The sequence below is a fragment of the Miscanthus floridulus genome, chromosome 11 (genome assembly GCF_019320115.1).
Source record: "Miscanthus floridulus cultivar M001 chromosome 11, ASM1932011v1, whole genome shotgun sequence".
Lineage (NCBI taxonomy): Eukaryota > Viridiplantae > Streptophyta > Magnoliopsida > Poales > Poaceae > Miscanthus > Miscanthus floridulus.
Window position 1 is genome coordinate 78,738,989 of NC_089590.1, and position 70,079 is coordinate 78,809,067.

The following is a 70,079-nucleotide window of genomic DNA, read 5'->3' on the forward strand; positions in this document are numbered from 1 at the left end:
TCTAAATTATCTCTGAACTGAAATGATCTCTGAACCAAAAAGCAATCTAAATGATCTCTGAACTGAACCAAAAAACTCTACTGAATTGAACCAAAAAACTCCACTGAACTGAACCAAAAATTATACTGAACTGAACTCTACTGGACTGTTCTGTGAAGCAACATCTAAACTGAAATGAACTGGAAACTCATACACCAAAAGGAAAAGAAGCTTAAACTAACCATCTGATGCTGCTGCATGTCCTTGCACCGAAGGAACCTGAACGCCAGCTGTTGCTGCGTCTGAATAAACATGAACTCCGTAGGCTGCACCATCACCTTGCACTCCATCTGCTCCATCTTCGTCATCTATGGCATGAAAAAAAGGAAGAATGAAACCATAACCAGGAGGACATGGCAAAATAGAAAAAATGAGTGAAGGAGCACCTTCTGTTCCATCGTCCCACACCATGTCATAATCGAGTTCATGAGCAGGGCCATCAAACTCTGCAACGTCATCCCAATCTATGGGATAGATTTGGCCTGATTCAGGTGGCTGTAGGTTTAAATCGATCCCTAATCCAGGCATTGCTTTGGTTCTCCTGCATGAATGAGGCAGAGAAAGAGAGAAGCGAGAGGGAGAGTTCGTTGGAATTACCTGGTGTCGGTGTTTCGGACCGGCGGGCCCTCACCCAACTAGTAAATTTGTACTGCGTGTTCCCAGTCCCGGATGGTGATGCAAAGAGACACAAGGCTTATACTGGTTCGGGTAATGAGCACCCTACGTCCAGTTTGAGAGATCGATCTTGTATTCCTTGCACCAAAGTGCTCGTGGTAGGGGGTTACAAGTAGGGCAAGAGAGGGAGCTAGTCCCAGGTCTCTACGTAGAGTGGCGTGGAGTGTTTGAGATGTTGATCTCAGACAGCAGGGAAGCTCGAGCGTTCGTGTGTGTGTTCATGCGTGAGTTCGTTGCGTGGGCGTAGGCCTAATCGTTTTTCTTTCTCCTCTAGAAACGGCCTTGGTCCCTCCCTTTTATAGTTTGAAGGGGGGATAAGGGTGATACAGGCGCTAGCTACACGACGTCGTGCGAACGGAGGCGGCATGTTCGAGCCCTGTAGCCTATTACTGTGGCGGCATGGGCGACGGAGTGGTCTCGTCCTTGAAGTACTGGGGCGACGCGCCGGTCACATCTGGTCCTATACGTCGTAGGAGCTTCAGTGTTATCTAGAAGCGGGCGTGGTGGTCGGCGTGCTGGTCACTTTGTGTTGACTGTGCGGGAAGCCGAGGCTTAGTTGGTGCCGAGGCCGAGCCATCGTGGGAGGCTCGGCAGACATGAATCCCGGGGTTGCCGAGACCCTGAAGTGGACTACCGAGGCTTGGAGGGAGTAGTTGGTCTCATACACTGATTCCGAGGCCATGATGACCCGGACTTGACCCCCCATGCCGCGTTGTCTCTAGGGCGGGGGTTAGGTGGCACAGTGGAGTGCAGGCGCTGATCGTGGGCACAGCACCAGAGCACAGTGGCCGGTAATCCCCGTCGTGCCCTGTCCAGGACGGTGTGGTGTTGACGTGACTTCCCGTCTCGTCGGCCGCTCTGCAGTGTCGAGCCGTCGTCCGGTTGATATTGCGGGAGTGGTTGGCACATTAATGGGACGCGACGCGCTGTCGGGGAGACTGGCCGAGGCGGAAGCGACGGGTCGTTGCCGAGTCGGCTTCGAGCGAGACAGAGAATCGACATCTCGTCCGAGGCTTTACGCGTGGGGCCTCAGGCGAGATGAAGAATCGGTTCCCTATCGAGGCCCCCTACGCGAGGCCTCGCGCGAGGCAGAGACTTGGCAGGCCGCTGAGGCCTCCCATACGAGGCCAGGAGCGAGGTGGAGAGCCGGTGGGTTCAGACGAGGCCGGGGTTTAACAAATGGCTTATCCTTTGGCTTTGTTTTTGATGGTGTTTAAGTGATTCTTTTCGATATACGCTCGGGGTATCCCGTTCTATGGTACCCGACAGTAGCCCTCGAGCCTTAGGGAGAGTGTGAGCGCTCTTCTTGAGGTTTTGACGAGGCTTGACTTGTGGTAGCTTCTGGCGGTGGGGACTTTCGTACTTCGAGGTTTTAGGGGGTGCGCGTGAGCGCACCCGCCGGGTGTAGCCCCCGAGGCCCTGGGAGAGTGGATTCACTCCTCCAGGGTCTTTTTCTCACGTTGACCGAGGGATGCTATCGTATTTGCTGAGCCCACAAGTGCGAGTTCGGGTCACGGGGTCTTGGCAAGATCACAGGAAGAACCCCCGTGCCTCTTCACGGAGCGAGAGGGTGATCAGGAGTCTTCCTGACTTTTTGTGCGACCCTCGCGCCTCCTTTTCGCTCAAAAGGAGGGGTGGAATATGCCAAGCTACCCTCGATGGGCGCGAGCGATGGCATTTTCGGTGAGCTGTTATCAAGTGAGTTCGAGTAGAGGCCCGTGCCCTATTCGCTAGGGGTCGGCTAGTGGTCTAGAGACACACTCCAAGAGTACCAGAGGGTTTTTCTAGTGGGTGCCGAGGTCGTTCGCTGGGCCCTGGTGGCTCGGTGCCTCCCTATGGTGGGATCCCATTCGGAGACCTCCCAGCTGGTCTCGGACACGACTTAGGGCGTCCCAAGCATCTTGCTCGCTCGGGCCTTGGCCCCGTATGGGCTCGCCCATAGTTGTCCCTGACTCTATTGCCCTAGGGCGGCTGTTGAAACCCTTGGGGGCCCAGCCTTCGAACCCCTAGACCATAACGGGCCCGATGCCCTTTGTCGCATTTTCTTGAATTTTCAAGTGTGGGCTTGGGTCGCTTGTCTTTGTCTTGGGTGCAGGAGGAGCTCCCGAGCCTCCGCATGGAGCAAGAGGGCGGTCAGGGGTCCCCCCAACTTTTTTGTTCGACCCTCGCACATCCTTTTCGTTCGGACGGAGGGGTTTTTTGCCAAGCCCGCTCGTGTGCGAGCCTAGGTCGCTTGGTCTCGGCAAAATTGCAGGGAGGACCCCTGAGCCTCTACACGGAGCAAGAGGGTGATCAGGAGTTCCCCTGGCTTTTTGTACGCCCCTCGCGTGTGAGGGTTTGTTTACCGAGCCCCCCTTGGGTGCGAGCCTGGGTCGTGGGGTCTCGGCATATCTGCAGGAAGAGCTCCCTAGCTTCTGCACGGAGCGAGAGGGTCGTCAGGAGTTCCCCTGACTTTTTGAATCGACCCTCGCGTGTCCTTTTCGTTTGGAAGGAGGGGTTGTTTTGTCGAGCCCCCTCGAATGCGAGCCTGGGTCGCTGGGTCTCGGCAAGGTTGTAGGAGGAGCCCCTTAGCCTCTGCACGGAGCAAGAGGACCGTCAGGGGTTCCCCTGGCTTTTCGTATGACCCTCGCGCTTCCTTTTCGTTCGGAAGGAGGGGTGGAATATGCCAAGCTACCCTCGATGGGCGCGAGCGGTGGCATTTCCGGTGAGCTATTATCGGGTGAGTCCGAGTGGAGACCCGTGCCCCGTTCGCTAGGGGTTGGCTAGTGGTCCAGAGATGCACTCCAAGAGTACCAGAGGGTTTCTCTAGTGGGTGCCGAGGCCGTTCACTAGGCCCCGGTGGCTCAGTGCCTCCCTATGGTGGGATCTCATTCGGAGACCTCCCTACCGGTCTCGGACATGACTTAGGGCGTCCCAAGCGTTTTGCTTGCTTAGGCCTCGGCCCTGTGTGGGCTTGCCCGCGGCTGTCCCTGACTCTATCGTCCTAGGGCGGCTGTCGAAACCCTTAGGGGCCCAGCCTTCGAACCCCTAGACCATAATGGGCTCGGTGCCCAGTTCCTTCATCTAAAAGGAATAGGGTGGGGGGAATGTCTCCCCCATCGGCTCGACGACGGCTGGCATGCCTTTTGAGGCGATTTTCTCGAGGAGGCAGAATGACGCCTGCTGCTGCAGCGGTTGGGCGCGACGTGGTGTCAGCGGATGGGATGTAACTATTCCCGTGATTAATGAGGAAAAGGTGGGCACGTGGGCGGTAAAATCGGATTGGGATTAACCGCGCCGGATCTAAGGGAAACTTCCCCAATTTCATCGCCCGTCCATTTCACCTTCATCCTGCATAAATACGCAACGAGCCTCGCCCCTCCCCTCCTTACTTTGCCTGCAATAGCTTTGCCGTCTTTGAGCCGTCGCTAGAGTAGAGAGCCCTAGGAGGAAGAAGGGAGAGAGGCGAGGCGGAGAGAGAGAGAGACTCACCACCGTAGTCGAACCCTCCACCGCACTCATGGTCGGCAACATTGTTGTCATTGAGGTGGACCCTTAGGGTCCATCCGACGTCACCATGGAGATACTTCAGTCGCTCGTCGACGGCGGGCTCCTTCGTCCGGTTACCGACCCCAATAGGCCAGAGTGGATCGCTCCGTCGGGCAAGCTGGAGCCGAGGCCTCGTGATGGTTACGTCGTGCGCTTCGTGTCTTTTCACGAGCGCGGCCTCGGCCTTCCAGCGGACCAGTTCATGCGGGTGCTCCCGCCTACTACGGCGTGGAGCTCCACAACTTCAACCCCAATTCCATCGTGCAGGTGGCCATCTTCGTCGCTATCTGCGAGGGGTATCTAGGGATTGCTCCCCATTGGGAGTTGTGGCTCCACCTCTTTCAGACATTTTCTATTTGTTCTTTTGTCTCGTGCTGACCCTGTAAGTGTTTTGTCCTTAGCCGGAAGCGACCTGCGGAGGTGCCTACCTTGGCGCCCCTCAAAGCGCTCAAGGTGAACCCTAGCTCCACCGCCCATTGGGTGGTAGAGGCACAGGCCGCCCTACAATGTGGCGCGGCGTCGGCGAGGGCTGACCCGAAGGAGCCGGCCACCGAAGGAGGGGCTGCCGAGGCGGCCCCGACACAAACGGGGGAGGGGGCGCCTCCACCCCGCGAGGGTAAGGCCCATGAGTCGAATGAGTCCGAGGTGCCTTCAGTTGCCGAGGCCACAGAGGTCGAGGCCCCCAGGGTCTTCGAGGCCAAGGCGATGGAGGTCAGGGCGCCTAGGACCGCCGAGGCTGCAGCGGCGGGCGTCGGAGCCCCCGGGACCACTGAGGCCGACGTGATCATGGCGAGGCCGTCGGCCTCGGATGTGGGGATGAAGGTGGTGGAGGCCTCGGTGGCACCCTTGGCTCAAGGCCCGCCGTCGTTGCGGGAGAGCGCCCGGGAGGTGGAGATCCATCCGATCTCCTCTAACGATACTTCCTGGGTGCAGGAGGCAGTCGACGCTGAGGTGGCCGAGGCCATGGAATAGCCAATTCTAACCCCGGGCGAGGGAAGCTCGGCCCTCATGCGGGTACAACCTGAGCCCCACGGGTGGGATCACCCACGTGTCATGTGGCAGAGCCAGGATGACCCTAAGGGGGAGCCTCTGTTCGCCCTTGAGGACATGGCCGAGGGCGGGTGCTGGGACACCTTCGAGCGATATCGCCAGCTGGCAGAGCGGTCACTACGGACCCTGCTATCCGTGGTGGCCGATGATCTACCCGGAGTTGCTCAGGATCGCACTTTCTTTTCTCATGCGGTGTTGTCTTTTTCCGAGTTTTCTTGTAGTAAATGACCCCTGTTCCGCTTTCCCAGGAGCTCGAGACCTGGTCCCTCGGGAAGTCGATCTTTCTCCGGTGGGAGAGGGACGTCTGGGACCAGCTCCAGCGGCAGAAGGGCCTGCTTGCCGGTGTCAACGAACTTCTAGCGGCGCGAAGCGCAGAGGTGGAGGACCTCCGCCTTCATTGTGCCGATGTAAAGGTCGAGGCAGCCATGGCCCAAGAGTTGGTCACCTCTCTGGTGGCGCGGGTCAAGGAGTTGGAGGAGGAGCTGACCCGCATGGCCGGTGAGCGGGACGCCTTCAAGTCTCGGGCTAGAGAAGCCACGGCCTCGGGCAAGGTCCTTGCTGGGCAGCTAGGGACGGAGCAGAGTGCGCACCAGCTGATGAAAGGCGCCTTGGATGAGGCCCTTACGGTGGCTGAGGCCTCCCGGACCAAGGTTGTGGTCTGGAGGGGAAATGCCGAGGGTGAGTCCTATTCCCCTTGTTTTATTTGCTTTTCTTGTGTTCACTCCCTAACTGCCTGGTGTAACGCAGAGCTGGGAGAGAGAGTTCCAGGGCGGCCAAGGCTGCTCGGGTCAAGGCTCAGTGCCTAAAGGAGAAGGCCGAGGCGTCTCGGGTCGAGGCCCAGCGTTGGAAGGAGAAAGCCGAGGCCTCTCAGGTCGAGGCCCGACGTTGGGGGTAGAAGGCCGAGGGTGAGTTCCATAGGCTTCCGCCCTCGTTTTGGCTTGTACTCCTTTATGCTCAACCTTGTTCCGTTGCATTTGGCGCAGAGCTGGAGAATGAGGTCACCCAGGCAGCCGAGGCCTCCGCCGTAGTGCAGGCGGTGCTTGAAACCGAGATTAGGGAGCACGATGCGCTAAAGAGCGCCGCCCATACCGCCTGTGAGGCCCTAGAAGTTGAGGGGGTCTAGTCAGGAAGCTCTCTCGGGAGCCGCCTGATTGCGTTGAGCGGCCAAGTGGGTGAGCGACTCTGAGGGGCGCTACATACGGGCGTCAAGCGCGCGCTGGCCATCAACGCTTCGCACTACATTGGCGTTGACCTCTAGGCCATCAGCGATGGCTACGTCCTACCCGACGATGATGAGGAGGCCGACGAGGCGGTCACGAAGCTGATGGAGGCAGCGGAGGGCCCCGACATAGCACTGGCCAAGCTGTTCGAAGAGGAGGTGGTCCCTCCCCCACCGTCTGCCAATGCTGGAGGCCCTGAGCCTTGACCTGGGCCTAAGAGGCCATGTAAATAGAATAGGGATTAACTTCGTATCGAAACACTTATGGCTGTCGAGGCCTTTTTTTAAAGTACTCATGTTTCTTAATCGTTTTTCTTGTATTTCCGAGCCTCTGCCCTCTGTTGTCTCTGATAAGATTTCTTTTGCAAAAAACCTCCTCGGAACCTAAGCCGCCCCTTGGGCGAAAGGTGGTGAGGGTGTGCCGTAGCCCGAGGGCGTAGGCCATCTCGTGACTCTACCGGCCTTCTGTCCCTAGAACAGACTTTTCGGTCCTTGGGTTTTTTACAACCGATTCGTCAGAGCGTTCTAGAGAGTTTGGCGTAGGAATTTTTTTCAAAAAATGACTAAAAAATGGTGCATGTGACTTTGGGGGAATCCCCCATCTAGCCCCTGAGGGAGGCTCGGTTCTGCAGAAGCAGAGCCGTGTCTCCCTTGTGATGTTATCGTACTGCCGAGGCCCGTGATGGGGCTAGGGAGGTTTCTCGAGGAATTAAAACAACTGAAGAGCGCTTCTTAATTGTATTCTGAGAAACAATGTATATAATGCTTGGAAATTTAAGGGTAAAAGCGACGTAGCTGTTCTATGTTCCAAGCGTTGTTGAGAATTGCGCCCTTCTCATTGGCTAGCTTGTAGGTCCTAGGCTTCAGCACTTGGGCGACGATGTATGGTCCTTCCCATGGTGGGGTCAGCTTGTGGCGGCTCTTGTTGCTCTGCCTTAGCCTCAACACTAGGTCGCCTACCTTCAGGTCTCAGCTTCAAATGCGTCGGGCCTGATAGCGCCGTAGGGCTTGCTGGTACTTGGCCGAATGTAGTAGCGCCACGTCTCTGGCTTCCTCTAGTTGGTCGAGGGTGTCTTCGCGAGTGGTGCGGTTGCTTTGCTCGTTGTAGGCCTGTAGCCTCGGGGAACCATATTCCAAGTTAGTGGGGAGGACGGCCTTGGCTCCATAGACCAGAAAGAAAGGTGTGAACCCCGTGGCTTGGCTTGGAGTGTTCCTCAGGCTCCAGATGACCGACGGGAGTTCGGCGAGCCATTTCTTGCCAAACTTTTTCAACCGGTTGTAAATTCTTGGCTTGAGGCCTTGTAGGATCATGCCGTTAGCGCGTTCTACTTGGCCATTTGTCCTACGGTGTCCTACGGACGACCATGCCACCCGGATGTGGTGGTCGTCGTAGAATGTCAGGAATTTTTGGCCGGTGAACTGTGTTCTGTTATCGGTGATGATGGTGTTTGGAAGCCTGAACCTGTGGATGATGTTAGTGAAGAATAGCACTGCTTGCTGGGATTTGATTTGATTGATCGGGCGAGCCTCGATCCATTTGGAAAACTTATCGATTGCTACCAGCAGATGGGTGTAGCCCCCGGGACCTTCTGCAGAGGCCCGACCATGTCGAGCCCCCCATATGGCAAACAGCCATGTAATGGGGATGGTTTGGAGGGCCTGGGCTGGGAGGTGCATCTGCTGCGCGTAGTACTAGCATCCTTCGCAGGAGCGTACTAACTTGGTGGCGTCAGCAACCGCCGTCAGCCAGTAGAACCCTTGGTGGAAGGCGTTTCCGATGAGCGTCCGAGGTGCCGCATGGTGCCCGCAGGCCCCTGCGTGCAAGTCCCCAAGTAGGGCCTAGCCTGCCTCGGTGGTGATGCATCATTGGAGTACGCCAGTTGGACTTCGCCTGTACAACTCGCCATTGCAGAGGATGTAAGTTTTGGTTTGTCGCGCAAGCCATCGGGCTTTGGTTCTGTCACTAGGAAGCTCTCCTCGAGCGAGCCAATCAAGGAACGGGACTCACCAGTCCATGTCCTGGTCGGTCTGGGGAGTCTCCATGTCGACTTCCATGACCTCAATCTCGACCGGAGGAGTCTCGGCGGTAGAGGGGGCATCGAGGCCTGCGATGGGTTCGGCCGGTGGGCTCTCCTCCGCTGCTGAGGCATAGTCGATGGAAGGCTTATGGAGGTCTTTGGCGAAGATGTTTGGGGGGACCGGAGCCCGTGCCGACGCCATCTTTGCCAATTCGTCCGCGGCCTCGTTGTATTTCCGTGTGATGTGGTTAAGTTCGAGACCATCGAACTTGTCTTCTAGGCGATGTACCAACTTGCAGTATGCCTCCATTTTGGGGTTGAGGTAGTTTGACTCCTTCATGACTTGATCAACGACGAGCTACAAGTCGCCCCAGACGTCAAGACGTCGTACCCCAAGTTCGATGGCAATTTGCAAGCCGTTGATGAGGGCTTCGTACTCGACCGCGTTGTTGGAGGCGACAAAGTGGAGCCGAACCATGTAGCGCATGTGTACTCCAAGGGGCGAGATGAAGAGCAGACCCACGCCTACCCTGGTCTTCATCAGGGACCCATCAAAGTACATGGTCCAGCACTCTGTCTGAATTTGAGCAGGTGGCAGTTGAGTGTCGGTCCACTTAGCCACAAAATCAGCCAAGACCTGAGACTTAATCGCTTTTTGAGGCGTAAAAGTCAAGGCTTCCCCCATAAGCTCGACGGCCCACTTGGCTATCCTACCTAAGGCCTCCCAGTTATGGATAATCTCTCCCAAGGGGAAAGATGATACCACGGTCACTGGGTGGGACTCAAAGTAGTGACGCAGCTTGCGTCTAGCCAAGACTACGGCGTAGATCAGCTTCTGGATGTGGGGGTAGCGCGTTTTGGTCTTAGAGAGCACTTCGCTGATGAAGTAGACATGTCATTGGATGGGTAAGGCATGCCCCTCTTCCTGCCTCTCCACTACCACGGCCGCGCTGACCACTTGGGTCATTGCGGCGACGTAGAGTAAGAGGGCCTCATCCCTGGCTAGTGGTACCAAGACGGGAGGACCGGTGAGCAGTGCCTTGAGCTTGGCGAGGGCTTCTTCGGCCTCAGGGGTCTGAGGAAAGCGTTCGGATTTTCTCAAGAGGCGGTACAGAGGCAAGCCCTTTTCGCCAAGGCACGAGATGAAGCGGCTCAGGGCCACGAGGCATCCCATGACCCTCTGCACTCCCTTGAGGTCTCGGATTGGTCCCATGCTGGTTACGGCCGAGACCTTCTCCGGGTTGGCTTCGATGCCGTGTTCTGAGACTATGAACCCTAAGAGCATGCCTCGGGGAACCCCGAACACACACTTCTCGGGGTTGAGCTTGATGCCCTTCTCTCTGAGGCATTTGAAGGCTATCTCTAGGTCATCGACGAGATCCCTAGCCTTTCTAGACTTGACCATGATGTCATCCACATAGGCCTCGATGGTTCGCCCAATGTGCTTGCCAAAGACCTGGGTCATGCACCGCTGGTATGTGGCTCCTACGTTTCTGAGGCCGAAAGACATAGTCACATAGCAGTACATGCCGAACGGTGTGATAAAAGAAGTCGCGAGCTGGTCGGACTCTTTCATCTTGATTTGATGGTAACTGGAGTACGCGTCAAGGAAAGACAGAGTCTCGCATCCCACCGTGGAGTCAACGATTTGATCGATTCAAGGTAATAGGAAGGGGACTTTTGGACAGGCTTTATTCAAACCGGTATAATCTACACACATCCTCCACTTCCCATTTTTCTTCTTGACTAACACAGGGTTAGCTAACCACTCTAGATAGGATACTTCCTTGATGAATCTAGCCGCCAAGAGCTTCTGCAACTCCTCGCCAATGGTCCTACGTTTTTCCTCGTCGAATTGACGTAGGCGCTGCTTCACCGGCCTGGAGCCGGCCCGGATGTCCAAGGCATGCTCGGCGACCTCCCTCGGTATGCCCGGTACGTCTGAGGGACTCCACGCAAACATATCAGCATTCACGCGGAGAAAGTCGACGAGCGTGGCTTCCTATTTGATGTTGAGAGTGGCGCTGATCCTCAGCGCCCGGTCATCGGGGCACGCAGGGTCCACTGGGACGAGTTTGACGGCCTCCGCGGGCTCGAAAGTCCTGGCTCGATGCTTGGGCTCGGGCAGGTGGCTGCCGAGTTGGTCAAGGTCGACGATGAGGGTCTTGGCCTCTACGAGAGCCTCGGCATACTTGATGCACTCGACGTCGCAGTCGTAGGCATGTTCGTACGTGGACTCAATCGTGATGATGCCGTTGGGACCCGACATCTTGAGCTTGAGGTAGGTGTAGTTGGGGACCGCCATGAACTTGGCGTAGCATGGCCGCCCCAGGACGGCATGGTAAGTTCCTTTGAACCCAACCACCTTGAAGGTAAGGACCTCCTTGCGGTAGTTGGAGGGGGTACCAAAGCAAACGGGAAGGTCGATGCGCCCGAGGGGTCACATGCGCTTCCCCGGCATGATGTCGTGGAAAGGCGTGGCGTCACCCCAGAGCCGCGACCGATCGATCTCTAGGAGCTCCAGGTGTTGTCATAGAGGATGTTGAGGCCACTGCCTCCGTCCATCAATACCTTGGTGAGTCGGGTGTTGCCGATGATCAGGTCGACAACAAGTGGTACTGCCCGGGATTCGGGATATGGTCGGGGTGGTCATCCCGATCAAAGGTGATTGCTTCCCGAGACCAGTAGAGGTATCGGGGAGTGGCCACCTTAACCGAGAAGACCTCTCGACGTTCCCTCTTTCGCTAGCGTGCCGTAAGGCATGCTGAGGGTCCACCAAAGATCATGAAGGCGTTGTGCACCTCGAGGAACCCTTAGTCCTTGTCGTCATCCCGGTCGCCGGTGCCCTTCTTCTTGGCATCGTCGTCGGGGAGCCCGAGCTTGGCGTAATAACACCAAAGCATGGTGCAATCCTCGAGGGTGTGCCTTATCGGGCCCTAGTGATAAGGGCAGGGCTTCTTCAGTATGTCGTCAAAGAGCCTAGGGCCCCTAGGGCCTCGGGGATTCTTACGCTCGGCGGCCACGACTAGATCAGCCTTGAGGATCTCCTACTTCCCCTGGCGACCCTTTTTTCTTTTTCCTGGGGAGGCGGGGAGCCGAGGCCTCGGTGGCCTCGTCCCTCCGCTTCCCCTTGGCATAATTGTCTGGGAAGATGGCTCCAACTGCCTCTTCGCTCGAGGCGAAGTTGGTGGCGATGTCGAGGAGCGCGGCACGTTCCGGCCTAACTCTTGGACCAAGTCTCGGCAGGTGGTGCCAGAGAGGAAAGTCTAGACGATTTCTGAGTCATCGACGCTGGGCAACTCGGTGCACTATTTGGAGAAGCACCGGATGAAGTCTCAGAGAGACTCGTTCGGTTTCTAACGATAGCTCTTAAGGTCCTAGGAGTTTCTAGGGCGGACGTATGTGCCCTGGAAATTCCCGACGAAGACCCTAACCAAGTCGCGCTAGTCGTGGATCTATGAGGGAGGAAGGTGTTCGAGCCAGGCTCGTGCTGAGTCTGACAAGAGCAAGGGGAGGTTGCGGATGATGAGCAGGTCATCGTCTGCGCCACCTAGCTAACAAGCTAGGCGGTAATCGGCAAGCCAGAGCTCGGGGTTGGTCTCGCCATTGTACTTCACGAGGTTGGCTGGTTGCCGAAACCGAGCCAGGAAATGAGCAACACGGATGGCTCTACTAAAAACTCATGGGCCAGGTGGCTCGGGAGAAGGACGGCGGTCCTCCTCACTGTCGTAGCGCCCGCCCCGATGCGGATGGTAGCCCCGGGCGGGCCCCTCACTGTCGTGGCACTGTCATCGGCCGACCACCTCGTGGTCGCCTTGCGCCTCACATCGGTTATCGAGGCGGTCGTGGACCGAGGGGACCCTGTTGATTGTCGGCGCCTGAGCGGGCTCGGGACAAACTGAGGCCTCCCTATCCTGCCGATGCGGTGCCGAGGCGGCTCTATGCCACCGGGAGGCAGAACTCTCGGCCTGCTGCACCGCGACGGTCTCGAGAAGATCCCAGAGCTCGTCGCGAACCCGTTGCCCCTTCGTGGTAGAGGGCTCGGGCATCGCGTGCACTAGCATCGCCGCAGCCGCGACATTCTGGCTAGCGCGATTGAAGATTGGGGGATGATCGCCCCCTTCGTCATCGTTGATGCGGTGGTGGACGTCGCGAGCCCGCCACCAGGCTCCTCCGCCGTCACCACGGCCCAGCTGCTCCTGCTCGAGAGTGTTTCGGAGCTGTTGCAGAAGGAGTCGATCTTGCTTGACCTTGGCCTGAAGCTCACGGAGCTGCTCCAGGTCCGGGCATCGAGGTTGTCCGAGGGCAAGGTTCTTGTTCTGCGCTGCCAGTGGGACAATGCGTGAGGGCGTGGCATCGCCCGTTCCCTGATGAAGCGGAGTACGGTTGCCTGCCCCCTCGTCCTCATCGCTCGTGCTTGGCATCCCAAGTCCGACGTGGAAGCACTCACGAGTGGGATCGTAAGTACCTTCATCGTCAGAGTCGGAGTAGCCAAAGCAATAGTCACTCGTGGCTAGGAAGCGGTGCATGGCTTCAGGGTCGCGAAGCCCGGAGAAATCCACTCCTGCCCACACCTCGTCCTCCTCCGAGGAGTCAGCGTGGGAGTGAGTCGAAGTCGTGGTACCGAAGTCGAGGGTGAAACATTGGTGGTGTCCTGAGGGCTCCGCATGAATGGAAGCGTAGGCATAAGCATAGGAGGCGGTGGCATTTCTCAACACGAAGGGGTACGGAGATGGTGCCATTGCCGGATTCCGCTTCACCAGAGCCGGCTCCTCAGGAAGTGGCGGGGCAGAGCTCGGTGATAGGGCGTTGTCGCACGCCACCGGCGTCTTTCCCTTGTCTAGGCTCAGGCCAGACAGGTCCCCAACCAGGGACCTTATGCCAACAGCTGGGCATGGGATACCGGCGGAGCACGGCATGTCGTCCTGGGTTCGCGTGGTGTCGGCGTGGCCCCGCTCGCGTCGTGCCTGGCGAGCACGACGAGAGCAGCCGCCCGGGCACCGCCTGCGCCTAGGCTGTGGGTGCGTGATGTCGTCGTCGGTAGGTGGGGCTCGGGGTGTGAGGAGTAACATATCATACTCGTGCCCTAGAGACATGAACTCTAGGCTCCCAAACCAAACCACCGTGCCGAGACGCAGTGGTCGTATGGGGTCTGCCATCCGGAACCTGTTGGGATGACGAAGCTGACACGCAGAGGCCCCTACCTAGCGTGCCAACTGTCGGTGTTTTGGACCGACGAGCCCTCACCCAACTAGTAAATTTGTACTGCGTGTTCCTAGTCCTGGATGGTGATGCAAAGAGACACAAGGCTTATACTAGTTCGGGTAATGAGCGCCCTACGTCCAGTTTGAGAGATTGATCTTGTATTCCTTGCATCGAAGTGCTCATAGTAGGGGGTTACAAGCAGGGCGAGAGAGGGAGCTAGTCCCAGGTCTCTACGTGGAGTGGCGTGGAGTGCTTGAGATGTTGATCTCAGACAACGGGGAAGCTCGAGCGTTCGTCTATGTGTTCATGCATGAGTTCGTTGCGTGGGCGTAGGCCTAATCATTTTTCTTCCTCCTCTAGAAACGGCCTTGGTCCCTCCCTTTTATAGTTTGAAGGGGGAATAAGGGTGATACAGGCGCTAGCTACACGGCGTCGTGCGAACGGAGGCAGCATGTCCAAGCCCTATAGCCTATTACTGTGGCGGCGTGGGCGACGGAGTGGTCTCATCCTTGAAGTACTAGGGCGACGCGCCGGTCACATCCGGTCCTGTACGTCGTAGGAGCTCCAGTGTTATCTAGAAGCGGGCGTGGTGGTCGGCGTGCTGGTCACTTTGTGTTGACTGCGCGGGAAGCCGAGGCTTAGTTGGTGCCGAGGCCGAGCCATCGTGGGAGGCTCGGCAGACATGAATCCCGGGGTTGCCGAGACCACGAAGTGGATTGCCGAGGCTTGGAGGGAGTAGTTGGTGTCATACACTGATTCTGAGGCCATGATGACCCGGACTTGACCCCCCATGCCGCGTTGTTTCTAGGGCAGGGGTTAGGTGGCACAGTGGAGTGCAGGCGTTGATCGTGGGCACAGCACCAGAGCACAGTGGCCGATAATCCCCGCCGTGCCCTGTCCAGGACAGTGTGGCGTTGACGTGACTTCCTGTCTCGTCGGCCGCTCCGCAGTGTCGAGCCGTCGTCCGGCTGATATTGCGGGAGTGGTTGGCGCATTAATGGGACGCGACGCGCTGTCGGGGAGACTGGCCGAGGCGGAAGCGATGGGTCGTTGCCGAGCCAGCTTCGAGTGAGACGGAGAATCGACATCTCGTCCGAGGCTTTACGCGTGGGGCCTCGGGCGAGATGGAGAATCGGTTCCCTGTCGAGGCCCCCTACGCGAGGCCTCGCGCGAGGCAGAGACTTGGCAGGCCGCTGAGGCCTCCCGTACGAGGCCAGGAGCGAGGCGGAGAGCCGGTGGGTTCGGACGAGGCCGGGGTTTAACAAATGGCTTATCCTTTGGCTTTGTTTTTTATGGTGTTTAAGTGATTCTTTTCGATATACGCTCGGGGTACCCCGTTTTATGGTACTCGACATCTGGGCATCGCGATCGTCCCCAGGCCATGGCAAAATCGAACTAGAGGAGTGGCGGGCAATGAAATTTTGATGCATTGGCGGCTAAATTTTGTTGTAATGGAAAATCAAACGAAAAAACACGGCCACGCAGGGGTACGTACGTGAGCGCGCGAAATTACTTGAGCGCGGCCGCACGGGGATACATACGTGAGCGCGCGGTTGTGAGCGGGTTAACGGCGTTTTCAGCGGCATATCGGGCAAACGAACGGACGCCGTGGCATTAAGAAGACTGCGGCGATTAAAAACAAATCGGCGCTCCTTTGCTTCATCTTGGTCACTGTGCCGAACGCAAATACGCTGGAGACTTAGGAACGGAGGAAGTATAAGCTATTGTCTCGTTCTGATTTTGCTCCTCATCATATTTTAAAATCAGATCGGACATCTTATTCAACTATAAAAACTATTAAATTACATCCTGCTTGGATTAGAAGTGATTTTCAAGGTGGTTTTATCCTTTTTAAAATTTTAGAGAGAAAAAAATCTAGTGAAGAACTAATAAGATCTTTAAATAACAAACATATCTCTAACCTTCTAAAAAATTCAAGAAAAAGTATAGGGATAGATTTAGATAAAATAACCAAAATAAAAGATTGAGAGCTCGTGAAAGTGTCCCTCAAATGTTCTAAAAATTGCATTTAGCTCTTCCTAAAAGGGAAAATGTAAAAGATGAAATTTTGCCGAGAAATTCTAAATAATATATTAAGTTATTAGCACATTCTAAGAAGCTTTTAACAATAAAAAATGAGATGGAGCTAGCATGAATGCATTATGTATAAAAATTTATGATGCTTTCTTGTTGGTTGCATCTCATAATTTTGTCATGGGACGTTATTAGAACACATTTGGACATCAATTAGAATGTTTTAAGAATATGCATCCCATATTTTTAGAATTCTACAATTGGGAGGGGATGGGCCCGTGAGGTGTGCTAGTGTGGTTGGGTGGAGTGGACGTGAGGCTCGACATCAATTCACCGAGGAGAGACCACCATTCGCTCACATCATTTACATGTGCCTAGATGTTGTTGATTTGAGAGGAGGGGAGGTGCCGCCTTCTGCCGTTGTGCCATATTGGAGTGTGGCATCGGTGTGTCACCGAATCAGGAGTGTCAGCTGGTGGCTCATACTTCGCAGAGGGGGACGGGTAAGGGAGGGTGTTAGAGTTTTGTTGTAAGATATGCATTTATTCTTTGAACTCTTGGGCTAGCCTAAGCCTCCACAGTGTTGTGCCTAAGTGATGGCTAAACCAATAGAGATGATTCTGGCACCACTCTCTTAGTTGCAACAAGTGATGCCAACTCTTAATTTGGGTGTTCGGCTAGGATAAAATAAAACATTGTTCATGCTAAAAATACTGTTTATGTTAAAATTTTGTGAAAAAAAAATACTACTCCAAATTTAAAAAACAAGTCGAACTTGCGGACAAGCTAATTATGATGGGAGAAAAACAGGGAGCCGAGCAAGTAGAGCAACCGATGCCAGTTCATTAAATGTTGCTGTTCGTGAGACAGGTGATCTGTGCTGCCTGTTTTTTTTATTTGTTTAATTTTTGGCGGGTCCCATAAGTGATGCTTGGAGTTTGCTACCGCTGTGAGCCTTCAAGAGTGGTGCCAGAAAGATCTGGTGATTTTTGGGCACCGCTATGACGTTGAGGCTACACACATAGTACAAGTTAACAAGCTTATATGGCTTTTTCTATACTTTATTTTTTCAATAACTAAGAGTTAAAACAAAACTAACCGTACCAAATTTGGATACTTAGAAGGACGAACCGAATTAGTGATCAAAATTCTCAGTTCTTGTCTCGGGTATTTTGCTTGTCGGAAAATTAGGCCCACCCCTATATTCTGTTTTCTATCTTTCTTTTAAACTGCATTCTAACTTTATGTGAGCTTTTAGATCGGAACAACTAAACAATTCTATTTACATAACCAAAGAATTCTCATTTCCAAGTAACTAGTATTTTGAAAGCAGCATAGTAGTTACATATTTATCATCTTTCATTCGCTTTCAATGTACATGCCACACTAATAGTCTGAATCTTTTTTTTTTCCAAAAAACAGGTAAGAGAGAATAAATATTCTATACTAAATAGTTATAATTGAAAATTTCATCGTTGTCATAGGAAACAAAAAGGCCATACTTATTTATAAAATATTGAATACTATGTTTTGATAAAAAAAATATAGCCTCATAAGGAAAAAAAACATAGCTTAAACTAAAAGATGTTCTAGGTTCATAATGGAATTGTTCTAGAAAAAAGTTGTTGCATGGAAGCACGATTAAGGTTTTAAATCTCCGACTATAGCAGTAGATAGGTCAAGCTATTAAGTGTTTTTAGAGGCCATCTACTAAATAACGTAGCAAGAGATTTAAAAACATTGAGGATGATGAGGGGACATTTGAAAATGGAAGCAATGAGACAAGAGAGAGAAAAAAAAAGGTAATAAAACAAAAAAAAGAAGTCAAATTTATAACTAAGACTCTCTCTATTTCTAAATTATAGTTTTTTTAGCTTTTCTAGGTACATTGCTTTTGCTATGTATCTAGATACATATGTGTATAAAAATGCCAAAAACGACTTTATAATTTGGATGGAGAGCAGTATTAAAGAGTGAACTGATTCTTTTGTCCTATTTCTTTTACAAGTGCTCTTACTATTCATAATCCATCTTCGTACTGAGTTAGAACAACAGACTGTCTTTATATGAGTTAGAATAATGAGCATCAAACGATGGAGTCAATTCTAGAACACATTCATCGACAATACGGTAGTTCAATTTTAAAAAGTAGAACATACGGCACAATTGTCGAATAAAATCTATGAGATGCAAATCATGATGACTATGCAACGAGGTACGTACTTCCTCTGTTAAAAAAAAGGTACCTGTAGAACAGTGCTCTATTAAAGTATGTTATAAGTTTGACTTAATTAATTTTACATAAAATATTATGGTTCCTGTTCGGCTTACCTTGATAATCCGCACTATTAAGCTTGTTTTTTAGATGGAACAGTGTTTTTCTCTCACAATCAATTCAGTCAGAACTAGTGTTTTTTCAGCCAAGTTTCAGTCAATCCGAACGGTGCCCTATATTTGTCGAACTAAATAGGTACCATTTGCTAGTAGACTGTAGAACTAGATGTCTAGATGGCAGAAGAAAACATGTGAGGTTGTTTGAGTTTAAAACCTGGCCGGGCATCGATCACTGATCTAAACGGTGCTGTGCAGCCTTTGGATGACCCGACGCGGACCCGCCGTCTCCCTAGTCAGTAGTCACAACCAAAAGAAACTCACGAACCGCACGCCACCCGGGACATCGGATCCACGCCCTCCTCTCCCCGCCGCCGGTTCCTCCACCACCTAGATGGCGGCGCCGCCGCCAGAGAAGAGGCCCCCTCGCTCGCTCTTCGAACTCCCCTCTGACTTCTTCGATTCATCCGTCCTCCTCCGGGCTCACCCCTCCACGGCCCCCTTCGCGGTGGAACCGTCCGAACCCTCCCAACCGCCGCCGACTCAGCAGCAGCAGCAACTTTCAGAGGCTGCGGGGTCCAGGTGGACGTGCAACACCTGTGCCGCCGAGTTCGAGTCGCTACAGGAGCAGCGCGAGCACTTCAAATCCGACCTGCACCGGCCTCAACGTATCTATATGTGCCCTTTCTCTTCACTTGACTACTTCTGAAGTCTGATTGATTTTTTGGAATGTATGTACTTTACCGTATTGATTGATACAGTCTTAAGGGCTCCGCGTAACTTTTTCTTTAGCAGCCAGCGCTGATCATAGCTGGAATTATTTAGAAGATGGAATGCTCAATTATCAAATGTTTGCATGTAGGTAGAATACTTGAGTCCCTTGATTACTTATTGGAGAATGGAGAGAAACAATTTATGGAGGCTTATTACTAATTGAGTCTCTTATGTTGATCAGCATCATATAGATACGCCTTGGAAGAGCTTAATCATGTCCCAAAAACTGAACATAACTCGTTGCCATTGTACTGAAGCTCCTAAACCATACATTCAAGCACCTGAACATAACTCGTTGTCAGATTAGAGATTAGAATTGTTGCATTGGACTGTACTGTGCTGCTGGAAGATTATATGCATTTTTTCTAGTTGCCAGTTTTTACATACTTAGAAAATAACCGGTTATATTCTTGCATAGAGCTTTGGATGAAAATGAGTAACTGTTCTCTTGTTTTATTTCCATATGGTCCAATTTGGTTCTCTGCAAAATATCCTTCATAATGTACCAAGTATATCATACTTATGTCTCATCTCATTGATCCTCTTGCATCTTTTTTTGGCATTCTATTAGGTTAAGTTGAGCATTGCTGGTAAAACTATTATAACGGAAGAGGACCTAGACAAAGCAGATTCTGATTCTCTGTTTGATGATTTGGAGATATCTAGTGTCTCTGGTTCAGAGGACGAACAAGAAAATGGACCTGCATCAGAACGTGTACTCTCAGTTAAAGGCAAGGAAGAATTCAGGAAGAAACTCTACTTTCGCCGTGCATCGGGTGACACGATTTCTATCTATAGATGCATGCTGTTGAAAGAACACGAAGAACCATTAATTGATTGTAAGTCTGGTCAGATGGAAAATGCATCTTGTGTACCGGAGGAGGAGATGATAAATAGGGTGAAGCGTTTGACTTGTGAACCTCGTGACGTGTCACATTTGAGAATTGTTATACTAACAAGCGGTGGACATTTTGCTGGGTGCGTTTTTGATGGAAATTCCATTGTAGCTCATAAAACATTCCATAGGTAACAACATTGCCAGTTTCAACTTTTACGCATAAGAACTTGTGAGGCATATTGCATTATTACTCGATATCCTTGGAATCTCAGGTGACAGCAGCGTTCTATTATGTGCTAGCAGTACTGCAACCAGTAAAAATGAGTCTTTTGAGTGCTGCAGAAAGCTTCTACTTTCCTGTGTTCAATGTAAATATAGCTGCGAATCTTGCTATCAACAGAAATGACTTCCTACTTCCTCTTTTGTGTTCCGTAACATATTTCCTTTGCTGATGGGCATAGTTTTAACTTTGCGGCTGGCTAGATTGACTGCTTTGTTGCCTGTACCTTTTACTGGCAATACTTTGTTTCCATGTTAGTGACAAATTGTTCTTATTTGCCCATGTATTTCTTTAGGTATGTCGTAAGAGCAAAGGCTGGGAAGAGGCAATCTGGAAAAGATGCTACTGGAAAAGTTGCACACTCAGCAGGCTCTTCTCTACGGCGCTATAATGAAGCAGCACTCAAAAAGGTGTTGAATTTGGTGCTTGTTGACTTTCATGTGCTCATTAAAAGTAAATGTCCCATTGGCTTATTTTTTTAGGTGTCTTTCGTTTTTGTTTGTCTTATTGCAGGAAGTTCAAGAATTAATTGTTTCATGGAAGTCATTACTTTGAGACATGTGTTTGTGCCTTCATTTATGCTCCATCGAAGAACCGCCAGATGCTCTTCGATGGGGAGAAGACTCAGGTCAGTAATTCAGTCTTGTGATATTCGTCCAGTTCCATTGACTGTCCATCGTCCCACCTTGAAGGAAGCTAAGCGGGTATATTGTAACCTAACACAACTCTACTATGAGATGGAATGTTCAACCACAGATGAAACCTTACCTGATGCTGGAAGTGTGAAAAATATTGAACAAAGTCAAGGAAAAAAGAAGGAAGTGGCCGCAGACCCTGAGGAATCTATTTCGGACTTGTCTGCCAGTTTGGAATTGTTGAATAAGAATGAAGCAGCAACCATACCATCATCTAAGAACGAAATAACACCTCTTCATGAGGCAGCAAAGTTTGGCAATGCTCAGCTGACTCTGGAGTTACTTGAGCAGGGTTTGGATCCTTGCATAAAAGATGCAAGAGGAAAGACACCTTATTCGCTGGCTTCAGATAAGGAAGTTAGAAATACATTCAGAAGATTTATGGCGCTCAACCTCGACAAATGGGATTGGCATGCCGCAGATGTACCTAGTGCACTAACAAAAGAAATGGAAGAATCACAAGCTGCGAAACAAGTGTGTTTTTTGTGCCCTCGTTTCGTGAATTTATAAGTTTTCCATTGTAAAATTCATTAAGTAAATGCACCGAACATGGTTGTGTATGTTACTATAGGCAGACAAGGATGCCAAAAGGAAAGCACGTGCAAAGGAATTGAAGAAATTAAAAAAAGCAAGAGAAAAGGAAGAGAAGGAAAAGGAGAAGGCTAAGGTTAGTACTGAATTCAGAATTACAAATGCATCTGGTTGTATAAATCCAATTTATCCTTGTTGCTCATGAATGATGTACATAGTTTAATGGTGTTTAGTGTCACTGGTTGCCCAAAAAAATGTGGTGCTTAGTTCACTAATCCACATTTTTCTTTATTTATTGGTTAGCGAAGTGCAAGCACTACTGCTTACTAGTTATTAAATTGCCTTTCAATGACTTCTATTTACCTTCTTATTTATGCCATTTTGTACTATTGAACTGTAGGCTGAAGCATCACAATCACAAGCTGATGTTAAAGGCACTTCAAGCGGCCAAATGGCCAACAGAACTGCATCTGTGCCAGGCCTTAAACCAAAGCATCAGACGCCACAGCAAATACTTATAGCAAAGGAGGTATGTGTTCTAAAGAGGAACGATTTCACGCCTGGCAAATTGCTGAGTAGTAGTTTCCAACTACACACATGTCACATGATTATAAATTTATTCGTTGCTGAACTTTTTAATCAGGAGGAACGACAGAGAAAACAAGCTGAAGAAAGAGAGAAGAGAGCAGCTGCAGCAGAGAGAAGACTTGCAGCTCTCGCTGCCCAATCTGCCGGAGCCGGCGCGTCAGGTGCAGCAGCAACAAATTGCTCCGCACAGAGGGCAGTACCAGATGACAATTCGTGTTCGTGCTGTTTCGCTTCCTTGTCTGGCAAGGTGCCATTCCACCGATACAACTACAAATATTGCAGCACTACCTGTATGCATCTTCATTCAGAAATGCTGCAAGATGATTAAGAAAACCACATGACGTGATTCATGATTTTGATGCTATTTTATCTCATAAGCAATAACAGGCCTTGACGTGATTCATGGTTTGATGCTATTTTACCCCATATAATCAATAACAGGCATCTTCTGAACTTTAAAGGTTCGAGAATACATACATTTTATTCGTGTTAATACTTTTGCTTCATATTGGAACACATTCTATTGAGCCAAGCGGAATCGCTATTCCACGTACATCTGGATTGCTGAGTTGTCCTACTAGCCTCCCTTTGCTGCCTCTGACTTTGCGTACTTGTGGCTGGAATCCACCGAGGACGCTTGCATGGCAAACTGGCAACAGGCCCGTGAGCCTTTTAATGCTGAATGCCAACCTCCGGATAGTCAGCCAGGAGGCCATCGGCTCCTCTCGAATCTCGGCCTCTTATGCACACAGTGTATCACGGTAACATCTATTATGAGGGCATGCATGAAGCTCAACTTTCTGAAGATCTCACGACCAGCGCGGTAGGAGCAGATCACAGCCAATGGATTCCATATCTCGTGACTTGGCCATTGGCTTCTTCCTTTGGAGCAAAAAGGCATGGCCAGCAGCGATCCATCTCCTCCCCATCGACCAACCACTTGGACAGCAATGGCCTGCCCTTGCCCCCGGCCTTCTCCTACGTATGCACGGTGGCGCCGGCCGGTGCACGTGAAAGCACCGGTCATGTTGACATACTGCCTGCGAGCGAGCATATATTGGCGCCGCCGCACATAACATAACTCGATCGGCGCTTGTGCTCGCACCTCGATCATCACTTAGCTGCAGAAATGGCAGCCGATCCTTCGTCCTCTTCCACGGGCCAGCAGCAAACGGCGGACATCCGCGCGGCCGCGCCCGAGGACTCGAGGCAGATGGCAATGAGCGGGCCGCTCAACGTCCGGGGCGACCGGAAGGCCGCCGCCGATGCAGAGGGCCTTCAGCAGGCAGGTCTCTCTCGGCAGCGGCGTGACAGTGCTGGGCATGGACAGAGGGGGGAGGAACGGTGGCGGAAGGGGCCAGCGCGCCCTCCCCCGCAGTGGTAGGAGCCTCGGGGTGCTCAACCATAGCGGCGGCCTGGGCCAGGCCGGCGGCGACGGCGCCGCGCGCAGGGGTGGTGACTTCAGCATGTTCCGGACCAAGTCGACGCTGAGCAAGCAGAACTCGCTGCTGCCAACGAGGATCAGGGAGTCCGACCTAGATCTGCCGACGCACGTCGAGGATCAGTCCGCCGGCAGGCCGGTGGAGGATCCGCTCAACAAGAGCGTCCCCGCCGGCCGCTACTTCGCCGCGCTCCGCGGCCCTGAGCTCGACGAAGTCCGCGTAAGTATTCTCTTTCTTCGTTCTTAGCATTCGTGTCACGATGTATCCTGTATCTGTATGCATGCACGTCTGACTGACACTTGAATGAAACGTGGACATGGTTTCTCTAGGACTACGAGGACATCCTGTTGCCCAAGGACGAGGTGTGGCCGTTCCTCCTGCGGTTCCCGATCGGCTGCTTCGGTGTGTGCCTGGGCCTCGGCAGCCAGGCCATCCTGTGGGGCGCGCTGGCGGCGAGCCCGGCGATGCGCTTCCTGCACGTCACGCCCATGATCAACGTCGCGCTATGGCTGCTGGCGGTCGCCGTGCTCGTCGCGACGTCCGTCACCTACGTGCTCAAGTGCGTCTTCTACTTCGAGGCCATCCGCCGCGAGTACTTCCACCCGGTCCGCGTCAACTTCTTCTTCGCGCCGTGGATCGCGGCCATGTTCGTCACCATCGGCCTGCCCCGCGCCTACGCTCCCGAGCGGCTGCACCCGGCCGTGTGGTGCGCCTTCGTCCTGCCGCTCTTCGCGCTGGAGCTCAAGATATACGGGCAGTGGCTGTCCGGCGGCAAGCGGCGGCTGTGCAAGGTGGCCAACCCGTCGTCCCATCCTCTCGGTGGTGGGCAACTTCGTCGGGGCCATACTGGCGGCGAGGGTCGGGTGGGCGGAGGCCGGCAAGCTCCTGTGGGCCATCGGGGTCGCGCACTACATCGTCGTGTTCGTCACGCTGTACCAGCGGCTGCCCACCAACGAGGCGCTACCCATGGAGCTGCACCCGGTGTACTCCATGTTCATCGCCACGCCGTCGGCCGCCAGCCTCGCCTGGGCCGCGATCTACGGCAGCTTCGACGCCGTGGCACGCACCTTCTTCTTCATGGCCATCTTCCTGTACCTGTCCCTCGTCGTGCGCATCAACTTCTTCCGGGGGTTCGGGTGAGTCGTCCTAGCTAGCTCTTCCCGTTCGACTTCTCGATCGTCGGCGCGGCCGACCAAACTGACCGCTACCTGTGTGGACGCGTATGTGTCACCGCATGCAGGTTCTCCCTCGCGTGGTGGTCGTACACGTTCCCCATGACCACGGCGTCGCTGGCCACCGTCAAGTACGCCGAGGCTGTGCCGTGCTTCGCGAGCAGGGCCCTCGCGCTGAGCCTCTCCCTCATGTCGTCGACCATGGTGTCACTGCTGCTCGTGTCGACGCTCCTGCACGCGCTCGTCTGGCGATCGCTCTTCCCCAACGACCTGGCCATCGCCATCACCAAGGACCGGCAGAACGGCGCGGTGAAGCCGAATGGCAGGGGGAAGAGGGCCAGCAAGAGGGTGCACGACATCAAGCGATGGGCCAAGCAGGCGCCCCTCTCCCTCGTGTCCTCCATCACCAAGAGCCACTCGGCGGACAAGGAGGAAGAGGAGAGAACAGACTAGGAATGGTTAAACGACGCTCACGTTACCAGGACTTGGGGTCATACAGATGGATTAGGATATTATTATATACACTAGCCAGAAGAAATGTATTTTTCTGTAAGTATAGGAAGAACATAATAATAAGTGATGCGATACATCTCTTACTTTATTTCTTATTAATGGATCTAGGCCGGTTCCGCATAAGAAATGGCCACCTAGATCCACAGAAAACTGTAAGCCAAATCAGGATTCATAACATGACAGTAGTTTTATTTCTTTACAAAAATCTGAAAAATCCTCAAACCACGCTGCTAGTTTTATTCATCAAGATACATAGGACTATCAAGCTCGCTTACTAATACCTACTGATCAAAACAAAATCATCATCGTCAAGAACACGTGCCTCTTTCTGTCCCACAAAGTTTCCCCGTCCAATAGCTTCAACAATCCGGATAAACTCAATCCTCTTCTCAAGAGGAAGAGGAACATACGGCAATCTGAAAACAGGCCTTGCCACCCCAAGCTGAGCCAGAGCAGTGTTGAGTGCGATGGGATTCGGCTGGCAGAATAACCATTTCATCAGAGGCAGCAGCTTCTCATTTAGCAATGCATTCCCCCCTTCATACATGAGACTACGCATGAGACCAGGAACAAGGTTGCTTGCTACAGAAATAACTCCAGTGGCACCATATTTCCACCTAGAATCATGGCATTCATCATCATTACCACTCCATATTGTTATACCTTTGTCAGTGTAGCACTTGACCCTCTCATGTCCGACACATTCTTTCACTCCTGCCAGGTTTGAATAACCTGAAAGTGCATCAATAACTTGAGGAGGAATATCCTGGCCACTCCTGGATGGCACATTGTAAATGATGGTTGGACCCATCGGCAGAACAGCCTCGAAATGAGAGATCAATCCTTCAGTTGAGGTCTTCCCATAGTAAGGATTGATGTGGAGAGCTGCATGCATGCCAACAGCAAATCCCTGCTCTGTTGCGTGAACAGCCTCTCTGGTAGAATTACTTCCTGTGTTGCCTATCACTTTAATTCTAGTGCCAAAGCAATTAACAGTATGCCCGATAAGCATAATGTGTTCATCCCAGCTCATTAGGTGACCCTCTCCTGTCGTTCCACCAACTATTACACCTTCAGAACCACCCTCTATCTGCATGTTTATCAAAGAATCATATGATTCAAGATCGAATCTTCCATCTGGCAAATAAGGGGTTTTCACTGCAGTGATTAGTCTGAGACTTGTGATATCACCAGTTGATGTCCTGCACCATAGAATCAAAGATAGAGGAAATACCTCAGGAAGTAGATAACAAGTATTATAGCTCACAGATACTGGTACGCAAACAGTATGACTCATGTTACAGTCAAGTTATACTCCCTACGTTCCAAAGTGTAAGTTGTTTTGTTTTTTCTAGATACAGTGATTTTTGCATTGCACCTAGATATACATTATGTCCAGAGTTCTAGATACATAGTAAAAACTATGTATCTAGAACAGGTAAAACGACTTACAATCTGAAATGGGGGGAGTAACATCAAACTGAATTGCAGTCACCAGAGGTTGTATGATCCCACTTTGCTCCAATCCGTAAACAAGTGAACTCAGATTACAATAGAAGCACCACATTATCGAGCATATAGATATTACTCCCTCCATCCCAGAAATGAGTTGGTTCTGAGGGTGATCGTTTTCAAAAAGCAGTTCGTTTCCACTGCATGTGCCTCAGATTAGACGAGTTTGCCCTCGTCTCTTCGTTACCAGTGCGGGCATTAACTACAGGATGGAGTGCGGCCATTAACTAGAGGATGGCTTCGTATACGTACAGCAGTACTATGGCCTCTTCGTATACTACTCCCATCGCCAGTTCGTTCGAGTACAAATCAGCCGGCTAGCCTCTTCGTCGACTTGCTTCCCATCACCTGACTCCAAGACGCCGAAGGACATGGAGATGGAGCTCGCGCCGGACTTCATGTCGCCGGAGTCGATCGCGCCGGAAGAAATGTCGCCGGAGTCGATCGTGCCGGAAGAGATGTCGCCGGAGTCCATCGCACCGGAAGAGATGTCACCGTACTCTACTTGCGCTCGCTGCGGCACGGCCCACGACTGCGACGACGTTGATGGCGACACTATACTTGTGCCTAAGCACGTTGTGAAGAAGTTGGACGAGCTCTGATCTGGAAGAAGCAAGATGCAAAGAAACAACAGTAGATACTAGTCGGTAGTCTCATTCATTCATTCAAGTTAACATGGCTCTCCTAAAAGCTCCAGAAGCCAAAATACGCGGGCGAGCATGCAGTTTTAGCAAAAATACGCGGGCGAACGCGGCAATACGAGCCTGCAGCGCCATGCAAAATTCATGAGCTTTTCAAAAAAATAGCGCACCTGAGAAGAATCGAACCGTGTCCCTCCAGCCTCAGGAGGCTGCACGCCTACCACTCCAGCTACGAATGTTTGTTGTATGGGTGATGCCCGCAACCGTATTTAATAAGGGTAGACAGGGAAAAATACACCCTAATTAATCACTCCTTGGTATCCTAAATCATGCCCAAAACGAATTTTTTTGTGGGAAGGAGGGGGTATGATATATTGAGTTCACATTTAGCATTTTTGGCTAGACTCTTCCTGTTAGAAGTTGCCACTTGCAGAGACAAGGGGTGATAAGCCATAATCGGGTTAATTTTGCAGGATTGGCTTCATGAAAAACAAGAACATTTTCTGCTTCTCAATTAAGTAAATGTTTCTCCATGCAAGAGTTAAACTTATCATCATTCACCAAGTATGTCTGCATTATGTAAGATCAAAATGGGCAATGGCATGACTTTGAAGTCTCATTGAAATAAGAACTATACCTATCTTGAAGATAACAAACTCAATGAATCAATTGCAAAACAGCAAAAGAGGTCTTTATATCATGGTATGGATAAGCTGACTTCATGTTCCAATTGGCAAATGGTGGCTGTTGATGAATTACTTTTTTATGACATTTTAAGGTTTCGACAATATAAGTTCAGAATAGAAGGGCAAACATAGCCATAGAACATCTAGTACAGACTGAATTTATTATTTTAAAATTGATATACACAGCACTTTTTACTCATAATAGTTAACAGCACACCCAGTGGATCGAGCTAAAAGTGCTAGAAAGTATGATTCAGATAAATTTATTAATTAAGGAACAAAAAAATGCCAGCACTCGCTTTGACTTAAACAAGTTACCAATTTTTCACTTCAGTGCTTCGCATTGGAAGATAGTCATCTAGACTGGTTGCTGCCACTGGAAACTTCCCTCTGCCAGTCCTGCTCCTGCACATGTTAGATAGTTGTGTTGGAAGTACAGACAATGTATGCAGAATAAGTTATCTAGACACTCAAGGGCAATCTTTCCCAAAAAAAAACAAAGAAGGTTATTATATCTTCAGTAGTACAGAGAGACCAAAGAAGAAATCAGGCAAGTTGTGCACTCCCTTTGGTTGCAAAAACCGTCAAACCGCTTAAACTTTTACCACAATGATATTTAAATAATTAGACAGGAAACACGAAAAGATAGCAAGTAGACTTCTGAATGTAATGCTTAATATTGTAATTTAATGGATTTTGGGAAAATTTGTTGTCAAAGTTCAAAGTTGTGTTTGGAGACAATGTTGTATAAGTCCAGAATAACTGTATTTGTGACAAGAGGGTTTAAATTGCAGTTCAATGCACAAGAACTATGTCCACAAAGAAAAACATCATCCAGAATTAAAAAAAAAATGACCTGCTAGGACTGGTAAAGTCTTCTAGTAAACAGGTTGCCATTCTAGCACTGCCTGCAGCTCGTTAATCTTAATTGGGTGTCCATGTTTCATTTCATATGATACAATACCGCCTTTTCTTTTTCCTACAGAAGTTTTCCCCATCAGACATCATTCCATATGTCTGTTCCTAACTGAAGTAAGATCACATTCACATTGTTCATCCCTTGGTCTCCAATTCACCACCATCCAAATCCTGCTAAGCGGCATCTGATGATCTACGTTCTGTGAAGCTAATTTATATTGTGTACATCAATGGGGAAAATTGTGGATTACAAACAAACAAACAAACCGACAGATTTCTTTTATTTTTTTTTTTCCTCTTTTTTGCGAGGACAGTTTTTGAGGATATGGAATTATATGGACTATACGATTTTGCAATTGCATGAGTCAGCGGGCGGACTAATAAGCAAGCAAATGAAGAATGAGATTGGCGCTTCAACTGACTGCAACTCCCCATATATATGAACGGAGCAAACGGCAGAAATCTAAAGACTTCAGAGATACCAAACCTATGCCGGGAGACCGCCGCGGGACGACGCAGTGACAGCCGCGGCGCCAACCCCAAGCCCATCGCGGGAGCCTCCTGGCACCCGAGACGGAAGCCCAGGTTAGCCGTCGGCAGCGCCATGTTTCTCCGGTTAACCAAAAAAAGAATTGCGAGGCAGGCAAGGGTTTCACGGGAGTGAAGTGACCTGTTGACGCTGACGCTGGTGCGACTCGGCTTTAGACGGTTGACGACACGATAAAGCTGACTGTTCAGCCCAGCCCGACGCAGTGCAGTGTGGGAAAACCTTGGAGCCCGTTGTACACGGCCCCTGCTGCATTGGATTGGACCGCCCAGGCCCAACCAAGCTGAACGGAACAGGCCTACTAACATCTAAACCTCATTATCCAAAGAAAAAGTGAAACCTGATTTTTTTCTGAGAAATTATGACCTAGGGAATGCAGAGCTGTGTGAGTATGACCTAGGAAGCTAGGGTTTGGTGACTCCACCGACGTTTTTGCTTCGACTGGCAAAGACTGCCCTCGCTCGCCCTCTCTGTCTCCCTCCCGCTCGGGATGACCAAGGGATTGCCCCTGCGTAGTTACCCGACCTTGGTGAGGGGTGACTTAGGGTTTGGGAGTTGTGGGTGTCGAGGTTGGTGTGAAGCCATGGCGGATGCATCGTGGATGAGATCGACAGATGGTGATGTGGATGTTAAAGGACTTCTTAGGACCCTGCGTCTAAGTTATGCGGAGAAGGAGGGAGTTGATGGGGCAGGCTCCCTCGAGGAGCGCCACCAGGAGCAACAATGAGTTATTTAAGCTAGAATTGTTGTGGTTTGGGCAATGCTGCTACGATTAAGGAGCTTCACAAGTTGTTGAAGAATTTTGCCCCTATCATGCCATGTCCTAGAAACACATATTCAAAGTGCGTGGTTGAAGGTCTCAAAGCACACTAGGCTATGATAATTCTTTCCCTATAAGCAGTATTGGCCGTAGTGGTGGTATTGGTATTTTCTAGAATAATAATATCTGAGTCTAGATTCTACCTTACTCAGTATTGGTATTGGTATCGTGTAAGTGCATCTAGCCCTTTAGTGGGTTTTGGTGAATTGAATGACAACACAATTAAAGGTCTAATTAGTTTGCTAAGTGTTGAACAGGAAATTGAGTCTATCACATATACTTGTGGGTTATGTATTAACAAGTATATACAAGGTTCAACTAGTAGGCAAACTTGATGATATACCATAGTATGTTAAAGTGAATGCCTAAACTGTGTATTGTTGTATTGGAAGTTTATGGAAGCAGTCTAGTTCAAGCAAAAGACAACAATGCAAATAGAATCAATGAAATGACTTCTATGTTGTAGGGATATCATAGCATCATGTGAAAGCAAATATACTTGGTAAATGACAATGTATAGTAGATATAAGTCGGTCTCTATATTGGTTTGCTTACATGGATGAATATATGAAAGATCAATTGGAATATCAAGCCAAAATGAGAAGGGAATAAAGAATCGTGAATTAGCTTGACCATATTGATGTTGATCCATGTATGTCTCTATGCGAGACTAAACTGAAGCTTGATTGATCTCAACATACTTGATAAATGACAATGTATAGTGGATATAAGTCGGATCTCTACATTGGTGTGCTTACATAGATGAATATATGAAAGATCAATTGGAATGTCAAGCCAAAATGAGAAGGAAATAAGGAATCGTGAATTAGCTTGACCATATTGATGTTGATCCATGTATGTCTCTATGTGAGACAAACTGAAGCTTGATTGATCTCAACATTCATATCTAGAAAAATATTCAAGCAAGGTTCAAAATATTGAAGAAATATTTTTCAATGGATGCTTAATATAATGTGACTTAAGTATGGCTTGATAGGGTGAAGATAGCAAGGAAAGGGCTTCGAGGTACTAAGCGAAGGTGTAGGGCAAGCGACCTGAGGTACCATGACTGAGGTGAAGAAGAGAGTACTTGCATTGAGTCGAGGTACTAATCAAGCTATGAGGAGTCATATTATGTTGAGGATCAAATAATTAGTGGAAGTGACTTGAAGCCATGAAGGTGAACTCATATGTATAAATGGTTCAAGTCACATAATCAAGGTATAATGAGAATGAGGAAAACATATTCGATAATAGAAGTTTTCAATTACCAAATGAAGTGGCAACCAGCTCAAAGGTATTTACATTCTTTTATGCTTTGAATTTGAGTTTAGAAAAAACCGTACTATAAAGAGAGATTCTAGTACAGTTGGTCAACTGTGCAACCAGATGCTCAAAACTACAAATCTATATCCTCTTACCTAGCCAAAGCAGCCAGCCAAAAATCTCTAGATTCTACCCGTTTTGGCTAGGACGGTAGTGCCGCCCATAAACGACTATTGGGACCCAAGATGTATAAATACCATTTGGGCCAGCCCATAACGAAGATCCTTCTTCTCCAACAGCTTAGTTCAAAACTGAATAGACCAAAGCTCACCTCTCTCTCTCCTTCATTGTTGCTCCTTCATCCCTCAAATAAATCATTGATTCCCACCATTAAAACTTGAGAGAAAAGGCAGTAAAACTTGATTGAAGAGAAGATCCACTGATTCCCAAAGTCTAAGAGCATTTGGTTCATGTTTGGCCAGCAATTCTAGGGTTTGTTACTCTTGGAGCTTGCTTCTAGCCAGCTAGGCATCGCCCTTGTGCTTGCCACCTCATGTGGCAGCCTTGGGAGGTTTGTAACTTCATCCTGCAGCTAAGAAATTACTCCTCACTTTAAGAGTTCATTCTCTTGATTTGAGAACGAGGGCAAGGCAAGCCTTGGTGGCAAGCCAATCCTTTTGTGGATGCCTCAACAACAGTGGACTTAGATAAGCCTTGGTGGCGAGCTGAACTATGAGATAAATTTTGTGTCTCGCATGCTTCACTTTGTATTCTTGCTGGTTCAGCTCTTTGCTAGCTGATTGTTAGGGTTAGGTAGCTCGATCCTCTCTTGTGTGAGATTTCTGTGGTATCTAGTCTTTGAACTGGATTTTGTTTTTCTGTTGCAGGATTGAGCAGCTAAGAGGGTCAGGTTACTATCTATGAAATCTCAACGCTGTCTACTTTATTTTTGAAGAGCGGCAGTGCCGTCCTCTGTTCTAATAGAGTTTCGAGTTGAATTTTTATAGGCCTATTCACCCCCCTCTAGGCCTCCTAAACAATATCAAGGTCCTTTCAATTGGTATCAGAGCCAGGCTCTCAATTTTGGGCATAACTGCCTTGAGAGAACGATGTTGACAAGTAAGGAGGTATCTGTAGAACTTTTACTTTTAGATGGCTCAAATTATACATCTTGGTCTGCTAGTGTGCTTGATGTTTTTAGGACCATGGGTCCTCAAATAGAGTAGATTGTAGATGTGAGCATTTTACCTCCTCATGATGATTTGATCTACCTATCTAGAGAGGAAGTGAAATGCTTACAACTCAATGCTCAAGCTGCTAATGTCTTATTTAGTGCTTTGAGTGAAGATGTACTTGATGTTGTCGTATTAGGAGATGGTAAACCACTTGGTGATGCTCATATCATTTGGACCACGCTCGAGAAAATGTATGGCAACTCTAAATATGAAGAGAGCAACATCTCATTGGAAAACCCACTTGAGAAATGCTCAACTTCATCGACAAATGATGAGCCTCAAGTGATTCTCTCAAAAGGCCTATTTGATCATGCTACATCCACTTCCTTGCCAACATATGACTTATTGGATGATAATGAAATAGTTGGTGAGAACAATATTCTTACATGTGGTACTTCTACTTTCTTTAGTTCTTGTGAGACTAACATTTTGAAGGAAGAAGAAGCTTGTGATCGGTGGAAGTCAAATGATGAATCCACCTTACCAAGAAGCTCAACTCTCTATACCACTTTCACATATCGGTCTCATGGCAAAGAAAGAGAAGAAAGTGGCAAGTGAGAGTGAGAGTGAGAGTGAGAGTGACAGCGACAGTGGTAGTGATGATGATGAGATCAATCAACACCTTGCACGTCTAAGCAAGAAAGACAAGTTGATAGTGATTAAGTTCATAGAGAAGATTCAAGAGCAAGAGAAGATCTCTACAAGCGAGAAGAGCTTCTCGTTGAAAAGATCAAATGCTTGGAGAAGTTGACCAAAAAGCATGAAAAGCTTAAGTGCTCTCATGCTAGCTTGGTTCCAAAGGTATGAAAACTTATCAATTGAGCAAACTCATACTATTAACTCTCTATCTTGTGTTGCTCAATTAGAAGATCAGAATTATATGCTTAAAGACAAGTTAGAAAGGCTTACTAGCAAAAATGAGACTTCGCAAGAAAGTCATGATGGACTTTTATGCTCTTATGAGAAGCTTATGGAGTCTCATCTTATGCTAGAAGTTGCTCATGAGGTTGTGGTAACAACACTAAAATCATACCAACCTCACACTCACAAATGCACATATACACAAGTTTTATCTATTTTATCATGTGCTAACAAGTGTTGCTCTCAAGCAAGCCAACCTTCCAGTTGAGCATATAATTGTAGAAACTTATGATGATTCCATTGCAAAAGAAAATGAGCAGCTCAAGGAAGAAGTTGAAATGCTAAAAAGGGACTTGATTCAATGGAAGGGCAAGTGCAATGCTCAACCTTCTCAAGATAACCATAAAGACATGGTGAAGAAGCTTGAGAAGGAATCAACCGATGCATGCATCAAGCCTTATCAAAAGGGTTACAAGTCCAACAATGGCAAAGTGAAAGAGATACTTAAAGAAGTGCAATCTATCCTAGAATACAGTAGTTCAGCCAGCTGCATAGACTACGGCAATGCCGCACCCTAAGGGCGGTAGTGCCGCACCTGGACAGAACAGGAAAGTTCCCAAGGCCATCAAGGTGCAACGTCAATCAAAGAAGACTCTCATCACTTGCTTCAAGTGCAAGAAAGACGGTCACCATATCAGAGATTGCCCCTTGAAGAAAGAAGAGAAGGGCATGAGCAAGATCCAAGAGAAGAAGAAGATGGCTCATGTCAAGTTCTCCAACATGGGACACAATGCTTCTATGTGTTCCAACAAGGTCAATGATCAAGCCACACTTCCAAAGAACAAGACAAGAAGAAGCAAGAGGAAGTGTTATGGTTGTCATGAGAAGGGACATGAAATTGGCTCATGTCCTAATAAGAAAAGTGAAGGCTTGTCATCATCAACAAAGAGGTTCATTAGCAAGGTAGTAAGCAAAGTGCAAGAAGAGAAGGCTAGAAAGAACAAGAACTGCCTATGCTACACTTGCAAAGAAAAGGGACATTTAAGTAAGGATTGTCCCATGGGTAACACTTCTAAGCTCAACTTGTCAATTGATTTAAATATGCTTAGAAGACCCAAAAATGACACTTATGCTAGAAAGGTGATTGGTTCACCATGTGTTAGCACACAGGCCATTTGGGTGCCTAAGTCTCTTGTGACTAACCATAATGGACCCAACATAATTTGGATACCAAATTGTGCTTAGTAAGTATTGTAGGTACTTGAAGGTGATATAAAGCTTCGGGGTGCTTGAGCAAGTTGATTGAAAATATTCACTCAAGCTATCAATCAATTTACATTGCATATTCTTATATGGTTGACCCAAAGATGAATCAATGGAAATACTTCAAACTTCATATTCGCCTTGGTAACTAGTACCTAACCCTTGCTAGCTAGCCACTTGACATGCGTAGTCTCTAATAGTTCACAAATATATGTGTGTTTGTGAATTATTAAGAGTGGCTAGAGCACTTCAAGTCTAAGTGAATCATTTGCCATATGATGCTTTTAATGGCTCTCTAGTAGAGCAAGATCTTATTCATGTTGTAGGTAATGAGAAACCACCTTGTGGGACAATCAAGAAAATAGCCATTGGTGATATAAGACCACAAGAAGTACATGCTACAAAAGTGGAAGCTCTTCAAGTTGCTGCTGTACCAAATTCCGCTGATAACTCTAATGCAGAGGTGCAGCACACCCCTGCTGCAAATCAGCAGGGCGGCAGTGCCGCACCCAAGGATGGCAGTGCCGTCCCTCCTACATAATAGCAGCTGACTCCACTCTAGTTCATGGACAAATCTACAACCTTCATATGTGCAAGATGAATATTAAAAGACCACCTCATCCATTACAATCAAGAAGGGTGGTAACATCTAAATCTCAAGTGCAATTTATTTGAAACTAAACTCCTTTGTGTCTTGTGTAGCCACTTAGGATAATAGAAGCACTTGAGGATATTCATTGGTTGCTTGTCATAGAATAGAAATATGATCAAAATTGAATTGATCATCCACATCAAGCAACATAGGTGACTTGACTTTCCTTTGTGGACTTCAAACCAAGAAAAATAAGATGAAGCAAGTTTATGTTCGTGCACATTATAAGTTGGTTTGATGGATTTGGAATCTTGGTACACATTAGAGGATGCAAGTAGATTTCAAAATGGCCAAAAATAAAGAATCAAGCTCAAGTCAAGTAAAGAGACTTATTACTCACAAGTCAAGAACTTCCTACTTGATGAAATCTTGTCATATGTTAGATTGTCAAATTCTCATTCTCATCTTATGGGCATCTACATGCTATAATGGTTGTGAGTATCTCTTGGCATAGTTCAAATTGATTACACTATTGTTGCCATGACCTAGACATAGAGTGAAAATCTCAAGTTCTTAAATGAATAAAGTGCTATGTGAGAAATTCAAATACTTAGAGCACTTATAAAATGAGACTTTAATCTATGGCTAGAGTTGTGAGACTAATCTTTCTCTCTAAGTGATTTATGTAGTCTTACTAAATGAGAATGTGTTTCTCAAATAGAGTGTGCTATTATATGAAGGCTATCAATCCAAAACCATGTGATGTATTTTCTCTCTAGCTAATTTGGATTAGATTTATCTATGTTAGCCACTCACCATAATATGGCTTAAATCTGCCCTTTGGACTTAAATGACCAACCATGCATATTTACATTTCCATTCCACTCAAAAGAATGTGCATGAGACATCAAGGGAGATTTAGTCCATGTTATGAGGTTTCTCCATTTTGGTAACCCACTTGTCATCCACATATAAATGGCTACTAAATGGAAAACTAGTGCTTGTGTTACTAATGTCGTCTTGTGATTGAGCTTATTCATAGAAAATCAATAAGAAGATGTTGTGCTAATTTAATTCACAAGCTTAAAGGTTATTCTTCACCTAAAGAAAGATGTTGCTGCTAAAGACCATTTAGATCAAAAGTTTCAGTTTCACTTGAATCAAGTTTGAGGTTGATTTGAATAAGCTATACAAGAAGAATTCACAAGATTACGAGTGTTGATGAGATGACTGAATGGATATAATATCTTGTATGTATTCTCAACTAAAATCACCTCAAAGATTGGACAGAAAAAGAAGAAGAATCATCGATCATCAAACATGTCTAGAAAATTGCAAATCTGAGTTGACTGCCTTCAAGCATGGATTTGGAGATTCAAATACTGATAAATTGACCTGAAACTTTGTGAGCATGCTATACACATCTAGTACTTGCTGCTGTACAATTGGTATGAAGATTGGTTTTGAAGAAAATCAGTTTTGAGTTGGTTTCTGTCACCTTCAATAGTGCAGTTTCAGATTTAAGCACTTTTGGTAGAAAACTATTTTCACAGACCAAATGGAGTTCAAATGAGCTAAATTTTTTAGAGAAGTTAGAGGACTCATAGATGAAGATCTCTACCAAATTTCATGCATATTGGGCTAGTGGTCTGAGAGATATGGATTTCTTTTTCCTTTCTAAGGATGATAGAATCTGAAAACTGACTGAATGGAATTGGATTACATTGTGGCAACAAGATTGAGTTAGCTCTCAAGTTGGTCATAAAGAATCAATAAATATGAGAAATATAAATTTGGTCTAAAGGAGTTTCAATGAAAAAAAGAACTCACACAAGGGTCCAAATAAGTTGCAATCAGAGTACAAGCAGTAGCAAGTGATTGCAATTAGTTGGAACAAGAAGTAATCAGCTGAGACTATTGAATTGCAAGCAGTTTCAAGGAGTTCAAATCAGTTGAAGTATAGTGCAAGTCACTCCCTTGACCTCATATTGTTAATGTGCTTAAGTGAACTTTGTGTACTCTTGTATGCACAAATTTAGGGGGAGCTTAGCCTATATCTTGTGGGATTATTGGTTTCTTTCAAGTGTTTGATGTGTAGTCCCACACATGAAAAAAGGAGGATGGGATAGTTCCTTTGGATTCTCTAGGTGTTTCACAATTATTCTAGGAGGTCTCGGTCTTTATAAACTAAGTGCTCCTGGTTTAAATGTTGAATGTCCCAATCCTTTAAATAGACATAGATTTGGATGAGATGGAGAAAATAATTAAAGAGTGGGCTTTCATTGTTATTTTTCCTCTCTAAGTGCTCATCAAGTGTCTATGATCCATCCCATTAATATCCCAGGATCTTATCAATAAAAAGTGGTAACTCCTAGTTCATAACTTGCAAATTTCATGAATTTTACTTTTGCTCTCTGTGTGAGTTGCTTTAGGTAAAGAAAGAACTAGGAAACTAATGTGGATCTTGGATGATCACAAAATCTCTAATTCACCACATTTCATCAAGAGAGAACTATAGCCATCCAAATCATTGAAGTCTCACCTATGATGGTCATATCAATGAAAATTTATGTGGTGATCTATCTACCTTGGTGGTGGTATGTTTCCTTGGCATAATTTTAATTGTTGTAAATTTATCATGTCCTTTACCAAGATATAGGATAAACTTCCCTCGACTCTTAAACCGATTCTAGTGCATTTCACAAGTAATTCAAGCACTTGATGCACATATTAAGGGGGAGCCCATCCTATGCCTTGTGTCTTTTAAGACTAACCTTTTCTTCTAGTGAATTTGTGTAGTCTCTTACTGAGAATGAGTCTCTCATGAGTATGCTACATTGACTCAATCCAAATTGGTTATCTCTCATATTTATTTGGATTGTATTTTTATCTCTTAAGTAGCTACTCTCCATAATATAGCTTAAATTCTCTTGTTTGGACTTAATTGACCAAAAGTACCTATGTTCTTGCCTTCCACATGTATATGTATGCACTATCAAAAAAAGGGAATTTAGTCTATGTTATAAGGTTTTGCAATTAGTTCCAAAATAATCACTAGTTATGAAATTCTCTTGTGCAATTTAATGCTATCTCTTGTCTTTATGAGCATTTCCTAGGTGACATTATGAGATATGGGCATTCATTCTAATTGGCATCAACTAGTGAAGATCCTTTCAATAGAACAACACTCACACTTGTTGATCTTTGGGATTTCTCTTGGTTGGGCTGGATAGCTCTCGAAACAAGCTTTCCAGAAAGTCTAAGATCACTAAAAACGGAGTTCGGAGTAAAGAGATATGATGTTTTTCCGTGAGGTGACCTGTGTTGTTTCTGAGAGCTACGGCAATGCCGCGCATAAGGGTGGCGGTGCCGCACCTATACAGGTCTCGATGGCTAATTTTTGAACTCCAATGGCTAGTTTTGGTTTTGGGTGTATATATACTCATCCCACGACCCTTGGTCTAGCTGTTGATGACCAAAATATTACAAAGCCTTATGAAGACTCTCAATTGGTGTCAAAATTATGAAGATCATATTTTAATTGGTATTGATTGATAATCTTTAACTTGGTATATCAAGAAATATGTCTTCAGCTGATATCTCAATATGACAACAAGAGCTAGCAATAGACTTTCAATTGATATCAAGCACAAGTTTATAATATCTCCATGAAGATGATGATGATGAGAGATAGGCACAAATAAAATTATCTTACATAAAGAAGTACTAGTCCCATCAAAGCATTAAATCCAAGTATTGAAATCATCTTCATGGTGGAGATTATGAGGCTTAGAACAAAGGTATATAGCTCCATGAACTCATGTATTACCTTTGTGCATCTAGGCCTTTACATGCTAGTGTGTGTATGTGTATACAATTTTTGAGTCACACCATAAGTTTGTTCTTGTAGTGGCGATTAGAGAATTCTTTAGATATTTGGTTGATACCTCTTGTGGTGATGACATGAGTTTGTCTCATGTTATGCTGTCATCTAAGTGAGGTATGAGCCAAATATGCTAACCTCTCAAGAATCTTGATCTAAAAGTTGCATACTTTGTTTGGTAGAAAATAGGTGAGAAATCCCATATGTTAAACTTTTACCTACTCTTGCCCTCCCTTGTCGATCATCATTTCTTCCTTTTGGTGGAGAGATCCTTTTTGAAAATTAATGTAAAAGGAGGAGAAATATTGAGAGAGAATGTAAGGGGAGAGAGATTGATATAAGGATGGAAAGGGGTAAAGGAGAGGCATACATATAAGGTTAAAAAAATTTATGGTGTGTGCAATGATAGTTTAAATTGATGCTCTTGAAAAGGACCATTTATGCTGGTGTGTGGCATTCATGCCTTAAGTGATGCTTGTTTTCTCCTGTGTTGGTCAGGCAGGTGCGGTAGTGCCGCTCTCTGGTGCGGTAGTACCGCCCTCTGCTGGTTAGCAATCTTTGAGTACATGAACTGTCATGAGCATCACGGTTATCATGTTACACCTTGCACCCCATGGATGCTAAGATATAGGGGAGTTCACACACTTCATCTTAAATATGTGTATTTGGCATTTGAGGCTAAAATTTGAATTCCTTCAATGCACATATTTAGGGGGAGTTTACTATATAATAGGATTCAAAATCTTAATGTTTACCAATCTCTTGTAAGCTTTAGTTGTGTTATCATCAATCATCCAAAAAGGAGAGAGATTGTAAGTGCATCTAGCCCTTTAGTGGATTTTAGGTGAATTGAAATGACAACATAATTAAAGGTCTAATTAGTTTGCTAAGTGTTGAACAGGAAATTGAGTCTATCGCATATACTTGTGGGTTGTGTATTAACAAGTATATACAAGGTTCAACTAGTAGGCAAACTTGATAATATGCCACATTATATTAAAGTGAATGCCAAACCGTGTATTGTTGTATTAGAAATTTATGGAAAGCAGTCTAGTTCAAGCAAAAGACAACTAATGCAAATAGGAATCAATGAAATGGATTCTATGTTGTGGGATATCATAGCATCATGTGAAAGCAAACATACTTGGTAAATGACAATGTATAGTGGATATAAGTCGGTCTCTATATTGGTTTGCTTACATGGATGGAATATATAAAAGATCAATTGGAATGTCAAGCCAAAATGAGAAGGGAATAAGGAATCATGAATTAGCTTGACCATATTGATATTGATCCATGTATGTCTCTATGTGAGACAAACTAAAGCTTGATTGATCTCAACATACTTTGTAAATGACAATGTATAGTGGATATAAGTCGGTCTCTACATTGGTGTGCTTACATGGATGAATATATGAAAGATCAATTGGAGTGTCAAGCCAAAATAAGAAGGAAATATGGAATCATGAATTAGCTTGACCATATTGATGTTGATCCATGTATGTCTCTATGTGAGACAAACTGAAGCTTGATTGATCTCAACATTCATATCTAGAAAAATATTCAAGCAAGGTTCAAAATATTGAAGAAATATTTTTCAATAGATGCTTAATATAATGTGACTTAAGTATAGCTTGATAGGGTGAAGATAGCAAGGAAAGGGCTTTGAGGTACTAAGTGAAGGTGAAGGGCAAGCGATGGCTTGGCGACTGAGGTACCATGGCTAAGGTGAAGAAGAGAGTACTTGTATTGAGTCGAAGTACTAATCAAGCTATGAGGAGTCATATTGTGTTAAGGATCAAATCATTAGTGGAAATGACTTGAAGCCATGAAGGTGAACTCATATATATGGAAATGGTTCAAGTCACATAATCAATGTATAATGAGAATGAGGAAAACATATTCGATAATAGAAGTTTTCAATTGCCAAATGAAGTGGCAACCAGCTCAAAGGCATTTATATTCTTTTATGCTTTGAATTTGAGTTTAGGAAAAAGCCATACTATAAAGAGGGATTCTAGTACAGTTGGTCAACTATATAACCAGATGCTCAAAACTATAGATCTATATCCTCTTACCTAGCCTAAAGCAGATAGCCAAAAATTCTCAGATTCTACCTGTTTTGGCTAGGGCGGCAGTGCCACCCATAAACGACCGTTGGGACCCAAGATGTATAAATACCATTTGGGCCAGCCCACAATGAAGATCCTTCTTCTCCAATGGTTTAGTTCAAAACTGAATAGACCAAAGCTCACATCTCTCTCCTCCATTGTTGCTCCTTCATCCCTCAAGCAAATCCTTGATTCCCACCATCAAAACTTGAGAGAAAAGGCAGCAAAACTCGATTGGAGAGAAGACCCACTGATTCTCAAAGTCTAAGAGCATTTGGTTCACATTTGGCTGGCGGTTCTAGGGTTTAGTTACTCTTGGAGCTTGCTTCCTAGCCAGCTAGGCATCGCCCTTATGCTTGCCTAACTTGTGTGGCAGCCTTAGAAGGTTTATAACCTCATCCTGCAGCTAAGAAATTACCCCTCACTTCAAGAGTTCATTTTCTTGATTTGAGAACGATGGCAAGGCAAGCCTTGGTGGCAAGCTAATCCTTTTGTGGATGCCTCAACAACGTGGACTTAGGCAAGCCTTGGTGGCGAGCTGAACCACGGGATAAATTTTGTGTCTCAGCGTGCTTCACTTTGTATTCTTGCTGGTTCAGCTCTTTGCTAGCTGATTGTTAGGGTTAGGTAGCTCGATCCTCTCTTGTGTGAGATTTCTATGGTATCCAGTCTTTGAATTAGATTTTATCTTTCTGTTGCAGGATTGAGCAGCTAAGAGGGTCATGTTACTATCTAGTAAAATCTCAACGCTGTCTACTTTATTTTTGAAGAGCAGCAGTGACGCCCTATAAGGCCAGTAGTGCCGCCCTCTGTTCTAATAGAGTTTTGAGTTGAATTTTTATAGGTCCTATTCACCCCCCTCTAGGCCTTCCTAGGCGACATCAAGATCCTTTCATATCGATTGTGTGATTACTGAGGAGGGGAGGGATCCATGGAGACTCTTGTGTTTATGGCGAAGCATAGGTAGCGGAACTGGCACAAGACATGTGACATGCTTAAGTTCATTAAGTCAGTCATCCCCGTTGTCAGGGATGTGTATCTATGACTTCAATGAAGTTTTACTTCACTTGGAACATGTTGGCAGTTCAGGAGATGAGCTATGGTCAGCTAGCAGGGTTTCTGGGAGATGGTCTTGATGTGTGTGGCATGTACGACCTTGGGTATGAAGTTCGGAGTTGGACTTTTGAGAAGAAGGTCAGTCGAGGGAAGTTTTGTCAAGTCCACCTAGACAAAGCTCTTGCAACGACAGATGGTATACGTGAATTCCTCAAGCAAAAGTTGAACACTTGACTGTGGCTGCATCCGATCAAGAACCCATCCTTTTAAGGTGGGTGCATGGGAGGGGCCACAAGGCAGGAGGTGAAGGAAGGCAGTTTAAATATGAAGTGGTGCAGGGAAACCCATGCAGAGTTTCTACGACTTATCTAGCAAGCTTGGCATTGAGACGGGAAGGCATGAATTGTGAGGGAGGTAGAGAAAAGCTAGCATCTATGGCTGCTAGCCTTAGTGCTTGGGGTCTACAATCCTTTGGGCATGTCCAGCAAGAACTAAAGGTGCTAAAAGATAAGCTCGATCAACTGCAGTCTGATCCATAACATATGGAGCCAAGCTATGAGGAGATTAAGGCCACGAAGAGAGTTGTTGAACTTAATCAACATGAGGAAATCATGTGGAGACAGTATTCTCGCATTATGTTGTTATCGACGAGGGACCGGAATACACACCCTTTTTCCACCTATGTCCGAGCTAGAGGAAACACCAGGAATAAGATTAAGAAATTTAAAAAAGTGAATGGGGAATTCACTCAAGATATACAGGAGATTGGGTGCCTGGTCTCCGAGTTTTATAGTGAGTTGTATTCTTTGGAAGCAATGGAGGAGTTGGGGTGATAAGACCGGCACCAAAGGAGAAGCAGGGCGCTGGGCATGTTGGAGTTCTTTTAGTCATATTCATCAGATCGGGTTAGGGTTAGGATGTCGGTGGGGTGACTAGCGGCGCGGTGAACCTTGTACTACGAGCCCCGACCCCCCACCTTTCCTTTATAGTGCTGTGCGATGGGGGCCCACCAACCATGTAGGGTTGGGCGCCCCCGATCAGGGTGCGAGAACAAGGCCCAAAGGCTGTTGGGCCTAATGGCATGGGAGATCAATCCAACATTCTCCCCCTTGATCTCTCATCACTTTCTTCGTTCTTTAATTCTTACTCAAAACTTTCGATTCATATTTTTCTTGCTTCCATCCTATTTCATCATAGATTAGTGCATAGAACTATCCCATCATCACAGCAATTAGTGCCATTAGACTAACAACCACAATACACTTCTCCGTTTTGAAATATAAACTTTCTTTGGGCCCTTTGTATGTTCGGGAATCATAGGCTTTCCCTTAAACCCATGCCAGCTACGTGTTCTCTAAACACGTTGGGTGGTAAGCCCTTTGTGAGTGGATCCACGAGCATTTTCTCTGTAATTATATGCTCAAGATTTATTATATGATCCTGAACTTTATCTTTCACAACATAGTACTTTATGTCAATGTGTTTGGCAGCACCACTTGACCTATTGTCGTGAGCGTACTGTACCGCTGAATTGTTATCACAATACAATCTCAGTGGTTCATTTATATCATCAATCACTTTCAATCCAGGTATGAATTTCTTTAGCCAATTCACCTGCCCCTGTTGCCTCATAGCATGCTATAAACTTGGCATACATTGTCGAGGATGTAGTCACGGTTTGTTGGAGCTTTTCCACGATATAGCCTCTCCTACGAGAGTAAATACATATCCTAACAGTGGATTTTTCTTCATCTCCCGCATAATCAGAATCTGAATACCCCTCTATCTGCAGGGAATCAGATCTTCTATACGTAAGCATGAGGCATTTCGTACCCTGCAAATAATGCAGGACTTTCTTCACTAATTTCTAATCTTCAATTCCTAGATTCTTTTGATATCTACCAAGTAACCTCGGTAATAAAAGCTAAGTCAGGGCGTGTACACACTTGAGCATATTGTAAACTTCCAACAGCTGAAGCATACTGGTACCGCTTTCATTCGGTCAATTTTCATATTAGGTTCTTGGGACACTGATGTTCCCCTAAATCTATCGCCCTTGACTATAGGAGCAGGTGAAGGACTGCATGCATAGCATACTAAATTTCTTTAGGATCCTTTTCTATGTATGCCTTTTGCGATAATCCTAGAACCCCTTTTCTCCATGTCTTGGATGAATCTCTATTCCCAAAACGAACGAGGCCTCACCTGAGATCTTTCATATCAAAGTTTGAGAACAAGAATTTCTTCGTTTCTATTAGTAGATTAATATCACTACTAGCAAGCAAGATATCATCCACATACAAAATTAGGAATATGTACTTTCCATTCTTGAACTTTGCATAAACACAATTGTCCTCAACATTTTCTTCAAACCCAAAACCTTTTATCGTTCTATCAAACTTTAAATACCACTGTCTTAAAGCTTGCTTCAATCCGTAGATTGATTTCTTCAGGCGGCATCTCATATTTTTCTTTCCTTTTACGACAAAACCTTTTGGTTGTGCCATATAAACATTTTCTTCCAAATCCCCATTTAGGAAAGCCGTCTTTATATTCATTTGATGTAACTTCAAATCATAGTGGGCTATAAGTGCTATTATAATTCTGAAGGAATCTTTACATGAGACTAGAGAAAACATCTCATTGTAATCAATCCCTTCTCTTTGCGTGAAGCCTTTCGCCACAAGTCACGCTTTAAATCTTTCTATATTCCTTGGGAGTCATATTTCGTTTTAGTAGACCCATTTATAGCCTACTGTTTTAGCTCCTTTAGGAATATTTTCTAAGTCCCAAACTTTATTGGTACTCATTGATTTCAATTCATCTTCCTATGGCCTTAAGCCACTTTGATGAGTGGTAGCTTCTCATGGCTTCTTCAAATGAGGATGGGATCATCCCCCATCTGACATTCTTCTGTTTCATAAACTTCATAGTCATCAGTAATAGCTTGATCTTCTTATTCTTTGAGACCTTCTAGGAGCCTTCCAGCACTTGTTCCACATTGGCTGTTGTTGTTCTTCCTCATGTGCAACATTTGGTTCTATAGGTTCCTCAAGGATAGGTTCCTCAAGGACAGGTTCCTCATGTTCATTCATTGTCGCCACGGGAGAACTTGCAACATGTGTTGGCACTACAGTGTCCTGCACTATCGATGCAACTAGCAGCAGGTAGCGTGAAGAATGGTTCTTCAACCATCGAAGTGGATACATGTACCCGCTTCTCCTGTAGGCTGATTTCTCGTGCTACCATGCTCCCCCTGATCATGTTATCCTCCAAAAACGCAACGTGTCTTGTTTCTATAATCTTCGTATGTCTATCAGGACAATAGAAGTGATATCCTTTCGATCTTTCTGGATAGCCAATAAAATGGCAGCTGACTGTCTTAGAGTCTAACTTTCCTATGTTTGGGTTAAACACTTTTGCCTCAGCTGGATAGCCCTACACACGCAAATGGTTAAGTGAGGGTTCCCTTCCTATCCATAATTCATACGGTGTTTTAGGCACCGATTTACTTGGTACTCGATTAAGTATGTGAATGGCGGTTTTCAGTGTCTCCATCCATAAACTAATCGGTAATGTGGAGTAACTCATCATGCTTCTTATCATATCTATTAAGGTACGGTTACATCTTTCAGCCACTCCATTCTGCTGAGGCTCCCCCGGTGTGGAGTACTGAGCAACTATGCTATTTTTCTATAGGAAATCTTGCAAATGGTCCAGGAATTTGGCCATATGGGGTATGTCGCCCATAGTACTCTCCACCTCAGTTTGATCGTACTATCTTGATTTTCTTATTGTGCTGATTTTCAACTTCAACTTTAAATATTTTGAATTTATCCAATGCTTCTGATCTTTCTTTAATTGGATAAATATTGCCATAATGAGAGTAGTCGTCTGTGAATGTTATAAACGAGTCATAACCATCCACACTTTTCATAGGAAAAGGACCACATATGTTTGTGTGGATTATTTCTAAAATTCTTGTGCTTCATTTGGCATCTTTCTTAATTTTCTTGACATACTTTCCTTTGATGCAATCAATACATTGTTCTAAATCTGAAAATTCTAAGTGCGGGAGAATTGATTCCTTAACCAATCGTTCCATTCTCCCCCTCGAAATATGGCACAAGCGATAATGCCATAATTTCGAAGAGACAGTATCAATTCTCTTCCGCTTCTTAGTTACATCCGCAAATGGGGAATCATTCATATTCTCATCGCATATATTGTTCGCATTCTTAGCAAGAGATAATAAATAAAGCTTGTCTTGTCGGAAGGCAAGACCAACACATTTATTATTAACCAGTATCTTACACTTGTCATCACCAAAATGGCAATCGATTCCATCATCATCAAGTTTTGAAACACTTATCAAATTTCTACGCAAAGAGGGAACATAAATTACTTCTTTAAGTCTAAGTACAAAACCATTATTAATTCTAAAGAAAAAACTCCAATGGCTTCAACATTGGCTTGCACTCCATTTACAACTTTAATCGTTCTTTCTCCTCTTTGCAAGGTTCTCGTCCCACTTAACTCCTGTAAGGAATTTGCAACATGAGTAGTTGCTCCTGAATCAACCCACCAAGTGGATTTATCATAACATAAATACAGGGATTTATCTACAAATATAATAAATTCATCACCTTTCTTTAGCAGAGATTTCAGGAAGTCTAGACAATCCCTCTTGTAGTGTCTCTTCTTGAAGCAGTGCTTGCACTGATCTTTTTCAGCTCCACCATACTGCTGATTCTCAGAATTCTGGGGTTTCTTTCCCTGTGAACTGGAGGAAGAGGACTTATCCCACTTAGGTTTCCCTTGTGGTTTAGAATTCTTACCATTAAAGTTCTTTCTTTTGTTATCCTTCACAAAATGAGCAGATTCACCTTGTGAGGACTTTATTCTCTCCTCTTTTGAGCACACATTGAGATGAGTCTTTCTATGCCCCATCTTTCAGGCTGCATATTGTAATTCACAATAAAGGTGTCATATTCTTTTGACAAAGAAGCAAAAATCAAATGAATCAGGAAATCCTCCTCCTTCAAATTCATTTCTTTTAGCTTAGATGCCATAGTGTTCATCTTCAAAATGTGCTCTCTTATGCTACCACCAGTGAATTTCTCATTCACAAGCTTCTTAATCAGTGAACTTGCTGTGGCCTTAGTAGACCCAGTAAACTGACTCTTGATTTTCTCAAGATATTATTTGATAGTAGCACATTCAGGGATTGAGCCCCTTATCTGTTCTTCTATGGTGGCTTTGGCTACCAACAGGCACTTGTGGTTGGAGAGAGTTCATTGTCTATGTTCAAGGTCATATTTCATTCTTATTTCAGTATGATCACGCTTTCGAGCAGCGAAATCAGCGTTAGATTCATTTTCACCTCTCACCAGGTCCTCTGGCTCAGTAGGACACGATGAGGTGATGGCAAAATTGACCTCTCCCAATGCAAGTTTCAATTCATACTTCTTTCGCCACACACGGTGATTGGTCCCATTGAGTGTCGGGATGTTGACAATGTTCACAATGCATTTGCCTCCTGAAATCACACCAGAGTAAGTAAGAAACATTTATACATAAAATTTTATGCTTTTAACTCAACGTTGGTCAAATTAAAACTTATAATTCATCCATGCAAAATATTTTACATCACCATTGGATAGAAGTAAAATTAATGCACAATTTCTCATGGATCAAAAATTATAATATTGTTATTAACAACGTTGGTCAGAAAATAACAATATCATAATCGCATCAAAATTATCAGAAATTCATTTCTCTCAAAATTAAATTATCCCGTTAGTTCAAATTTAATCAAAGAGAACAATAATTATCATGCACAGCGGAAACATTAATAATCTTTTCATATTATTATTTTCTAGAAGCACTAAAATTTATTGTTTTCTGAGCAAATTATCGTTGGATAAAATTTGCACAGAAAAATTGTATCAAAATCATTCAAATTCATCAAAATTATGCATTAAAATTGCTCCTGAAAAATAACAAAATTTTTCTTCTTTTATTTCAGCCCAGCGCGGCCCAAGATGGCAAAAGCCAGCTCGGCCCAGTCCTCCACGCGCGCTCGCGCCCGCCTGGGCCGGCGAGTTGGCCCATCCAATCTCGAGCGTCCGTCTTGATCCGACGGCCAGGCGTCCGTTTCGGCCGGATCAAAAACGTCACCGTGGCCGGTGGCCTGGAAACCCTAGCGCATTCGCGCCAGCTCTCTCTCTCTCTCTCTCTTCTTCTTCGCCGCACTCTCTCTTCTCTCTTCAGCGCAGCGCAGCCACAACGGAGAGCGAGCGCGACGAGCGAGCGGGCGGTGGAGCGAGCCTCGGCGCCGTCGCCGGCCCCCTCGCCGGCACGTGTGCTCCCCAACGGGTGAGCACGCCACTGTCGAGCGGCCTGGCCGCGGCGCTTCCTTGGCCGAGCCCGGCGAGCCAGCGCCCCCGGCTCGGCTTCTTCTCCCGCGCCGGCGAAGGTTCATCCGACGCACCTTAACCCTAACCCCACTTTCCCCTTTCTAATTTGAGTTGTTCTTTTCGGGTTCATCCGAATGGAAAACTAGGGTTAGGGTTCGTTCTTGCCGATTCGGTTTTCTGTGCTTTCGATTTCTTTCTTTTTCGTTCATCCGAATGAGAAACTGGGGTTAGGGTTAGGGTTCCGACCCTTCTTTTCTTTCTTCTTCCCCTTCTCCCCTCTTTCGGATTTGGGTCTAGGGTTTTTTCTTATCCGAAAGGATTTAGGTCTAGGGTTCTTGTTTCTATTTTCTTTTTTCGATCTGGTTTCTTCTCGGAACCTAGCTCCGGTACCATTGTTGGAGTTCTTTTAGTCATATTCATCAGATCGGGTTAGGGTTAGGATGTCGGTGGGGTGACTGGCGGCGCGGTGAACCTCGTACTGCGAGCTCCGGCCCTCACCTTTTCTTTATAGCGCTGTGCGACGGGGGCCCACCAACCATGTAGGGTTGGGCGCCCCCGATCAGGGCGCGAGAACCAGGCCCAAAGTCCGTTGGGCCTAATGGCGTGGGAGATCAATCCAACAGGGCAGGGCCATGTCCCTTGCTAGATCCCGCCTCTAGCAGTGGACGAAGATCAACGTCGACACTTCTATCTCCAAGAATCTGCATACTGGTTCGGCAACTGTTGTTGCGTGGGATGGGAATGAAGCTTTTCTTGGGGTCATCGGCATTGGTAGAGCGATGGAGCCAGAATTAATGGAGGCAGTGGCTTGCCGGGAAGCGCTGGCATTGGGCAGCGATCTGGGCATACAAAGGCTTTAGGGCCTTGTTTAGATTATAAATTTTTGTAATTTGAACACTGTAGCACATTTCGTTTGTATTTGACAAACTTTGTCCGATCATGGACTAATTAGGCTCAAAAGATTCGTCTCGTGATTTACAACTAAACTGTGCAATTAGTTTTTTTTATCTATATTTAATGCTCTATGCATACGTCCAAAAATTGATGTGATAAAAAGAGAGTGAAAAAACTTAGAATTTGGAGGTGATCTAAACAAGGCCTAGGTTGCTTCGGAGAACCACATCAAGAGCATTGGAGGAGCAAGTATGAGTCCTCGTGGCCAGATTATTCAGGAGATCAAGGCACGATCACTGGAGTTTGTCTCGGTGAAGTCTGTTCGCGAGTCATAAGTCCACAGGGATGCTAACAGTCTAGCAAGGAGTAGTCTAGCAAGGAGTAGTATCTACGAGTCTACTGATAGATTTGTTTGGTTTATGAACCCGCCAGAAAAATTCCTACTCTCTCGAGGATTGTAGAGTCTAAAAAATCTAAACACTTCCTAAGCTACCTATCGGTGTTTTGGAACTGGGGGTCCCTCAACCAACGAGTGAATTTGTGCTGCGTGCCCCTAATCCCGGATGGTGATGCAAAGAGACACAAGGTTTATACTGGTTCGGGCAATCGAGGCCCTACGTCCAGTCTGAGAGATCGATCTTGTATTCCTTGCACCTGAGTGCTCATAGTAGGGGTTACAAGCTAGGTGAGAGAGGGAGCTAGCCCCAGGTCTTGGCGAGGGTGGTGCGGGCTGCTTGAGACGTTGTTCCCAAGCAGCGTGGAAGCGTGTGGTTCTATTGGGGCGTTCATCTTCTTGTTCTCCCTTCCTCTCTCTAGAAATGGCCCCAGCTACCTCCTTTTATAGCCACAAGGAGGAAGCCAGAAGTACATGAGAAGGCTACTATTTGCTAACGTATTCCGCTCCCTGGAGCAGCATGGCGTCGTGGGAGTTCCCGTCGATGTCTAGTCGGTATGGTCTTCAAGGCTGGCGACATGCTGCGCTCCTGTACTTTTGTTGACTTGGTGAAGTGCCAAGGTCTGGTGGCTGCTGTAGTAGGCTGTGCCGAGACCTGCCGTGCTGAGGCCGAGACCCACTGTGCTGAGGCCTGCTGTGCCGAGGCCTTAGCAGGTGGCAATGTGGGGTCTGGGCGGCCATCGTCGTAGTTGATTTAGGTGGAACAGTGCAGAACGTGCGTCTACAGGATACGGTACCCTGTATTGTCAGTAAGGGATGGTAAAAAGGTGATTTGACCGTTGTCCTATCGCTCCTGTCGCGGCGTACTGCCGATCGTGGCTTACGTAGTGGGGGCAGCTGGGCGCATTAATTGGATGCGATAGCCTGCCAGAGCAACTTTTGAGGCGGAGGCGACGAGGTTGCGGGACGAGCCCAGCCTCAGGCGAGGCAGAGCATGACCAGTTCGCCCGAGGCCCTACCGGGAGTCTCAGGCGAGGCGGAACTCGGTTAGTTCGTCCGAGGCCTATCAGGGGTCTCGAGCGAGGCGGAGCGGTCGGTTCGCTGGTCCCGAGGTCACAGGAACCCGGTTCTGACTCCCCACGTCGTGTTCATCCTTGGTGCAGGAGTTTAGGCAGCACAGTAGCCGGTAACCCCTGCACAGTCCCGTCGTGGATGGCAGGGTGCTGACATGACGGACGTCTGGTCTGCCACTTCGCTGTACTGTGTCGTCGTGTGGTTTGTCGGAGTGGTTGAGCGCCTTGATGGGACGTGATGTCCAGCCAGAGTAGTCTAGTCAAGGCGGTGGTCGCAGGGCTGGTGGCGAGCCGGTCTCGTGCGAGTCGGAGAATCGCAGACCTCGGCGAGGGGGCCTCGGCGAGGGGGCCTCGGGCGAATCGGAGATCTTGGCTGAGACCCCGTTTGCCTTACTGGTTTTTGTTTAGGGTCTGAGCAGTTTTTTGGTTTCTGCTTAGGGTACCCCTTTTTATGGTATCCGACAGTAGCCCCCGAGCCTTGGGGGGAGTGGAGGCACTCCCCCTAAGGTTCTGACGAGAATTGGCTCTTGATAGTTCCTGTCGGGATGGTGTTTTGTACTTGAGGTTTTGGTGGGTGCGCGCGAGCGCACCCGCCGGGTGTAGCCCCCGAGGCCCTGGAGGAGTGATTTCACTTCTCCAGGGGCTTTTTTCTCTTTCGAGTGAGGGGTTTACATTGTGTTTGCCGGGCCCGTGGGTGCGAGTTCGGATCGCAGGGCCTCGACGATGCTGCGGGAAGAGCCCCTTAGCCTCTGCCTGGAGCGAGAGGGCCATCAGGGGTTCCCCCGGCTTTTTTGTACGACCCTCGTGCTTCCTTTTCGCTCGGAAGGAGGGGTGGAAGATGCCATGCTACCCTCGGTGGGCGCGAGCGACGACATTTCCGGTGAGCTGTTATCGGGTAAGTCCGAGTGGAGGCCCGTACCCCGTTCGCTGGGGGTCGGCTAGCGGTCCGGGGACGCGCTCCAAGAGTACCGGAGGGTTTCTCTAGTGGGTGCCGAGGCCGTTCGCTGGGCCTCGGTGGCTCGGTGCCTCCCTACGGTGGGATCCCTGAGACCCCGTTTGCCTTACTGGTTTTTGTTTAGGGTCTGAGCAGTTTTTTGGTTTCTGCTTAGGGTACCCTTTTTATGGTATCCGACACTACCCTCGGTTCATCGTGAATCCCTCTCTCGTCATACAGTCAACTCAAAGAGTACGACTGCGTTCATTGCAGCTCCAAGCCTCCACGGTGCAGCCAATCAGGCCTTAAATATGATATCACAAGGCCTATGGACATTGATCGTATGAATCCGTTAGTTTGACTATTGTCCGACACTATAGACCCAGAGCAGTTAGAAGCTCTGGCGTGCCAGGAAGGGCTGTGGTGTGCTTCTGACCTTGGCCTTCAACGTTCAAACTAAGTAATTGCACCAATCTTCAGTCTGTTCGGTTGGCTGGTTATCGTTGCTGGTTCGTGAAGAAGTAGTGCTAACTGGTTTGTGTGAGAGAAAAATACTGTTTCAGCTGGAAATTTATGATCGTTTATGACAAGCCACGGCCAAACGAACAGGTTGCTCGTTGAAATATCGATGGACCTGGTACCTTATGGTCAAAAGTCATTAGGGACATCAAAATGACTATGGTAATCATACCTCAGCGGAGATTGTTCACAAGGGTCGCAACTCTAATGGGGATGCACGCTCTTTGGCAAGAAGCTGTGTTTAGGAGTCACTAGGTAGACAAATTTAGTTTTTAAGGGAGTCTTTTGGCATCTGTAACTCTTTCTGTATGAACAATGAATAAACGAAGGAGTGTTTTCTTAAAAAAAGTCAATTTGTTTTATGGAGAAAAAGGAGTACTACGTGCTGCGGAACGATTTTTCACATGGCAAATCTAATAAATATTTAATAATATGAATATATTGCTTATAAAATTTGATGAGCTATAGCCTATAGTTCGAGATGAGAATATGATCACGATTTTCACGAAAGGGAGACAAGGGCATTTTGGTAACCCCAGGTTCCTGAAAACTCCAGATACACCCGTACCCAGATTGGGAACCGAAGGCCTGAAACCACGCGCAAATCCACGCCCATCACTCCATCAGTACACCTGTTTGTACACCCGTTTCACAGAACACCGGGAAATCAGTGCAACCCCATTCCCCCACCCATCGGGCACGTCCACAGCGAGAGCAGGACTACCACTCACCGGTCCACGGTGCACGGGTTCCACTGACAGGCGCTCGCGCGGTTTTGTTTCAAGGTAGAAATTGCATTTCCCGCTGTGCGCGTCGGGCGGCAAACACTGGCCTGCGCCCGCACCGCCCACTCCATCCAACGGCCCCGATGCGCTCAGCGCTCCACCCGCGGACCGCGATCCGTGGCCTCGCCTCTCCAGCCAATCAGGATGCAGAACTCCCGTCCCGCCGGATCGCTCCCTTCGCCGCCTATAAATGCGGGCGACCCGGTCCCGGCGAATCTATCCATTCACAGCTCCCGCTCCGAAATCTATCCATTCACGTACCTGCAGTTTCTAGAGCCCACTTTGCCTAGCACGATCCCACCGGTCACGATGCCTGCCCTCGCCAAGCCCGCCTCCCGCCCCGCCAAGACCGCCACGGCGCCGAAGCCGAAGCCCGCCGCCGCCAAGCCGAAGGTGGCCGCCGCCGGTGCATCCCACCCGCCCTACTTCGAGGTGAGCGTCGTCGATCTGCGTTCGGTTTTCATTGATTGATTGGGTTCCGTCGGAATTGGGGTCTGATCGAATCTTGTTCTGTTCCGTGCCCTTGCAGATGATCAAGGAGGCGATCTCGGCGCTGAAGGAGAGGACCGGCTCCAGCTCCCACGCCATCGCCAAGTACACGGAGGACAAGCACGGCGCGTCGCTGCCGGCCAACTTCAAGAAGATGCTCTCCATCCAGCTCCGCGGGTTCGCCGCCAAGGGCAAGCTCGTGAAGGTCAAGGCCTCGTACAGGCTCTCCGACGCCGCCAAGAAGGCGACACCCAAACCCAAGGCCAAGCCCGCCGCCGCCAAGACCGCTGCGCCCAAGCCGGTCAAGGACGCCGCCAAGCCCAAGAAGACAGCCGCCGCAGCCAAGCTCAAGAAGGCCGCCGCCGGGACCAAGCGCAAGGCGCCGGAGAAGAAGGTGGTCGCGAAGCCGAAGAAGTCCCCCGCTGCCAAGGCCAAGGCCAAGCCCAAGAGCGTCAAGTCCCCCGCCGCCAAGAAGGCCCGGAAGGTCGCCGCATGAGATGGGTTGCTTAGAGAGTGGTGGGGTGTTGGCTAGGGGTTGTACAAACTAAGCGTGTGAACAAAAGCGTCTCTGATGGTGCCTTGTCTAAGGCAAGTTCTATCTACCATGGTTTCTTAGTGTAGCAAATGTCCAGGCTTCTCGTGATGCAGATGTATCCAGTTCTCCCAATATATGAAAATCAACTTGGTTTCCGAAATTTCTATTCTGAATTGTGATCTGAGCACCTGTCGCTTTATGCAATTAGGAAATTGGAGTGCTTTTAATCTTGCAGAAGGGTAGCTCTGGTGCAGTGTGAGCTGTCTCACTTCGAAGGCTTTGCAGATTTTGTGGGGGGAATACTTGCCACGATTACATATTGTTCTGATCAAAAGCCTTGATTGTCTTTGACGCTGGATGCTGGAGGATTCGTCTGCTTTAGGGAGGAAAGCGGATTTGAACACGGACCAAACACGTCGGATAGGATATCATGTAATTTGAGTATTCGGTACGGTGTCGGACGTGGAATATCTGCACTAAATCCTTCTAAACGAATTCGGTCTTAAATACAGTATTTGTACCATTTTCGCCCCTAGTCTGCTTCCCTTTTCATTTGGGGTTGCGTTTTATCATCCTCTAACGCGAATTGGCGCCTTGTTTTCATTCTCTCTTCGTCACATCAATTTTTAACCGTTTGTACGGAGTATTAAATGTAGGTAAAAAAAATAACTAATTACATAGTTTAGTTGAAAATCACGAGATGAATCTTTTGAGCCTAATTGATCCACGATTGGACTATATTTATCAAATAAAACGAAAATAGTACTATTCATCAGATTCACTTTTTTTCGCAATCTAAACGAGCCTGATGGGGTTCGGTTCAAAAAATACGATGCAGTACACAATTGTTTCGTGCTCCACTGCTCTTCTTCCACGTAGAACTGTGGACCGTCTTTTAGCGAAGGAATCGTGGTGGCCGTGGCTACAGACCCACGGTGTCTGGGCACCGTCCGTAGCTGCATTGGGATCACAGCGGCAGAAATGGATGAAGCCATGACTCGGTTTGAGGTCGCTGCAAGAACTTGCTGGTTTTTCTGATCCGCACCTTCTCCGATATTAGGCCTGGTTTAGTTTAAAAAATTTTTACTACAAACTATCACATTGAATCTTGCGGTATATGCATGGAGTATTAAATATAGAGAAAAAAATTAATTGCATAGTTTGGTGAAAATCGCAAGACGAATATTTTAAGACTAATTAGTCCGTGATTAGCCATAAGTGATACGTTAACTGACATGCGCTAATGATAGATTAATTAGACTTAATAAATTCGTCTCGTAGTTTCTAAGCGAGTTATGTAATTAGTTTTTTTTATTAGTATCCGAAAACCTCTTCCAATATCTTTGAAACATCTAACGTGACATTGAAAAATTTTTATTTCGCGATCTAAACACCCCCTGACGTGTTTTCATCGGCGAGCCGTCCGTTTCGGCCGTCTGTGGGCCGTGGCGGCGAATCAATCACGTCCAGAGCGTGGCCGTGTTCGTCACCCCCGGTCGTCGCGCCGTCAAATTTCGTTGGCCGCCCGATTCAAAATTTTGGACCCCGGATTACCGCGTCGGACGCCGGTCGGACGCCAACCTGATTCATTAGAGCAAGTATAATAGCAGGCTATAAGTTGACTAAATGCTGAGGTGGAGGAGAGAGAGGAGGAGAGAGAGGAAAAACGGGTTGTAAGCTTACAGCTGGCTTGGACACAAGAATCAAGAAAGTTTGTAAGAAAGATAAGTGGGCACTGTAAAAAGCCAACTACTATATGAGTAGGCTAAGAAAAAGCTGTAAAAAATCTTACAGTCAACAAACCGGCTGTATTATTAACCTTGCTCTTAGTTGTGGAGGCAAATATCGCTGGGTGGGGCCAGCTTGGCGGCCCTGTCTTATCGCGAACACGACCCGTGCACCGCCAACGCGCGCGCGCGGGCGCCCCAGGGATGACGAGTCAGGTGCACTCCTCGGTAAGTGTCGCTATAAAGATTCGTATTGTGTTGGTGAGCACAGAAAAAAAGATTCGTGTTGGTTATTAATAATATTTATATGTATAAATAATTTTATTATAAAATATATTAAATGATTTATCTAATAATATAGTAATTATTTAGAGCGCTGGCGGAGCGCCGTCCGACTCCGGCGAGCATTAATCCTCAATCACTCTAACCATTACCTGTTCGTTGGTTGGTTTCTGAACTGATTTTAGCTGTCTGGTGCTGATTTGTTGTGAGAGAAAAATACTATTGGCTGACTGGTTTGGACTGACTGAAATAAACAAGCGAACTGGCTGCATATATACCCGACCCCACAAGAGGAATCGGCAATCCCATGTACGGTAGTAATTGGTCCGAATCACGGACGCAGAGGCTTGTTTAATATCTCCTACTAAATTTTACTTCCTATTCCATCGAACATTGGCATGCGTGCCTAGGTATTAAATATAGAGTAAAAAAATAACCAATTATACAGTTTACGAAACGAATCATTTAAGTCTAATTACTCTATTATTTTACAATATGGTGCTACAGCAACACATATGCTAATGATAAATTAATTAGGCTTAATAAATTTGTCTCGCATATTACTTAATGATTCTATAATTTTTTTTATTAGTATCCGAATACCCTATATGACATCCAATAGAACATGAAAAAAAAACTTTAGGCCCTATATTTAAAGATGGCCTGGATCCTTATTCATATATACCAAAACTTCAGCGCAGCTGCCCACGTCGTCCCTATTTCCTTGCCGTCGATTTGTTCCAGTCCGTTTCCCAGCCACCGTTCGTTGTCTGCATCAACCGAGCCCATCAGCACCAGCAGTTCCTCTAACCTTCGTTTTGCCTCCAGCGGATAAACGTCCCGGCTGCACCCCCCCCCCCCCCCCCCCCACGCCCCACACACACCCACACCCAAAAAAAAAGTGAGACTTTTCCCTGTGTGCCATTATAAAAGATCGTAATCCCCTGTGTGCCCCTGAAAAAATTCAGCGGTCTTCAGCGCCACTACTCCAACTTTTTCGTGCCATCCATGCCACTTCCGTCAGTTTGGGCTCTAACGCCGTTAAACTGCAGGTGTGAAAAGACGAAAATGCCCTTAAGTTCAAATATGTTAATAATTTTTTTTGAGCATCTTAACGACTTCAAATGAAAAAACTCAAAACTAGAAAGTTGTAGATCTCGTCGAGATCTATAATTTTCATATAATTTTTTTTTTCATTTAATTTCGCAAAAAAAATAATATGATTTTTCTAAGATATATTAATCATATCAAATCATTTTTTTTGCGAAATTAAATGAAAAAAAATTATATGAAAATTATAGATCTCGACGAGATCTACAACTTTCTAGTTTTGAGTTTTTTTATTTGAAGTCGTTAAGATGCTCAAAAATAATTAATAACATATTTGAACTTAAGGGCATTTTCGTCTTTTCACACCTGCAGTTTAACGGCGTTAGAGCCCAAACTGACGGAAGTGGCATGGATGACATGAAAAAGTTGGAGTAGTGGCACTGAAGACCGCTGAATTTTTTCAAGGACACACAGGGGATTACAATCTTTTATAATGGCACACGGGGAAAAGTCTCAAAAAAAAAGTGCTCGCCTCGGCCACGTTAGCCCTCCCAACGCTTCTACTCCGGCCCTCCCGCCTCCGCCGTTCCCACCCCGCCGGGCGCCGCCACCATCCAAGCCGCGCTGCCAGCCGCGGTCCCAGCTCCCCTCCCCCTCCCCAATCTCGCGACGCCACCTCTGGCCGTAATGACGACGCCGCCGCAACGATGCCGCGGGTTCGCCCTCTCCGCCTCGGCTTGCCTACGCGTTCTGCCTCTTCCAGCAACGGCGCTCCACCCCTTCCTCTTCCTGGCTCTGGCTGCCCGACGTTGCGCCGCGTCAGCACGGGAGCCGCCGCGCAGCCAAACCCTAGCGGCGCAGCCCGGCGCCATCACGGTCGCGCCGCTCTCCCCTGCCGCGTTCGGCCAACACAAGCTTCGCTGTGGCCTCGCTGGGCCACCACGCCGTTCTCGGATTCACGGCTGTCGCCGACGCCCACGCCGGACGCGCCAGTGTAAGGACGTCCTCGATGTCGGCATGCCCTGCCCCTGCTTACGTTCATTCTATTTCCGAAGTCTTTTGCAGACGAAACGTCGTGCTCCGTTCTTCTCGCTGCTGCAGAACAAGGCCGTTTGGTTCCTTGACATATGGCGATGAGGTCCTACAGATATTAGTTTCCTTCCCGAGAATGACAACAGCATAGTGCTGGTATGTTCACTCGGTTCCTGTATCACTATAGTATAATCATTTTCACTCGGTTCCTGTATCACTATAGTATAATCATTCCCATGGTAATTCTGAAGGAACCACTAATGACACCAGTTCATTCTATCGATTTAACATTCTCCAAGGAAGGTCTCATGTTTCACATGTATAGTTCGATTTTGTAACATAGCTTCATATGTCAGAAAATGATTCTCCTTTGTGTGCAATGCAGGAAGCTTTACGGAACAATTTCAAATCTGATTCAGCGCCAACCGTGGGCTCCATTGTCAGAGATTCAAAAGCTTTCCTGTGCTCAGAGGGATTGATTCGCGCCATCGAGATAGTTAAGTCTCATTCTTCAGTTCTTTAAGTTTCAGATGTACTAGCCCAGTGGAATATAAACTGTTGTAATTTCCTCCCAGACCATGCCTCAGCCTCTAATTGTTTCTATGGTGGTGCAGATCATCTGTTTCTCTTCTAGGACAACAACTAATTGGTTTGGCTACGAACCTTTTTTCCTTTCACGTTCATATGTGTAGATTCATAATTCACTTCCTGCAAAAAAAATTTGTATGCCTGTGTAGTTAAGGTTCCCATTTGAATTCATTTGGTATATTATTGCTCATGTGACCTAGCAATTGTCCATTTGGTTTATTTATGGACGTACTGAACTTCGACTAAAATTACAAAGCCCAGTTGTTTTTCCCCCCATGCAGCCACGTCATCCCTGACCACGCCCTCAGTCAGGCATCCCCAACCAGGTACATAATGTCCCCTCTCTACAAATTTACGGACTATGGGTAAACTATCTCTGAATGACGTGCAGGAATGTATCTTATAGGGTCAATTCTTGTCCTCTCTGATTATCAGAACTTGCATGCCTACAATATAAGTTGTCCTGTGGTTCGTTGCACTACAATCCATGCTTCTCTAAACTCCTGTACTACATCCAAACAAATTGAGATACCAAAGCCGCATGTAATTTCAGGATTTGTCGCAAAATGCAATGCACTAGGCTATTCATGAATCCTCGGTGCATATTTTGGGTTTGCATAGCACAATAATTTGACTCATTGCATCGGTGCTGCTTATACAGATTTAAGGATTACATGCTACTTAAACAAAAAATTCAAGCCTATGTTTCAAGCATTGCATTGAACCCAAACAAGCTACCTGACCTGACTATCTTCAATCTACATTTACTAGATATAATAACAATTGCTGCCTATTTAGGCAGCAAGACAAAGTACTCTCAACATTTCAATTAACATTTACAACGAACAGTAAGCTATTCATGAATACTTGGTGCATATTTTGGGTTTGCATAGCACAATAGTTTGAGTCATTTCATCGGTGCTACTTATTCAGATTTAAGGATTACATGCTACTTAACCAAAAAATTCAAGCCTATGTTTCAACCATTGCATTGAACCCAAACAAGCTAGCTGAGCTGACTATATTCAATCTACATTTACTAGATATTTGCTGCCTATTTTGGCAGCAAGACAAAGTACTCTCAACATTTCATTTAACATTTACAACGAACAGTAGGCAACGACCTGCACCTCAGCTGAGATCTCTATAAATAGTTCAATTTGCTTTCTTATGTCAAACCTGAAAATTGTTTTTTCCTATAACTGAAGTTATTTAGTTTTGTAGGCCGCAATTGTATGGCGTTGCCAGTTGGTTCTGTCAATGATCTCCTACTTCTATACTCAATGGTGAGCCTCAACCTCTGGCCTTACCTAGAGTTTCTTTTCCTGATGGTGAATGGAAGACTAACCTCTGCATAAATAAGTTAATGCACACTCTGGTCAAAAAAGTAAAACAGCTGCTCCTAGAGTGCTAACACTGCTATCCCTACTGTCTTTGTGTTTTTAACTACTAGTAAGTATGGATGTCTTCAGCTCTATATTATTCTATTTCGGAGATCATTGCTCCTTTTAGTCCCATGACCATGCATATGCGTCTGCTTTCTTATCGACATCTTTGCGGTCTGTCATTCAGGTTTAGCCAGTTGATCTATCTTGCTGCTGGTCCTGCGACTCTGACCATATGAAATGGCAATGTTACTACGATGCTTCAAAATCATTCCAACTGTTATGCTGATGTAGTCTGCCCTTCAATTGATCTTTGATTTTGTGCACATATTTTATTACTACGGCATTCTGAATTGTTGCCTTCTGAGGTTTGAAGTTGCACGGTGCTACTCCATACCTTCACCTCTAGGTTGTGTACTGAAAACTCTCTGCACATACTCTTGGTTCCTCTGTAAACCTTTTTACATGGGCTGATGCACAAACAAGTGAATGAAACACTGCGGGATAATGACTAGTACATGGTAGTAATGGTGCCACCGTGAGAGTAAAAAGACACTGCACCCGCCTTTCTAGCATCTCATTACTCCGTAATTCTCTCTCTCCCTTTCTCTCGTTATTAATTCTCTCTCACCTATTTAGATGCTGGTGGCGACCTTCATTATGTTCGTCCACACCACAGGCGGCGGCTCTTTCGTCATCCAGGCTGCGGATGCTAATGCCGTGACGTTACTCGGTAACGAAATCTGCTTCCATAATTAAAAAGAAACGTATCATTAACTTCCTTAATTTACGGTTAACTGAGGAGGTAAATCTGCTTGACGATATGTTTTTACGGTTGCAGGACCTCATCACCATGCATCAGATATTTTTGCGGTAGTAGAGCCATGCATGCAACCATGCAGGAAAGCCGCGGGTCAAAATTTTGCAGATCCAAAAGTACCATAATGGATTACGGTTGCGGAGGGATGCACGAGCCGAGCGGCGGAGGTTGCCGGCGCTCTAAACAATATTTAGAGCGTAGGGCTCTAAATAGCGTCGCCATATATGTTAATGTTTCCTTATATATATTTGGTTAAAGTAAAAAAAATGTTTGACTTCTCGAGAGTGACACTATTTATGGGAAAAAAAGGAGTAGTGCAAAGGAACAAATATTTGTCCACGATAAAACCTGTAGAATAATGTTAAACCACTCTCAACACATGCTGCGGGTGCAATTTTGCACCAGCGTCCGCGGTCGCTCGTGGGTTTCAGGCACTTGTTGGGTGTGTTAATATCACAAGTAATATAGTATCATGATCGTGTTAATAATTATGGAAAGTTGAAACAATCAAAGTTAGTCATATATGTAGCGCACATCTAGTCATGTACCACATAGGTGAGTCATGCGATTTAGCACCTGCACCCGACCCTCGTTCATTTTGTGACTCGACCAAATGAGACCCGCATGCGTGATTTGGCACCCACGTCCGCACTCACGAGTCCGACTGCCATCCGCTGTCTCCAACAGGAGACCCATCATAGACTCAAACCCAACATGAGTCTCCAACATAATACCTATAGCCTCTAACAGAATACCCATATGGAAGATCTATTTTAGGTGTCAGGATAGGTATAACCCAAATTTGAGTATTCTCTCTCCTGTAGATTCATTTGCCAAAAAAGTTCTCTTTTATGTCTTGTTATTGCAGAAGACTAAAAATATGTATTGAATCCTTTACCTGCAGCAAGAACTGATACGCTTGGAGCTAGGAGGCCACGGAGCACCGACCAGGCTGACAGGCGAGAATCAATGACGGGTTGGATCAGACCCCCAAAATAGGCCTTTTTAACATTGCGCACCTGGTCACGGCAACGGCCCACGCTTTCTCTGCCCCATCCTCCTACGGGCCACACACATAGGTGGTTGATAATGTTGTGTGTATATGGATAACAATTGGTTTGTACCTAATGGGTATCACTCATCATATTCATAATTATCAGAATTTTTTGCACCCATGAAAAAATGGTACCCATGTGCGGGTGCAATTTTGTAGCCATACCTATACGGGTAGCGGGTACCCAAGGGTTGCCCACGCCTGAGAAGAAATATAATGCATGCTTAAACTATGACTATATGAAAAAGTAATGGAATAATGAATATGTAACAAATATACTGGAACAATGATATATATGTCACCTCTCTTTTATGGCACTAGGTGTGCAAGTTGCCTTGTTGGACCATATTTTTGGAGTATATTAGGTTAGGTGATGGTTTCAATTATAGCTACATATCATGGATTTATAGGTTCGGGTATAACATGACCATAGCCATATCCGTATCCACGAACTCAATGAGTATGGATTTTTTTTTTCTATTAACATACCCATGGGTAAGTAAATCAGTCCACACTTATATTTTAATGGGATAAAAACATATCGGGTTTCGGATCACAGGTATCCATTGCATCTCTAGGTGTGTGTGTCCGTGGACACAAACATTTTTTTTTTTTGGTGAATCCGCTGCCATCCTTACGTCGAGGGTTTTCCTGGCGTCAGGGATTGGCACGGCCTAGTAGCAACGGGATTTTTAAGTATTTTTTCTTTAGAATACTTTTGGTTCAGTTGCTAGCATTCACTATGAAAGTATGATCCCCTTTTCCTCACCAAAGTATGATCCCTTTTCCTCACCAAACAAAATGTTCATACGTAAATGCTGAGTTACTTCTAGTTCCGGTAGCATCTCCATTCTTTCGGTGGCAAGCGCAGTGTCACACTCGGCTCGCTGGTCAATTTCGTTTTTATTAGAATTGAGACGTACAACTACAACTAAATGTACCTTAATTAGCAATCTCTTAAATAGTACTTCTTCCGTTCCCGATTATAAATCGTTTTGATTTTTCTAGTTCATTCATTTTACTATATATGTATATAGACATATTATTTATCTAGATACATAGTAAAATGGATGTATTAAAAAGTCAAAACGACTTATAATTTAAAACGGATGAGTGTTCCACAACAGCCGATCATGAGAAATCAGCCGCGCCAAACATCCCACTGTACCGGCGATTATCCTAATCATGACAGACACAAGAGACCGCGCCAGCTGCTCATCTACTAACTTGCCTGCTGACAGTACCACTTAGCCACCACCACACTTGCTCTCCTTGAAATAGAGAACCGCAAGCGAGACTGTTAGGCTCCATTTCAATATTGCTAGGCTAAAATTTAGTCCTGTGAAATCGGATGTTTGAATGCTAATTAAGAGTATTAAATATAGACTAATTACAAAACTAATTACACAGATGTTACGTGGCTGCTAGGATTGAGTGGAGAGAGAGTCGAGGGGAGCGACGCCGGCCGCCGTGCTACAGTACCTGCGGCGCTACAGTACCGCGGGTACTGTTCATGGCTGGTGGCGGCGGCTAGGGCTAGGGGCGCAGGGGGAGGCCGGCCGCGGGGCTTCGCCCACGGCCGGCAAGAGAGAAGAGATTTCCTTCTAATCTCTTGCTTGATTAGATTGATACATCTCCTCTTCTTATATAGAGATGTTTACTTGACTCCTAAGCAAGTGACTAATTAACCCTAACGGGCTAAGGGCCAATAGGCCCTTGACTCCTCTAACACTACTCCACACCTGGACATGCAGCTCGTCCTCGAGCTGCGACCTAACAATGATGCTAACTATGGCTTCACTAGACACAAACTGAACACCTAAGAACAAGCCTTTTACATCTCGACTTATTTTATTGACCTGAAGAAGACTACAACTCTTTATTTTTGACTCCTGAAGATACGGCGGGCACCCTCCGCTTGCTGGACCAGCACGTGTAGCCACCTGGATCCCATGGAGACCATCGGAACGAGAGGGGTGCACGGGTATGGCCACCTAGAATTAGTGGCAACAGCAACCAGCGGAGACGTGCTCGTGGCGGACGGTGGCGGAATGCGATGGCGCTAGGCAGTGCGTCCCCGCCGGTGACAAGGAGGGAAGCTGCTCCCATATCGCCGGTGCCGTAGAGTTGGAGTTCGCCGCCCATGAAAAAAAACACCATGCTTGCGCCTGAAGACAACAGTAGGTCGGCGCGGTTGCTGGTGGCCGTCCGACCAGGCGAGGTCGACCGACCATGCTAGGTTACGCTCCCCTATGTTGAGGTCGACCACCGCCAAGGTCGCCTCGTGCATAGGTGAGCGCATCTTCTGCAGCCGCCGGCGCGCTAGGAGGCCACGCGCCGCAAACACCTTGCAGGCACTTGCCCGCGCAATCGCCTTCCTCTCCGTGAGCTGCAAGGCTGCTGCTGTAGGGACGACTGGCCGCCGCCGCTTGAAGATGGGGTGTTGTCGTCCCTACCAGCGCGCTAGGAGGCAATACGCCACCGCTTGCAGCTGCGCCGCCGATGCCTGGATGTCATCCACGCCCCCGTAGAAGACGCCATCGCTGTCCTGCTATGGCGGTACGGGGCTGGGGGTGGTGAACGACGGGATCAATGAAGGAGAGGTGGAAGACGATGGGCTGACATCGGTGGGCATCCCGTAGGGGTACGAGATCGGCAGCAGCTGCTGGGAAAATGGTAGGGACGGCTAGGGTGGTGCTGCGTAGGTCAGCATCAGCGGATGGAGGTACTAGAGGATGGACTGCATCGTCAGCCGCATCTCTGCCATGCCATTGCTGAGATCGACGATGGGCACCGTCGTTTGCTCGGTCGTGAGGATGACCCGCGGGGCAGCCGACGCGCCTATAGGCAGCGATGACGTCGGCACCATTGCGGACGTGGAGGAGAACGCAGGTGGCGGCGCGGTGGTGGGGGCAGGCAGCAGCGCCGACGAAGACGTAGGCGGCAGCGGGTGGACATGATCGAACCAGAGATCTCTGATAACAGATGTTATGTGGCTGCTATGATTGAGTGGAGAGAGTCGAGGGGAGCGACGGCGGCTGACGTGCTACAGTACTCGCGGCGCTACAGTACCATTAGTACTGTTCACGACTGGTGGCGGCGGCTAGGGCTAAGGGCGTAGGGGGAGGTCGGCCGCGGGGCTTCGCCCACGGCCGGCAAGAGAGAAGGGATTTCCTTCTAATCTCTTGCTTGATTAGATTGATACATCTCCTCTCCTTATATAGAGAGGTTTACTTGACTCCTAAGCAAGCGACTAATTAACCCTAACGGGCTAAGGCCCAATAGGCCCTTGACTCCTCTAACACCAGATGTTATGTGGCTGGTAGGATTGAGTGGAGAGAGTCGAGGGGAGCGACGGCGACTGACGTGTTACAGTACCCGCGGCGCTACAGTACCGAGGGTACTGTTCACGGCAGCGGCAGCGGCTAGGGCTAGGGGCGCAGGGGGAGGCCGGCCGTGGGGCTTCACCCACGGCCGGCAAGAGAGAAGGGATTTCCTTGTAATCTCTTGCTTGATTAGATTGATACATCTCCTCTCCTTATATAGAGAGGTTTACTTGACTCCTAAGTAAGCGACTAATTAACCCTAACGGGCTAAGGCCCAATAGGCCCTTGACTCCTCTAACAACAGATATATGTTAATCCGCAAGATAAATCTATTAAGCCTAATTAGTTCATTATTTAACAAATATGGTACTATAGTAAACATTTGTTAACGATAAATTAATTAGACTTAATAGATCCATCTCGCGAATTAGTCCAGGACTTTTGCAATTAGTTTTATAGTTAGCTTATGTTTAGTTCTCTTAATTAGCATCCGAATATTCGATGTGATCCGAGCTAAACTTTAGCCAAGGATCAAACACCCCCTTAGCATCCATATATGTGTCCGTATCCAAATTCCTTTTCGTAAGATCTGTCTGTATCTAAACTCAACCGTGACACATCAATGCTAGGGTGGTCTCCATCATTATCATGTATCCAACCTCAACTATGCACACATTTTTGGATGACTACCTATTCTCGGATGAGGCTAGGTTAAACGACGTGATCAAGCTGCATTCGTCTAGATTGCACCCACTTCTGTTCACTCTCACACGTGCCGTGCAGGAAAGAAAGTGAAACACCAGTCGGATTGCGTAGTGTTTTCATTGAACTCCTAATTTACTACTACATATTAATCCATGAACCGTAATGAGGGCTGGACGAGAAACTCGTGACTCGTTAGCTCGCTTGATTCGTAGCTAGCTTGGCTTGGCTCGTTGTGTTTTCTAACGAGCCGAGCTAGTGTTTCAGCTCGTTAGCATAACGAGTTAACTCGAGTTGGCTCGTAAGCTTCTCGCGAGCTTAACAAGCTCAATACAAACACAAGGATAGCAGACTAACGGAGGCCCAATAGCCATCATCCGGCTCGTTCTTTATACTCGCGAAAAAAATTGATCCTCACGCTCACACTGGCCAACCACTTGTCCATTCCTAAGGCCTTGTTCCTAAGGGCTTGTTTGGATGTAGTTGGATCGACGTCAATCCACATGTATTAGGTTGATTGGAGTGTAATTTAAATTAAGTTTCACTCTAACCCACATCATCGTATGTGTATTAAGGTGAATCCAACAAGGATCCAGGCCCAACAATATCTCTGGTCTCGTTCTCGTTCCCCTCCTACATTAGTCGTCAACCCTCAGGCATTAGAGCAACTTCAGCAGGAGCCTCTACTTCTGATTTGGATGCTCTTCCCTACTTTTGTTGGCCCCCTGCTCTATAATTGCTCTAGCGGAAGCCCCTAAATCAGAGCTCGCAAAAGCATCGAAACAGACACTTACACGTGGGACCGATATGTCATTGAGAACAAACATAGCTGCGGGGCGAGCAGAGGCCGGGGCGGACGGCCACGCCCGTACGGCAGTGGCCAGGACGAACGGGCATGCCCGTGTGGTGGCGGCGAGACGGGCGGCTACGCTAGCGCTGGAGCAGCGCCCGTGCCCACGTGGCGGCAGCGACGGAGCACCACACCCACGCCCAAGCGACTGTAGCGGAGGAGAAGCTAGCAGCAGCCGCAGCCGGAGAAGAAGCTAGCAGGGGCCGCGCGACGAAGGGGGCCACGAGCAGGGGCCACAGCAGACATGGGAGGGAGCTGCTTCGGATCTGGCCGCGTCGGGGAGGGAGGAGAAGAAGCCGCGTCGCCGGTGTCGCTGTCGCGACGCTCGTCGGAGGGTGCCGCCGGAGGGAGAGTAGGAGCAGAGCGCGCACGTGGAGGGAGGGAAGGAGGAGCGTCAGCGCGGATGGCGGCTGGCCTTTTAGGCCAACAGGAATCAGGCCCGTGGGAGAGATTTGGGTGTGTACTCCAAATTAGGGGATACATGGGCTCTGCTGTAGCTGTGTTTTTTTTCCTTAGCATTCATAGGTAGGCGCTGTGGTGGAGTTGCTCTTACAGACAAATCTTCGTGTGCCATTAAAAAAGATCGCAATATCCTGTGTGTCCCTAAAAAAGTTCAGCGGTCTTGAGCGCCACTACTCTAACTTTTTCGTGTCCTCCATGCCACTTCCGTCAGTTTGAGCTCTAACGCTGTCAAACTACGGTATAAAAAGACAAAAATACCCTTAAGTGTAAATATGCCATTAATTTTTTTAGCATCTTAACGACTTCAAATGAAAAAAACTCAAAACTAGAAAATTATAGATCTCGTCGAGATCTATAATTTTCATATAAAAAATGTTTTCATTTAATTCCGCAAAAAAAATATGATTTGATATGATTAATATATCTTAGAAAAATTATATATTTTTTTTGCGAAATTAAATAAAAATATTTTTATATGAAAATTATAGATCTCGACAAGATCTACAACTTTCTAGTTTTGAGTTTTTTCATTTGAAGTCGTTAAGATGCTAAAAAAATTAATAACATATTTAGACTTAAGGGTATTTTTGTCTTTTCACACCTGCAGTTGACGACGTTATAGCCCAAACTGACGGAAGTGGCAAGGAGGGCACGAAAAAGTTGGAGCAGTGGCGCTGAAGACCGCTGAACTTTTTCAGGGGCACACAGGGTATTGCGATTTTTTAATGGCACACAGGTAATTCCCCTTGCTCTTAGCATTGGCACGGATGCGGCGCCGTCGCGGATGCAGGATGCCGCATGCTTCCGTCCCCTCTGTTTCTCGTCGCTCCTATGTCCTCTCTAGTCTTCACTTCCTCGGTGCGTGATGAAAAGTCAGGGGGATTTTTAACTTTTTGCCATCCTTACGGATGACACTCCTCCGTTTGCCATCTTTATATGTGTCCATACACATTTGTCATCGCAAATAATAACCCTACTACGTTTTTATCATTTTTGCTAAAATGGCATGTCAGATGGGCACGCTAGCGTGGCAGGGAGCCTGGAAAGGCCTAAAGAGCATGCGAAATGACCTATGTACCTCTGCTGCTTCTCTCTCTAATCGTTGACGTGTGGGCCTCACATGTCAGCTTCGTCTTAAACCTCCCACCATCACCACACAGAGAGGGAAGGGGGAACAATTGTCATACCCAATTTTAAGGATAAAATTGAATGCACAATACTCATGTGTGCCCAGAAATTAATCACACACACAAGTTGACAAATCATATAAAGTATCATCATGGTGTCTCTTATATCACAAATAATAATATTAAGTAGTCTTACACAACACATCAGAATAGTAAAGGATAACACTCTCGTGGAACACCATCACAGGGAAGGTCAACTGGTTGACCACAAGCCTAAAAATCCTTCGGAAATTCCTCATACCCATTGTCATCTGTTACCCATCCGGGATTTTTATCCAAATAAAGAAAATAAACAAGCATAAGTACATCCCGTACTTAACAAGCTAACATGAGGTTATGAAGCTCAAAAAGGTTGACTCTGATTTACTGCAGTTAGCATTTTTAGTAAGTCAAACTTTTATTCTCAGGTATTATTAAATTATGCTTAAGCTCCCATTTAATCCCATAAGAATATATATCAGAGTCAAGTGTACCATATATCATCGTAGAACGACTTAAATAATCATCAACAAGTATCCAGTTATTCTGTGAGTTTTCCGGGGTGCTCGTGACTGTGAGCATGGCTGTTATAACAGTTTGTTACCCTCTGCAGAGGTGGTGCACATTCACTGCGAGTCGTGATTCCCATATGGCCGGGTTAATTACTCCCATGTCACTGCCAAGGTGAGCGGGCAGGATACAATATGAAGCCATTTCATAGGTTTCTCTAACAAGTTAGGGCCGCTAGATTTTCCTTGGTAGGCAGATATAGGAAGCCCCCTTTCCTATGGCACATATCCATCGCGGCTATACTCATAGGAACAGAGGTAGCCCTATACTCAACGTGGCAAGCCCCATTTACGCCAAAAAGGTAACCTCTAACTAGCTAGAAAAGACTCTATTACTGAGCTAAAGTCAGAGCCATATGACTCTCCCGGTTGTACTATCAGTCCCAGCTTTTGCCGATATATAAGTCCTTATGGAGGGCTAGGAGCAACATGAACAAAGGTCATTTGCACCTTCGCCCTATGGAACAATTGTTATAAATCATGTTAAATTCTTAGTTCCATAGAATTATTCATCATCATGTAGATCAAGTTCAGTTAGAGTACTAGCAATCTACCCATATGCAATTGACCCTATAGGAGACAAGGAACATGATAAACAATCACTAGGATGTCCTTACGGGTATCAATTTAGACACATGCAAATGAAGTAATTGATTAAAGTGAAATAGGACATCAAGGTAGGCCCATGCTATACTTGCCTT

General features: G+C 46.8%; 6 protein-coding genes across 14 annotated transcripts in view; 5 read left to right on the forward strand and 1 right to left on the reverse strand.

The window, feature by feature from the left end:
• Positions 1–18,392: 18,392 nt before the first annotated feature.
• LOC136491307 (uncharacterized) lies at positions 18,393–22,277 on the forward strand. Its single transcript, XM_066487574.1, is given in 10 exon segments — positions 18,393–18,760; positions 18,762–18,767; positions 19,445–19,899; positions 20,287–20,401; positions 20,505–20,537; positions 20,539–20,619; positions 20,621–21,160; positions 21,258–21,353; positions 21,618–21,746; positions 21,861–22,277. Coding segments are annotated over 10 exon segments (1,995 nt in total). The 5' UTR covers positions 18,393–18,493; the 3' UTR covers positions 22,134–22,277.
• Positions 22,278–22,919: 642 nt separating this feature from the next.
• LOC136491305 (guard cell S-type anion channel SLAC1-like) lies at positions 22,920–25,015 on the forward strand. The gene is given in 5 exon segments (XM_066487572.1): positions 22,920–23,057; positions 23,059–23,466; positions 23,577–24,059; positions 24,061–24,383; positions 24,488–25,015. Coding segments are annotated over 5 exon segments (1,722 nt in total). The 5' UTR covers positions 22,920–22,934; the 3' UTR covers positions 24,873–25,015.
• On the reverse strand, positions 24,987–29,361 carry LOC136491306 (4-hydroxy-tetrahydrodipicolinate synthase, chloroplastic-like). Its single transcript, XM_066487573.1, has 3 exons — positions 29,177–29,361; positions 28,090–28,176; positions 24,987–26,134 (listed from the first exon to the last, which is right to left on the reverse strand). Exons 1-3 carry the CDS (start codon positions 29,293–29,295, stop codon positions 25,207–25,209), a joined length of 1,134 nt encoding a protein of 377 aa, XP_066343670.1. The 5' UTR covers positions 29,296–29,361; the 3' UTR covers positions 24,987–25,206.
• A 24,198-nt stretch (positions 29,362–53,559) lies between these two features.
• On the forward strand, positions 53,560–54,525 carry LOC136493506 (histone H1-like). The gene is made up of 2 exons (XM_066489600.1): positions 53,560–53,773; positions 53,871–54,525. The coding sequence occupies exons 1-2, from the start codon at positions 53,651–53,653 to the stop codon at positions 54,324–54,326; spliced, it is 579 nt and encodes a 192-aa protein (XP_066345697.1). The 5' UTR covers positions 53,560–53,650; the 3' UTR covers positions 54,327–54,525.
• A 3,422-nt stretch (positions 54,526–57,947) lies between these two features.
• Positions 57,948–61,523, forward strand: LOC136493640 (uncharacterized). Of its 9 annotated transcripts, none has more exons than XR_010768404.1 (6): positions 57,948–58,612; positions 58,842–58,952; positions 59,071–59,105; positions 59,326–59,370; positions 60,269–60,330; positions 60,617–60,931. XR_010768404.1 is itself a non-coding variant. In XM_066489740.1 (6 exons), the coding sequence occupies exons 2-6, from the start codon at positions 59,035–59,037 to the stop codon at positions 61,372–61,374; spliced, it is 384 nt and encodes a 127-aa protein (XP_066345837.1). In that variant the 5' UTR covers positions 57,948–58,612; positions 58,842–59,034; the 3' UTR covers positions 61,375–61,523. The 9 variants fall into 9 exon arrangements, 1 of the variants encoding a protein (XP_066345837.1); XM_066489740.1 differs by lacking the exon at positions 60,617–60,931 and adding exons at positions 61,069–61,162; positions 61,271–61,523 and having other exon boundaries at positions 58,842–59,105; positions 60,261–60,330; XR_010768403.1 differs by lacking the exon at positions 60,617–60,931 and adding exons at positions 61,069–61,162; positions 61,271–61,523 and having other exon boundaries at positions 58,842–59,370.
• A 5,902-nt stretch (positions 61,524–67,425) lies between these two features.
• LOC136492259 (uncharacterized) overlaps positions 67,426–70,079 on the forward strand; it is a 6,532-nt gene continuing 3,878 nt past the window's right edge. Inside the window, exon 1 of the mRNA XM_066488339.1 lies at positions 67,426–67,533. Coding sequence (XP_066344436.1) covers positions 67,426–67,533 — 108 coding nt within the window. The remainder of the gene's footprint in view (positions 67,534–70,079) is intronic.

Coding starts and splice junctions, on each gene's coding strand:
- LOC136491306 (XM_066487573.1), bottom strand. CDS start 29,295: ATGGCGCTGCCGACGGCTAACCTGGGCTTCCGTCTCGGGTGCCAGGAG. Junction 28,177..29,176: donor GCGGCGGTCTCCCGGCATAG/GTTTGGTATCTC, acceptor TAACATGTGCAG/GAGCAGGACTGGCAGAGGGA. Junction 26,135..28,089: donor AGCACTGAAGTGAAAAATTG/GTAACTTGTTTA, acceptor TCTATGGTGCAG/GACATCAACTGGTGATATCA.
- LOC136493506 (XM_066489600.1), top strand. CDS start 53,651: ATGCCTGCCCTCGCCAAGCCCGCCTCCCGCCCCGCCAAGACCGCCACG. Junction 53,774..53,870: donor CCCACCCGCCCTACTTCGAG/GTGAGCGTCGTC, acceptor GTGCCCTTGCAG/ATGATCAAGGAGGCGATCTC.
- LOC136493640 (XM_066489740.1), top strand. CDS start 59,035: ATGCCTCAGCCTCTAATTGTTTCTATGGTGGTGCAGATCATCTGTTTC. Junction 59,106..59,325: donor TCTAGGACAACAACTAATTG/GTTTGGCTACGA, acceptor CCCCCCATGCAG/CCACGTCATCCCTGACCACG. Junction 61,163..61,270: donor TAATGCCGTGACGTTACTCG/GTAACGAAATCT, acceptor TTACGGTTGCAG/GACCTCATCACCATGCATCA.